At 29.5% G+C, this 72,089-nt stretch overlaps 1 protein-coding gene across 1 annotated transcript; it reads left to right on the top strand.

Annotated features, from left to right (window-relative positions):
- Positions 1–15,290: 15,290 nt before the first annotated feature.
- On the top strand, positions 15,291–22,061 carry LOC127282337 (putative mediator of RNA polymerase II transcription subunit 12). The gene is made up of 4 exons (XM_051306508.1): positions 15,291–15,360; positions 15,462–15,552; positions 19,458–20,192; positions 21,846–22,061. The coding sequence occupies exons 2-4, from the start codon at positions 15,469–15,471 to the stop codon at positions 22,059–22,061; spliced, it is 1,035 nt and encodes a 344-aa protein (XP_051162465.1). The 5' UTR covers positions 15,291–15,360; positions 15,462–15,468.
- The last annotated feature ends 50,028 nt before the right edge of the window (positions 22,062–72,089 follow it).

Raw genomic sequence — 72,089 nt, forward strand, 5'->3', positions numbered from 1 at the left:
CCACTACCTCTTCAACTTGGTCCATTTCTTCATTGACCTTTTCCTCTCTTTTACTTTCTTTTTTTTTCTTCATTCATATTTGCTTGCAACTCTATTTTCTTAATAATATTGTCCCCGTTGCCATTATTTTCAAAATTGACGTGGTATGCAGTGTCATTTTTTGCTTTTTCCTCTTCTATCAATATTTCCACTTCCTCTATTATCTCTTCAACTTCTTCTATTCTCTCAGTAACTTGTTCTTTATATTGGTCGTCTTCTTCCTGCAACAATATTTCATTAGAACCACTTACCTGGTTATCCTCATTTTGATTGTTGTTGTTGAATGTGATGTCTTTAACTGATTCCTCAATTTCATTTTGATTTATTTGTCCTTCGTTGGTAATGTCCACCATTCTCGTAGAATCGGTTTGGTTGTCGAGCTTTGCACGTTGTCGTCTGTAGAAGCAAAATAATTAATTAATAAATCGTTTAAAACAATAGTTGTATCAATAAAAAGTATCTTTATATTTAGTGAACCTTACCCGGCCAGAAGCAAGGGATTGAAAAGAAGTTAATAATTACATTCTTTTGATTAAGTTAGTTTCCAAAATGATCTAATTACTTATACTTATACTTAAATAAGTAGAGATATAAGATTGCAATTGCTTTGTTTCTTTATCACCCTAGAGAGCTCTATTACTTAGACCAACAAGAAAATGATGCGCAGAAAAAATGAACTTATATATCTTATCAAAACTAGCAACCAAAAATTTTTAAAAATTTTATCGATTTTCCTGAAACTCGAAACCCGGGTTTTTTTTGGGTCGCTAAATTCAAATATGGCATCAGATTAATAAAATTTAATTTTTTCAAAATGGTGGATCAAAAATATTTTTAAATAATTCTGTATATCTTCCTTAATTAAAAATAAGTGGTACTCCATGTGTAGTCTCGTTTTTTAGGCATAACAGTAACTGAAAAAAATACTAGAACGCTTCACGCCGCCTCTGATTTTTGTAGTACTAAATTTAGCCAAAAAATTAGAAAAAATATTTTAAAACATTTCAGTACATCTTCCTTGACTATTAATAAGTGGTGTTCAATAAAATACTAGAACGTGTGACGTATTTGGGACCAAACTAAAGGAGTTTCAATTTAAAAAACTTGGTTCTTGGCCTTTAAACTAATATGAAAACGAAAAATTCATTCTTTGCTTTGTCGAATCAACGTTGGTAACTTCAGCGTCATAATTTTTTTTTCAAATTTTTTGGCTGAAATTAGTACTACAAAAACCAAAGGTTGCGTGACGCGTTCTAGTATTTTTTCCAGTTTCTGTTATACCTAAATAACGAGACTACACATGAAGCGGGACGCATAAATAACCTCTAAAACAAATGTCTCAGAAGTTGCATTTGATTGAATTTTAATTTGCCAGAAAGTCAATTTGTTTGAATTTTAATTGGGCAGAAAAACCTCCATGTTCAGGTCGGTGAAGTTTACATCGATTACGATCATCGAAAATTTAAAATCCAAGTTACTCCATAAAAACAACAAAAACGTACAAAAAACTTCAAAAAAAGATTATACTCAACAAAAAAAATTCAGTTCAACCCCAATTTCATTTAAAAACCACCCCTAGTATAACCTATTATAATGACACTTTGAAAAAAATTCAATTTTTCTTAGGCTCACAATTTTATTTCAAATTCTTGCACTAAACACACTTACAAAAGTTGAAAAAAATTGGCACCCAAAAAAAAGTGGGGAAAAGGCACCAAAAAATACCCTAAAGACCACATCTTTAATAAAAAAATTCCCAAAAAATTCAATTTTTCTTAGGCTCCCAATTTTATTTCAAATTCTTGCACTAAACACACCTAAAATTGTTGAAAAAAATTGGCACCCCAAAAAAAAATTGGGGTAAGGCCCCAAAACTTACCCTAAAGACCCCATCTTTGATAAAAAAATTCCCAAAAAATCCTATTTTTCTTAGGCTTACAATTTCATTTCAAATTCTTGCATTAAACACACCTACAAGTGTTGAAAAAAATTGGCACCCCAAAAAAAGTCAGGGAAAGGCCCTAAAACTTACCCCAAAGACGCCATCTTTGATAAAAAATACCCGAAAAATTCAATTTTTCTTAGGCTCACAATTTTATTTCAAATTCTTGCACTAAACACACCTACAATTGTTGAAAAAAATTGGCACCCCAAAAAAAGTGGGGGAAGGGCCCCAAAACTTACCCTAAACACCCCATCTTTGATAAAAAAATTTAATTTTTCTTAGTCTCACAATTTTATTTCAAATTCTTGCACTAAACACACCTACAATTATTGAAAAAAATGGCACCCTAAAAAAAGTGGGGGAAAGGCCCTAAAACTTACCCCAAAGACGCCATCTTTGATAAAAAATACCCGAAAAATTCAATTTTCTTAGGCTCACAATTTTATTTCAAATTCTTGCACTAAATACACCTACAATTGTTGAAAAAAATTGGCACCCTATAAAAAGTGGGGGAAAGTCCCCAAAACCTACCATAAAGACCCCATCTTTGATAAAAAAAATTCCCAAAAAATCCTATTTTTCTTAGGCTTACAATTTTATTTCAAATTCTTGCACTAAACACACCTACAATTGTTGAAAAAAATTGGCACCCCAAAAAAAGTGGGGGAAAGGCCCCAAAACTTACCCTAAAAACCCTATCTTTAATTAAAAACTTCCCAAAAAATTCAATTTTTCTTAGGATCACAATTTTATTTCAAATTCTTGCACTAAACACACCTACAATTGTTGAAAAAAATTGGCACCCCAAAAAAAGTGGGGGAAAGGCTCCAAAACCTACCCTAAAGACCCCATCTTTGATAATTAAAAACTTCCCAAATATATATATTAATATATATAATATATATAATATATTAATATTTGATTAAACGTTCATTATTATTAACAAATAATAATTCGAAAACTAAAAAAATTAATAACAGAAAGAAATACTAAATAAATAAAGTGTTTCAAAAAGTGTTTTATTAATTATTAATGGAAAATAACTAATTATTGGTAAATAAATAACTAAGAAAATAGTTAAATTTGATTAATTATTAGTGGAAAATGACTAAACGAGTAGTAAATTTCAACTAATTATTAGTAAATAATTGACTATAAGAAGATATTCAGACTATAATAATGAGTAGTAGAAAATAACTAATTATTGGTAAATAAATAAATAAGAAAATAGTTAAATTTGACTATTCTGATTGATAAGTAGAGATGGTAACTTTATGCAAGTTGCATAATTTCTTAAAACCGTATAAAATGAGAAGCCTTTATGTTATTAAGTCTTTCTGCACCTTGTAAATTATATTTTTCAATCGCATAATTTCGCATAATTGACAATCATTTGCAACATAATGTCTATGTTGCATAATAATCGCATAATGAAGCCAACGAAAAAGTAAACAAACCATGTCAAATTTGTGGCAGCCTTTATTCGTAAAAACTATGAAAATTCCACGTTCTCTTTGTGGAAATGGAAAGTTGGTGTTCAAAATTGTACACTGAGAAAAAAATGCTATTGAATCTATAGCACGCATATTCGCCTACGTTCAAAAGCAAATAGGATTAACTTGATGCGATATGTAGTTCATTTTATAGCTATGCTATTGAAACAGAAACTATCTATTTCGATTCAATAGCAGTGCTATAAAATGAATTATATATCGTGTCAAGTTATTTACATCTACTTTTGAACGTATGTGAATATGCGTGCTATAGATTCAATAGCATTTTTTTCTTAGTGTAAGATGAAATATTATTTTGCCGAAAATAAAAAGTATTATTATTAAAAATGTGTAATTAGAAAATGACAGTTTTCCCTTTTCTCGGAGGGTTGAAACAGTTTGAGTATATCAGACGCACGGACGCTGAACACCGAAGCGGGAGGTAGAGTCGAGTGATTGGACAATTACGATCGGGAAGGGGCAACTTTTCCCTTTCCTACTCGTGACCGTCCAATCGCTCGATTTTACCTCCCGTTGAGGTGCTGGACTTTCTTCACCGTCCGTGCGTCTGATATAGTCAAACGTAAAATTGCCAGAAATTTTTTGGCGCTTGACTATATCAGACGCATGGACGATAAAGAAAGTCCAGCCACTAAACGGGAGGTAAAATCGAGCTATTGGACGGTCACGAGTAGGAAAGGGAAAATTTTCCCTTTCCCAATCTTGACCGTCCAATAACTCGACTCTACCTCCCGATTAGGGTCTCAGCGTCCGTGCCTCTGATATAGTCAAACCGTTAAATTTTTGTGATGCGTGAAAAATGCGATTTTATTGTTTATTTTATTTTATTATTTTAATAATTGTATCATAATGCTTGCAGTTAAATAAGGTATAATTACCAACTTTGATGCTTTAATTAACGAATTTCGTAAAAAAAATGTAAAAATTTTAATTTTTATGGAAATGGGACGTGCCAAAAAAATTGCAATTTTTGTCTATTTTTTGTTTACATTCCCATTGTTTACATTTCACAACTTGGACATGCCCTTAATCAAGTAATGATAGTGTAATATCATTATTTGCGATTTAAATTTTTGTTCCTATTAGTTTATAAATTTTGATTTAAGACTGCTTAGCAAAAATATAAATTATTAATAATTGTAAAACTAACTGTGCATTAACGATCTAATAAAAATAACTGAATTTCTATCTGTAGTTTGTTTAATAACAATACGACCTATGTTTTTGTGGCGTACGTTATTCATTATTTTTGTGCTATCTTTATAATTAAGAGAAAAAGTATAGACAAACATTCATAATTAATTAGAAAATATTGATTTTTTAAAGCATAATTACTGCATAATTTCTTTGTTTTAATCGCATAATTGTCGCAATATTGGCATATAATTGCCGCATAATTATATGCAATTTTAGCGCATAATCATGGTGTTTGAAAATGCATACAGTTACCATCCCTATTGATAAGAATTATTAAAATTCCTATTCCTTGCGGCAGTACTAACAAGCTAAAATAGAAAAACCTTGTATCGAACATATTGCAATACTGGCTGATTACTGGTTAGTATAATTGAGGGGCCGCATTCCATAAGTGGTTATAAAAATCAAAGACATTGCAGCGTTGTCCCCTCAATTCAAAATAATGTGAAAATAGCAATTTTCAATTAATTTCAAAGAATTTCTTTAGAAATTAAATATAAATTAAAAGGTTAAAAATTGATATTTCCGCATTACTTTGAATTTAGGGGCCAACAATGCAATGTCTTCAATTTTTATAACCACTTATGGAATGCGGCCCCTCAATTGTTCCCGTACTGGCTTGGGTAATAAAAGCTGTACAGAATCAGTATTAAATTCCAATACTTAGCCAGTACTGAAATCCAGTACTCTATCAGTACTATAAAACCAGTACAGAAAAGCGTTATCATCCCAGTCATATGCCAGTATTGATCCAGTATCGGCGGCCAGTATTGCGCAAGTAATTGACAGTACTGGCGCATTACTGCGCCTAGTGTAAATTTTTGCTTGGGGTGTATACACGTCATCCACACTCAAGGGGTTAAAAATACTCAAGATTTTGTTCAAGAATGGTGATGAAGAAATGGGAAGTATTCAAATTATTTGTGTTTAATACTAAAAAAATTAAACTTTTGTTAAAAAATCGTGATGAAAAAATATGAATACTTCAGATTTATTTATTATCCTTCTTTTTGAAAAAGAAAAATAAATTATGAAATAGAAATTATGTAAATTTTTTCAATCAATTTATGGAAAAAATTATTATTTCGTTAAGGTTATGTTATTCAGTGTGACGTATTTTCATAGTAAAGTATATGGGACACGTGACCACTGAATAACATGACCTATAGAAATTACACAAACATTTTTCAACAAAAAAAAAACTAATATTTTGTGACAAAAATTATATTTGCCAAATTAAAATTATTGAACTTTTTTCCTCTCATTTTATAAGTATCTTTTAAACTTATCAGTTTATCACCTATACAAATATTTTGCAAAAAGAACCTAAAAATTTTGTAACTAAAAAATATGATTGACAAATTAAAATTAGAAAAATGTTGTTCCTTCATTTTATAAAAGTCTTTTAAACTTCTCAGATTTATTTTTTATTAAAAATTATAATAATTTGTCAATCACAATTGACAAATCGAATTAGTAAAATATTTTTTCTTTTATTTCTAAAAATATCTGAGATTTTGATGAAGAAATAGAAGTTATGCAAAATTTTTTTTATTTATTACTAAAAAAACTGTAAGATTTTGTTAAAAAAATGGTGATTGAGAAACATAAAAGGACCAAATTTATTTCCTTTTTCTTCTTTTAAAAAAGAAAAAGAAGGAAAAAAGGATGTCATATGAAAATCGTAATAATGAAATAGAAATTATTTTTTTTATTTATTCATTAATTTTTTTCACTTTGCACAAATATAAAAATACTTTTTTTTGTTATTTAGAATTTAACCTCAAACGCACTTATGTGCAGAAAAAACTCAAATTCTCCTTTTGAATTTTATTTTCACCTTGAAAACTTTTGATTATTGAAGTTTTAAATACACTGAGAAAACTGGAGGATTTAATTCAGAGGTTCAAAAAGTGTATGTTTCCTTTTATAATTAAGAAAGTTTAATAGTCCTTCTAGAATGATTTTTGAATAGATAAAAGAAATCTGCTTTTATATTCTCTTTTATTATATTTAGAGGGTTAAAAAATGCGCAGAAATGATGTGCGAGAAGTTTGCATGAACATCACCAAATGAAATGCATTCACTTTAACGTACTGAATTTTGGGGTTAGGTTGCCATATTTATTCGTGCCGCGTGCGATAAGGAAGGAATTTCTTATGATTAATAATTTGTCCCTCTGCCATAAACTCATTTTCCCTCCAGAAGAAATGGCTTAAATATCTGTGAATAGTGTATTTCAATATTTAGATTGTTTTCCTATAGCTAACTCTCAAATATAAATTCTTTATCCCTCCATGTGTTCATTTCAATCCTCTAGTTTTCTCAGTGTATTTGTAAGAGCTATATTTTAAAAAAATTTTTTATTTATGTTGTTTTATTTCTTTTATTTAGTCTATTCATTTCACTTATTATTTTATGTAAATTGTAAATAATAAGTGAAAGTAATAAAATAAAAAATTTAATAGTACAAATAGTGTAAATAAAATAAGTAAAGTTAATAATTGAAATTAAAAAAACAAATAAAATAAGTGAAATGAATAAAATTAAAAAAAATAATAAATGAATAGAGTAAATAAAACAAATAATTATTTATATTTTTCATTTTATTTACTTCACTTATTTTATTCATTTCATTTGTTTATTCATTTCATTTGTTTATTCTTATACATTATACTTCTTTTTTTTTGTTTTATTTATTACATTTACTTTATTCACTTTACTAATTATATTTACACCATTTGCATGATTTACATTTTTTCTTTTATTCATTTCACTTATTTTGTTTGTTATTTTATTATTTTCTTTGTTACTTTATTTTTCTTACTTATTTCATTATTTCATTTATTTTTATTCATTTCATGTATTTTATTTATTTAATTTATTTTATCAATTTCAATTATTAATTTTACTCATTTTATTTACATTATTTCTTTGATTTTTATTGTTAATTTTAGTTTTTTACTTATGTTTCATTTCTTCTATTTATTGTATTCACTTCACTTATGTTATTTGTTTTTTTTAATTTCTTTTCTTTTATTTCTTTTATTTATTTAATTTATTTTTTTCTGATTCATTTCACTTATTTTATTTGGTTTATTTATTTCATTACTTTCCCTTGTTTTATTTACACTATTTGTTTGATTAATATTTTATTTTTTATTTATGTTGTTTAATTTTTTTATGTATTTTATTCACTTCACTTATTTTATTTGTTATTTTATTTATATTATTTATTCTATTAATTTCACTTATTCTTTTAGGCAAACTTATAATAATAAATTTATTTAAGTTTGAATAACTAAGAAAAGTAAAATAACAAAGAAAATAAATAAAATAACTAATAAAATAAGTGAAATGAATAAATAAAATAACATAAATAGTACAAATAATGTAAATAAAATTAGTAAAATTAATAATTGAAATTAATAAAACAAATAAAATAACAAATAAAATAAGTGAAATGGATAAAATAAGAAATAAATAAATAATAAATTAATAGAATAAATAAAAAAAATAATTATTTAAATTTTTTATTTTATTAATTTCATGGAATAAAATATGAATTGAATAATGAAATTAATAAAACAAATAAAATAAGTGAAATGAATAAAATCAAATGAAAGGAAATAAAAAAATAAAAATAAAATAACAAAGAAAATAAATAAACTAAGTGAAATGAATAGAATAAATAAAATGAATTAATATTTATATTTTTTATTTCATTTATTTTATTTGTTTTATTTATTACATTTATTTCATTCAGATTAATAATTTTATTTACACTACACTGAGAAAACTGGAGGATCAAATTCAAAGGTTCAAAAGTGTATGTTTTCTTTTATAATTAAGAAAGTTTAATAGTCCTTAATTAATATAGTTAATAATTGATTATTTTACGAATTTTAAAATAAATTTTTATATTTCTATAAACTGTTTTCCTAATTTGTAAAATTTAAACTAAAATTTTTGAATAATTTTTTTAGAAAGATTAGGGAAAATGTCATAATTCTATCTGGAAATTAGAGAAAAACGAAATCAAATATTTATGGCAACCCTGATTTTCAAAAAATTTGGAAAACTGTCAAATTATGCTATAAAAAATTATAATAGATCTTACCTTGCTCTAGCTTTCTTTGATTTTGAGAGTCTCCTTCCGCTGGTACGGTACTTCCCATTTTTCCGTTTGTAGCACTTATTTAAAAATTCTTCCTTCCCTTCTCGTTTGTCCTCGTTGTCCTTGCTGGTGTCCTCTTTCTCCTTGTGTTTGTTTTCCTCCATTGTCTTTTACACTTAAATCACTACACCACTTAATAAAAATCTCCTGTCCACTTACACTTTCAAAATTCACAAAAAAGTAGTTTTTATACAAATTCGCGTTTGTGTTATAAAATTTTTTAAAAAACAATGTTATTATTAACTTTAATAAAATTTCAATATTAGACAAAAAAATATTATCTAATATTGTCTCCTGTCCTCTTGCACTTTCACACTTTACAAAAATAACACTAATGTACTTTGCAATAGTGTTTTATCAGTTTTTAAATAACAAATTAACCTTCAGGTTTTAATAAGATGTCAGTATTAGACAAAATATTAAAAATCTGATCGTTATTGCTATTTAAGATTTGACAGGTTCGAACGGGCAACTTCACGATAAAAACAAATAAGCGATTATTGCTTTACGCGTTCAATGGCCAAGTCCTTCTACTATATCCTTCCTCTTGTGGCACGCGCTTCACAGCTCACACATTTGTGTGAGGTAGTATGAGTCTCAGATCACTCACGCATACATATAACGCTGACTGAGTCTCGTCGCTACACTATAGACTAATGGAATAATTGTTCTTCAAATCTGAATTAGTAAGAACATTTAGGGCTTTGTATTTCAAATAGTTTCAACAATAAAAAAGTTAAAATGGTATTTATTATTGTTGAATGTTGAAATTTTTTCAATTTTTGGAAGGATAGTATTTTGAATAAAAAAGCAGATCTCTTTTTTATGTCATTAGAACAACGTTTCGTTGACTGCTTCTGTCAACCTCATCAGGTTCAGTTATTTAAAAAATAAAATTAAATATAAAAAATATTTTCCCTGAAAAATATAAATTTTTCAGGGAAACATTAATTATATTCATCTTTAGTATTTATTATTATTATTTATAAATAATAATAAAAGAGGGTGGGAAATAATATAATACTAATATAATAATATATCAATAATACTAATAATAAAATGTGAATAATTATATATATATTGTATAATTTTTTACTTTCATATTTATTTATTAATAATATTTATTTATTATTTTATATATATGTATATATATATATATGAGTCAGAATTTCTCAAACGGATCACCTAAAATTCGAAAATTTTTTTTTTAATCAAAAATCATTTCCTTTGACTCCTTACATGGTAAAAATAATTCCCTGAAATTTTTAGGTCAAAAAAAATTTTTTCGTTACATTTATAAACAATTGAAATTTTTTGCAATCTTATTTAAAAAAAATTTTTTCTCGAGTTCCTGTGGACCAATTAAGATAGAAAAAAAGGTGTTTTCTCGTCTTAAAATGTAGTTTCCAAATATAATTTTTATTTTTAAAAATTTCATATTTAATAGCTTTTTATATTGTTTATTTATAAAATGTTATTAACAAATAGTGTTCTTGACGTCATACAGGAAATTTAAATTTTTTTTGAATTCCCCACACAGTTTTGTGTAAGAAACCGTTGAGAAAAAAATGAGACTCAATTAGGAAAAAAGTTATTTATTTATAATTGCCGCCGAGCGTGCACGACCCTACTGCACTGGCGCAACACTACGTATTTACACATCGCACAGCGGCAATTATTAATAAATAACTTTTTTCCTAATTGAGTATCATTTTTGTTTAACGGTTTCTTACACAAAATTGTGTGGAGAATTCAAAAAAAAATTTTAATTTTCTGTAAAAATGGGAATTTAAAATTTAAAAAAACGTAACAAATTTAATTTTTACAGTGTAAAAATCTTTTTTTATTAATTTTGTATTTTTGAAATCTTATATAATTATTGTAAATAATTATAATAAATATAATAATTATTATTATAGTTATTATAATTATAACAATAATTCCAAATTAAAAAAAAAATTAACGGGACGGGAATCGATACCACGACCTTTGGGACTATAGACAGGCGCCATATCCACAGCACCACTGAACCGGTGATTACTCCCTTCATTCACTAAGTATGTGAACGGTTAGAAGCAGAAGTGAGTCACTTATTTCAATTCGTTAAAATTTTTACTCATTCAAATTTAGAGAGTAAAAATAAATATTTTCAAAATTTTACATAGTTAAGGAAAAATTCTCAGCATAATTTGATAAAAAAACTAGTTTTTAAAATTTGTTCAAAACTAATTTCAAGAAATCCTATCGACCTCTCATTAAGCGAATGAAAATTAGAAAAAATTAAATTCTATTGTTTAAAAATAATTATTGTAAATAATTATAGTAAATATAATTATTATTATATTTATTATAATTATAACAATTATTCCAAATTAAAAAAAAAATTAACGGGACGGGAATCGATACCACGACCTTTGGGACTATAGACAGGCGCCATATCCACAGCACCACTGAACCGGTGATTACTCCCTTCATTCACTAAGTATGTGAACGGTTAGAAGCAGAAGTGAGTCACTTATTTCAATTCGTTAAAATTTTTACTCATTCAAATTTAGAGAGTAAAAATAAATATTTTCAAAATTTTACATAGTTAAGGAAAAATTCTCAGCATAATTTGATAAAAAAACTAGTTTTTAAAATTTGTTCAAAACTAATTTCAAGAAATCCTATCGACCTCTCATTAAGCGAATGAAAATTAGAAAAAATTAAATTCTATTGTTTAAAAATAATTATTGTAAATAATTATAGTAAATATAATTATTATTATATTTATTATAATTATAACAATTATTCCAAATTAAAAAAAAAATTAACGGGACGGGAATCGATACCACGACCTTTGGGACTATAGACAGGCGCCATATCCACAGCACCACTGAACCGGTGATTACTCCCTTCATTCACTAAGTATGTGAACGGTTAAAAGCAGAAGTGAGTCACTTATTTCAATTCGTTAAAATTTTTACTCATTCAAATTTAGAGAGTAAAAATAAATATTTTCAAAATTTTACATAGTTAAGGAAAAATTCTCAGCATAATTTGATAAAAAAACTAGTTTTTAGAATTTGTTCAAAACTAATTTCAAGAAATCCTATCGACCTCTCATTAAGCGAATGAAAATTAGAAAAAATTAAATTCTATTGTTTAAAAATAATTATTGTAAATAATTATAGTAAATATAATTATTATTATATTTATTATAATTATAACAATTATTCCAAATTAAAAAAAAAATTAACGGGACGGGAATCGATACCACGACCTTTGGGACTATAGACAGGCGCCATATCCACAGCACTACTGAACCAGTGATGACACCCTGCATTCACTAAATATGTGAACGGTTCGAAGCAGAAGCAGCTTGTATAATTATAAAAAATTATAAATATTAATGGCCAAATTATAGTTTTATCTGTACGATTTAAAATTTTTAAAAATGGGAATTTTAGGTAATTTCACATATAGAAAATGAAAATAAACAAGTTCTAAATTCAAAGTATTTTAAACTGAATGGTAGAGGAATTCTTTTAACCTTGACAATGTTTGGAGAATTATTGATTTCTCAAAGACATATTTAATTTAACAAATCTTCAAATCAGAGTTTGAAAATGTAACCTCAAAAATTCGAATTTTCTTAAATAAAAAATTCCAGAAATTTCAAAGTGTACAACAAATTAAATCGAATTTTTTTTAATTTTCTTGTACATAATTTATGTTTGTATTTTTGAAAAATCTGATCTTTGTTGAGAAGATTTATTTCTTTCAAGGTTAATACTTACTTTACTGCTCGATAAATCAGAATTAGTAAATATGTTTACTAATTTGTTTTAGTGACTCACTTTTTGCTATTGTTTTAGTAAAATTTTACTAATAATTAGTAACGTTTACTAATAATTAGTGAAATGTAAATAACTAAATATCAAAAAGTGAGTCACTTATTTCAATTCGTTAAAATTTTTACTCATTCAAATTTAGAGATTAAAAATAAATATTTTTAACATTTTACATAGTTAAGGAAAAATTCTCAACATAATTTGAAAAAAAACTAGTTTTTGGAATTTGTTCAAAACTAATTTCAAGAAATCCTATCGACCTCTCATTAAGCGAATGAAAATTAGAAAAAATTAAATTCTATTGTTTAAAAATAATTATTGTAAATTAATAAATTAATAAATACTATACTATAAATTAATAAATAATTATAATAAATATAATAATTATTATTATATTTATTATAATTATAACAATTATTCCAAATTAAAAAAAAATTAACGGGACGGGTATCGATACCACGACCCTTGGGACTATGGACATGCGCCATATCCACAGCACCACTGAACCAGTGATGACTCCCTGCATTCACTAAGTATGTGAACGGTTTGAAGCAGAAGCAGCTTGTATAATTATAAAAAATTATAAATATTGATGGCAAAATTATAGTTTTATCTGCACGATTTAAAATTTTCAAAAGAGGGAATTTTAGGATATTTCACTTATAGAAATTCAGATTAAACAAGTTCAAAATTCAAAGTATTTTAAACTGAATGGAAGAGGAATTCCTTTAACCTTGAGAATGTTTGGAGAATTATTGATTTCTCAAAGACGTATTTAATTCAAAAAATCTTCAAATAAGAGTTTGAAAATGTAACCTCAAAAACAAATTAAATACAATTTTTTTTATTATCCTGTGTATAATTTATGTTTGTATTTTTGAAAAATCTGAATTTTGTTAACAAGATTTATTTCTTGCAAGTTTAATACTATTTTTCTACTCCCTAAATCTGAATTAGTAAATTTGTTTACTAATTTCAATTTGTGACTCACTTTTTGCTATTGGATTAGTAAAACATTACTAATAACTAGTAACGTTTACTAATAATTAGTGAAATTTAACTAATTTAAAATCAAAAAGTGAGTCACTAATTTCAATTAGTTAAAATTTTTACTCATTTAATTTAAAGAGTAAAAATAAATATTTTTATAATTTTGCATAGTTAAAAAAAAATTAGTAAAATTTGAAAATAAAACTAATTTTTTGAATATGTTCAAACTAATTTCAAGAAATCCTATCGACCTCTTATTGTGCGAATGAAAATTAGAAAAAATTAATTTATTTTAATCAGGGATGGCTTCTTATATAGTCTACTTCACTATAAAAGTTTTTATTATTGTGAGGTGGACTATACATGAAGCCAACACTGATATTAATTAAAAATAATTATTGTAAATAATTATAATGAATATAATAATTATTATCATAGTTAAAATAATTATAACAATAATTCAAAATAAAAAAAAATTAACAAAACGGGAATCGATACCACGACCCCTGGGACTATAGACAGGCGCCATATCCACAGCACCACTGAACCAGTGAGTACTGTGTTCTTTTACCATGTATGTAACTGGTTCGAAACAGTTGCAGCTTTTGTAATTTCAAAAATGTATAATTATTGATGGCTAAAGTATTGTTATCATTTTACGATTAGATCATTTTTAAAATGGGTATTTTATGAATTTTTAGATAAAGCAATTCGGACTGAACAAGCTTTTAATTGTTTTAAACAAAAAAATGAGTTGAATTTTTTGACCTTGAGAACGTTTTGAGAATTATTAATTTCCTAAAGCCTTATATTTAAGTTAAAAAATCTTCAAAAAAAACTGTTGAAAATGTAATCTCAAATAGTTGCATTTTCTTAACATAAAAAGTTTTAAAAATTTTTAAATGAACAAAAAATTGAATGAATCTTTTTTTAATTTTGCAGTTTATAATTCATTTGGTATTTTTGAAAAATATGAAATTTTTTAATACAATTTATTTCTTTGAAGTTTATTATTTATTTTAATTAAAATAAAATATTTATTTATAATTTTACATATTGAAAAAAATATATGTTAACATTATTGGAAAAAACTAATTTTTTATTTGTTACTGATGCAAAAAAGTATTCCACAATTTTACTAATAATTAGTTATTTTTAACTAATTCATATTTAGAGAACAAAATAAAATGATTAAAAAGAATGTTTAACAATTTTTAGATTATATTTATTATTATTATTTATTACTATTAATTTATTTTTGGAAATAATTAAAAAATTATTTAAGACAAAAGTCTAATTTCCGGTGTGGACAGTCACATCATTTTTATACGGTCCTGATGTTTGTTTTCAAGAAGACCAACCTTTTTCATTTCATAACATTAAAGTAAGGTTGAAAAAACGGTTGGTTCGAGAAAAACACAACAGTCATATCTCCACACAAGCAAATCTCGGATTTTGAATTTAGCAAAGGGACATGCGCGCGGTCTCTCAGTGTCCACGATGATTGGTTGCCGGAGATAGTTCCCCTTCCCCTGACACTAGCGATTTCGATTCCTCGGCGTCGTTTTTGACGATTTCGAAATTGTAACCTAGTAGCTATTAGTGCATCGTAGTCGTTGGTGGTCTTTGGTTCTGCTGTTGTTGTTTCGTTGGCTATTGCTAGTGGTAAGTTAAATTTCTTTTAAATATAATTATTTTTATCAACTTGGAAATTATTAATTTTTTTTTTGTACATTTATACTTATAACAAAATTTTTCTTTTTCAGGCGTTTTATGGCCAACAAAGGTGCAGAAAAAAGGAAGGCTTCCGCCAAAGCTAAAAACACCGAACCAGCAAAATCAGCCAGATCAACATCGGTAAGTGCTTGTGTGTTTTATTTATTTTTATTTATTTCACTTATTTTATTTGTTTTATTTATTTCATTTATTAATTTTATTTACTTTATGCACACTATTTGTTTGATTTATTTTTCTTATTTTATTTATGTCCTATTTTTTCTTTTATGTATTTTATTCACTTCACTTATTTTATTTGTTATTTTATTTATATTATTTATTTTATTTCATTTGACTTATTTTTGTTATTTTATTTATTGTCTTTGTTATTTTATTTTTCTTATTTATTTCGTTCAATTTATTTTTATCCATTGCACTTATTGTATTTAGACTACTTTTGGTTGATATATATTTTTATTTTATTCCTTTATTTATGTTGTTTTATTTCTTCTATTTATTTTACTCACTTTACTTATTTTATTTGTTATTTTATTTAATTTATTTGTTATATTATTTATTTTATTTATTTCATTTCCTTTATTTTACTTATTTTGTTCACTCTACTAATTTAATTTACACTGTTTGTATGATTTATGTTTTCTATTTTATTCAATTCACTTATTTTATTTGTTATTTTATTTATTTTCTTTGTTATTTTATTTTCCTTATTTATTTCATTTTATTTATTTTTATTCATTTCACTTATTTTGTTTGTTTTTATTAATTTTACTTATTTTATTTACTCTATTTGTTTGATTTTTTTTTATTTTATTTTTTTATTTAAGTTGTTATATTTCTTTTATTTATTCTATTCGTTTCACTTAATATTTTATGTAAATTTTAGATATTAAATTTATTTAAATTTAAATAAATAAGAAAAATAAAATAACAACAAAAATAAATAATTGAACAAATAAAATAGCTGAAATGAATAAAATAAAAAAACAGAAGTTGTACAAATAGTGTAAATAAAATAAATAAATTTAATAATTAAAATTAATAAAACAATTAAAATAACAAATAATGTAAGTAAATGAATAAAATAAGAAATAAATAAACAATAAATTACAAATTTATTTATAAATTAAATTAAATTTAAATAAAGAAGAAAAATAAAATAACAAAAGAAAATAAATAAACTAACAAATAAAATAAGTAGAAGGAATGAAATAAAAAAAATAATAAATAAATAGAATAAATAAAAGAATGAATTATTTATATTTTTTATTTTATTCATTTCACTTATTTTATTTATTTAATATATTTTATTAATTTCAATTCTTAATTTTACTTATTTGCTATACACTGTTTGTTTGATTTGTATTTTTCTTAATGTAATTTGTTTAAGTTCTTTTATTTTTTTATTTCTTCTATTTATTTTGTTCACCTCACTTATTTTATTTTATTTATTTTATTTCATTTATCTATTTCCGTTATTTTTTTAATTTTACTTATTAATTATTTTATTTATGTTGTTTTATTTTTTTTTATTTATTTTATTCACTTTACTTATTTTATTTAATTTCAATCATTAATTTTTCAAACTTTATTTATACTATTTGTTTGATTTATATTTTTTATTTTATTTTCTTATGCATGTTGCTTTATTTCTTTTATATATTCTATTCAATTCACTTATTATTTTATGTACATTTTAAATAATAAAATTACTTATAAAATTATTCAAATTTAAATAATTAAGAAAAATCAAAATAACAAAGAAAATAAGTAAAATAAATAAAAAAAAATATAAATAGTATAAATATTGTATAAATTTAATAAGTAAATTTAATAATTGAAATTAATAAAACAAATAAAATAAGTGAAAGGAATGAAATGAAAAATAAATAAATAATAAATAAATAGAATAAACAAAAAAAAATAAATATTTATATTTTTTATTTTATTCATTTCACTTATTCTATTGATTTCATTTTTTTCATTCAATTTGTTTATTCTTATACATTATATTTATTTTTTTTTGTTTTATTTATTACATTTATTTTATTCACTTAACTAATTTTATTTACACTATTTGTTTGATTAATATTTTTCATTTCATTTTTTTATGTTGTTTAATTTTTTTATGTATTTTATTCACTTCACTTATTTTATTTGTTATTTTATTTATATTATTTATTTTATTTCATTTGACTTAGTTTTGTTATTTTATTTATTTTCTTTATTATTTTATTTTTCTTATTTATTTCATTTAATTTATTTTTATTTTATTTACAATATTTGTTTGATTAATATTTTTTTTCTTTCATTCATATTGTTTTATTTTGCTTTATTTATTCTATTCATTTCACTTACTATTTACGTACATTTCAATTAATAATAAATTTATTTCTAAATTAATTTAAATTTAAATAAATATAAGAAAACTAAAATAACAAATAAAATAGCTGAGATGAATAAAATAAAAATATGAATAGTTCAAGTAGTGTAAATAAAATAAATAAATTTAATAATTGAAATTAATAAAACTAATAAAATAACAAATAAAATAAGTGAAATGAATAAAATAAGAAGTAAATGAATAATAAATGAATAGAATATATCAAAGAAATAAAGATTTATATTTTTTATTTTATACATTTCACTAATTTTTTTTGCCATATTTATTACATTTAATTTATTCAGTTTAATAATTTTATTTACACTTTTTTATTTACACAAAATTATTTTATTTATGCTGTTTTTTTTTATTTTTTTTTTATTTTATTCACTTCACTTATTTTATTTATTTTATTTTTTTTTATTTTATTCACTACATTTATTTTATTTATTTTATTTCAATCATCAATTTTTCTTACTTTATTTAGACTATTTGTTTGATTTATATTTCATATTTTTTTCCTCATTTATGTTGTTTTATTTCTTTTATTTATTCTATTCATTTCACTTATTATTTATGCACATTTTAAATAATAAATTTATTTACAAATTTTTTAAAATTTAAATAAATAAGAAAAATAAAATAACAAAGAAAATAAATAATTTAATAAATAAAATAAAAAAATTTAATAATTGAAATAAATAATAAATAGAATAAATAAAAGAAAGAATTATTTACATTTTTTATTTTATTCATTTCGCTTATTTCATTTATTTAATATGTTTTATTAATTTCAATTATTAATTTTACTTATTTTTTTACACCGTTTGTTTGATTTGTTTTTTTTTATTTAATTAGTTTCATTTCTTTTATTTTTTTATTTCTTTTATTTTATTTCGTCTATTTATTTTATTCACTTCACTTATTTTATTTGTTATTTTATTAATTTTACTTATTAATTATTTTATTTATACTATTTAAAAAATTTTTTTTTTATTTCATTCACTTCACTTATTTTATTTATTTTATTTCAATCATTAATTTTCCTTATTTTATTTAGACTATTTGTTTGATTTATATTTTATATTTTTTTTCATTTATGTTTTATTTCTTTTATTTATTTTATTCATTTCACTTATTATCAATGTACATTTTAAGTAATAAATTTATTTATAAATTTTTAAAAATTTAAATAAATAAGAAAAATAAAATAACAAAGAAAATGAATAAATAAACTAATAAAATAAGAGAAATGAATAAATAAAATAATATAAATATTACAAATAGTGTAAATAAAATAAGTAAAATTAATAATTGAAATTAATAAAATAAATAAAATAACAAATAAAATAAGTGAAATGAATAAAATTAGAAATAAATGAATAATAAATTAATAGAATGAATAAAAGAAATAAAGATTTATATTTTTTATTTTATTCATTTCACTTATTTTATTTGTTCTTTTATTTGATTTATTTATTTTAATTATTAATTCTACTTATTTCATTTACACTTTTCGTACTATTTATATTTATTATTTTATTTCTTTCACTTATTTTATTTGTTATTCTATATATTTTCTTTTTTATTTTATGTTTCTTATTTATTTCGTTTCATTTATCAAATAAATATTTTCCAAATTCAGAACCGCCGCAATACTAATAAGCCAGAGATGCAACAACAGCAGTTACAACAGCAGTTACAACAGCCGCCACCGTTGCAACAACCACCGCCAATGCAACAGCAGACGCAACAACTACAGCTACAACAGCCGCCACCCTTGCAGCAACCACCGCTAATGCAACAGCAGACGCAACCACTGCAGCTACAACAACCGCCACCCTTGCCACAACCACCGCCTTCACAATTATTGCCAATGCAACAACAGCAACTGTCGATGCAACAACAGGAACTAAAAATGCAACAGCCGCCGATGCAACAACATCTGATGATGCAACAGGAGCCGGCAATGCAGCCTTTACAACTGCCGATGCAACAACAACTGCCATTGCAACAAGAACAGAAATTGCAACAACCGCAATCACAACGGTTGCCGATGCAACAGCAAATGAAATTGCAACAACTGCCAATGCAACCATTGCAATCACTACTGCCCATGCAGCAGCAGCCGCCGATGCAACCATTGCAATCGCAACTGCCAATGCAACAGCAGCCGCCGATGCAACCATTGCAATCGCAACTACAAATACAACAGCAGCTCCCGATGCAACAACAGCTGTCAACGCAACAGCAATTGCCGATACAACAACTACAAAACAATTTCCAACAACCCAGTTTTCAGCAACCTAGTTTCGCACAACTGCCTGCTCAATCTTCTTACTATCCGGCACCCCAGGGTACCTCGCATCAAGAAATCAAGGTAAGTTTAAAAAAAAAATATTAATCTACATTGAAAGAAAATAGATAAGAAATTTTAGTATAAATGTTACAATTTAGGGGAAAAGTACAAAGATGAGAAAAATTGACATAAAATGTATTAGACTTCAGAAAAGATATTTCAGAATTTGATGAATCAATTTCAAACTTAAATTACATGTATTTTACACCTTAGTACATTTACGAATTTTAATATAAGTTTTAGTATTTCTATAAACTGTTTTCTGAAATTTAATATATTTTATATGAATTTCTCTCATTTTGTCAAGTTTTCCTTAAAATGTAAAATTTATACTAAAATTTCGGAATTTCTTATTGAAATTTGATATAAATTTTCTTCAGTGTAAAATTGTACTTTAAATATTTTTCTGAAAAATATATTAATTCTACAGGAAACCATACAACAGCGACCGTCTTCCTCGGCCAGCGCTCCCAAAGTAAGTAAAAAAAATGAAATTATTAAAGCGTACTTGCGTTTGCGAAGACGAAAAATAGGCACCTCTTTACAATATTTTTTTCACAGCCATTTTAATTAAAATTTTAAAAACTTTTTTTATTCCTTGAAATACATTATTAAAATTACAAAAAGCAAGAATTATTTTGTTTTTTCATTGTTAACTACGATTCGTAGAGGGTGCCAAAGTAGAGGTTCTGAAAATTGTAAGGTTTTGCGGCACCCCCTGTGAAGCCACTCCTGACAATCTAAAATAAAAAAATCAATAAAAAAAGTTAAAAATTTTTTAATTAAAATGGCTGTGAAAAAAAATTATAAAAAGGCACCTATTTTTCGTCTTCGCAAACGCAAGTACGCCTTAATGTTTTAGAAAATTTGCAATGCAAATAGAGAATTAAAATAAATAAAAAAATAAATAAAATAAAAAATATAAGCAAAGTAAATCAAACAAATAAAATAGATAAAATAAGTCAAATGAATAAAAATAAATAGAATTAATAAACGAAATAAAAGAACATAAATAAAAAAATAAATAAAATAAGTGTAATGTATAAAGTAAAAAATATAAATAAAACAAATAGTATACGCAGAATCAGTAAAATCGATGAAATAAATAAAACAAATAAAATAAGTTAATTGAATAAGAATGAAGAAAATAAGTGAAGTGATTAAAATAAATATAAAAAGTAAAACAACATAAATAAAAAATTAAATACAATCATTAATTCAAAAATAAATAAATATCATAAATAAAAAATATATATCCAACAAATAGTGTAAATAAAATAAGTAAAATTATTAAAATAAATGAAATAAAGAGAACAAAATAAATAAAATAAGTGAAATGAATAAAAATAAATAAAATGAATGAATTAAAAAAAAGAAATGAAATAAATAAAAAAAATAAAATAAGTGAAATGAATAAAAATAAATAAAATGAAAGAATTAAATAAAAGAAATGAAATAAATAAAAAAAATAAAATAAGTGAAATGAATAAAATAAAAAATATAAATCAAACAAATATGAATAAAATAAATAAAATAAATAGAATAAATAAAATAACATTAATAAGACAAATAAATAATATTTAATTGTCTTATACATATAAATAATAATAATAATATTCCATTCTTATATTTCTTTTCGTTATAAATGTTTATTAATAATTTAATTTTTTTTAGGATTGGGCTGTTGAGCTTCGAAAATTAAAGCAAGAAGTCGATAGGGAGAGGTGGAAGCATGAACAGAGGTTGAACAGCATAGAAGTCTACATCAGGAAGCAGAAATTGAACGAGAGAAACAAGGAGAGGGAGAGACAAGGCTTAGATTGGGAAAAAGAAGACTGGGCAGAAGACAGAAGAGATAGGGGCGATAGGCGGCATTATCGGCGATTTTAATTTAGTTCATATTCGGTGGTAGTACAATCGTAACACAAACAAAGAAATCTAAATAAAAAGATGTGTCGAGATATGAAGAAAGGGACCTAAGAAGCCGAGTATTATCGACCAGCTGGTGAGATCCATCCCCACCATTTCACAGTCTCATGGTACACTGCGATGTAGTGGGAATGCCTTTCAACAGTCAACTTGTAATACTCGGCTTCTTAGGTCCCTTTCTTCATATCGCGACACATAAAAAATTTAAAATTCTCTTGTGATACGATTGTACTGTCCTTAACTTTCTATTTCATTTATGTTTTATCTGTTGCGGCAAAGGCGGCGTTTTTAATTTTGTTAATCTTTGGAGGCAGTACAACCAGTAAACAGAGGCAGTAACACAAACAGAGAAATCAAAATAACAATAATGAACAATTTCAAATTCTCTTGTGTTACGATTGTACTGTCCTCAATTTTCTATCCCAATTTGCATTCGTGTTATTCAATGGTCACATGTTTCTTAAGGTCATGTTATTCAGTGGTCACGTGATTGATGGAGAAAATTCTGCATATCTGTTGTGCAAGATTTCTCCTAACAGGAGTGGAATTTTTTAATAATATTTTAGGAGATGAAAGAGGACATGTTTTTTGAGGGCTCTCTGGTATTTATTTAATTTAAAAAAAAAAATAAATTTTTTTTATAATTATTGATTTTTTTTTATTGTGCAAGATTTCTCATAACAGGAGTGGAATTTTTTAATAATATTTTAAGAGGTGAAAGAGGACATGTTTTTTTAGGGCACTCTGGTATTTATTTCACATTTTGTTTAAAAAAATTTTTTATTGATTTTATAGATTGAATACGCGTTGTGAAAATTTTGTTGGTAATGTATCGATCCACAAAATTACTTTTGGATTGTGCAAGATATCTCCAAAGCAATGAAACATTCAAGAAAGATATTTTGAGAGAGTAAAAAAGGGATCTTTTTAAAAAGATCTGTGGTTAATTTGTATTGTTTTGTTGTCAAAAATTTCTTTTTCTTACTAATGTAATTATTATAATTAACGCAGGTTAGAACAGCGCCTCTCTCGCAAGTGAGTATTTTACAAATTAAAAACACAAACATCTGGCATTCACGTTATCAGTCGATAATGTAGAATGCCTATTATATATCTGCAAATAAAAATATTATTTCTCCCTAAATTTTTTTTTATTTTATGTCATTTCATAATTATTGGTTATTATTTAAATCGACATTCTCATAATGAAATTAAAAATATTGAAACATTTGTTCTGAATAATAAAAAAAGTCACAATTATTGATTGCAATACTTATGTATAAAAAATATTCCAAATTAAATGTAGAAGCTATATTTTACAATGTGAAAAAGGATTTGAGAATAAATTTCATTTGTTTCATTTATCTATTTATTTTGTATATTTTAATGATTTTATTTATTACATTCATTTCATTTATTCTATTTACTTATTTTGTTTATTTTACTTACTTTTTCTATTCCATTTCGCTTATTTATCTATTTATTTTGCTCATTTTATTGGTTTTATTTATATTTTTCATTCTACTTACTTTTTTTATTTTGTAATGATCTGAATTTTGAGCCAAAGGATTTGCTCGCCGGATGAGTCCGGGTCTTAAATTTTTGGAACTCTTGAGTTCTTTGCTCTCTTATAAAAAGTATAAAATAGTATTATCGTGATATGCAGGTAGGTAAAGTCAGTAACGAAGCGATAATTTAAACCTTCGAAAGCAGTTTTATTTAAATGTAAGAAAGAAACAATAAACAATAAAAGTAATAACAATAAAAATATTGACTAAAAAATATGGCTGCTTGATTAACTCTCATAACAATATATAAAAAATACAAAAATAGAAAATCCTAAACTAACTAAATTAACAGTAGTAAAAAATAAATGTAAAACTAACTAACTAGCTTAAATCTAAATGAAAGAAGTGGAAAAGAATAAAGAATGTAGAGAGAAGTGAGATGAAGAAGAATTTAGAAAAGGTGAGGGGATAGAGGAAAGAGAGAGAAAAGAAGCGAGACGGTACGCCGCTATGGTGCTGCATCGAGCTGCATTGGATCCGCCGCAATACTGTAAAAAGACAATATTTAGTTCTCGCCATTTATAATTTTCCCGGGGTGAAATGCTCAATAATAATTTCCGCGAGGGAGGTTCTAGAATACGCCCCTAGCTACGAGACGAGCGAAAACTAGGTTTCGTGCACGACTAGAGATTTCTTAATCAGGATTTCTAGATGCCGTTTCCGTACGACATTCATGCTCTACGCGAAGCTAGTGCGGAAAGAGAGAGAGAGGAAAGTTACAGGTTATTCTTCGCTCCAGATGTACCTCGAGTCGAAGAATAATACCTGGTGCATCAACTCGGTGAAGAGCGAGATGTACCTCGTCTTCACAGGGTCGGTTCTCCAGGAAATGGCGGGTCAGGATCGCGTCAGCCTTCCACGGATGTACCCCTGGTCAGACCTTGCGCGGCAGGTAAGAAAAGATGGAGGGCGAAGGGAGTTACTCTTGTACCAAGGTACTTGAGTACTACTCCTTCTGTAGGAATACATCCACCAGGTCGGCCCCAGATGTACCTGAGATACCGTCCTCGAGGATGAGGTAGGCAGGGCTAGCAGCACAGATGTACCTGTGGTCTGCCTGCCCTGGGGAGGATGATCTCATTCCTCAGGAGAGACGTACCTCACCCTCGGCGATAGATAAGAAAGGAAGAGAATAGGAGGAAAGGAGAGAGCTGCTGTCGTCCAGCCTCGAGATGTGCCTCGAGTCCGGTCGACGGCGAACTGAGGAAATTGTACGTGCAAGCAAGTATATACCGCTTGACGTTTCTACTGGGAGCTATGGCGCGAGTGAGAGAGACCACGTGCTGCGCGGCAAAGTATGCGCGCTCGGTACTCTCCTCCTGGCTGTCGAGCTGAGAGCTCAATCGTATAGAATATATATATTCATGCATTGAAATGATTTGAATATAATATGCTGACAAAATACTTTTCGTTTCGAATTAATATTTAAAATAAAAATGCTTTCGTTACATCCCCCCTACTAAAAAAGCGAATTCTAATGAGCGTCTTGGGGAATGTAATATGCAAAAAAATAAAGAGAAAAAAAAAAATAATTTTCAGTACCACTTACAAAATTTTTCTGGCTTTTCTAATGAATCCGTTGGTTCTCTCCAAGCGTAAAATCCACTTGCCATCGTTGACGGGCAACCGATAACGAGCGGGGCCAATCGGAACTTTAATCCATGGTCCTCCAGGAAGTTTCGAGATTTTAAATGGCAATTTTGAAAGTTCCTTTACCAGAGGAATTGGGTTTTCCTTCGAATTTTCAGCAGTGTTGTTATTTAGGTCAACTTCGTTGATGGTATCTTGGAGACTATTAAACAATTCTTCAAACGACTTCGGGCAATCTGACGATAATGGTTTTGGAGAAGGTAAGTTCTTTTTTACGATTATTGGGGTGGTAAGTAAAATGTCAGAAGTGATTTTGGGTTTATTAATTTTTTTCTTTTTAATAATTTGCGGTTTTTCTTTTTTAGGTGCAGTGTGAATCGGGTTAACTTTCTTCGGGCTTTTCATCTGCTTCATAATTTTATTTCTTGCGGTTAATTTGATCGAGGATAATTGTGTTGGGGTACGTTTGGTAATTTTACCACTCTTTTTAGGGGTAGGTTTAGCGGGCACAACTAATTTTGGGATACTTAAAATAGGTAATTTCGAATTTTGAATTTTTTTCTTAATTTTTTCATTTTTTTCTAAATTAATCTTTTCTTCTTCTTTTTTACAGATATTGAGCATGGTGTTTTCAAAATTTCCTTTATGGATGGACGGCGGTATTTCCACAATTTTCCTTTCCAGTTGAAAAAGTGGTGGTTTTTGAGTTGGAGCTAACACTTTACATTTTTCCGTAATTCGACCTGAATAGGGTTGTAGTGGAGCGATAATTTTTTCAGGTGGTTTAATTATATCAACTACCGATTTTTTTTCATCAAACATTTTTTGATAGGCGATGTCGAATTCGTATATCGAAATATTCAAATTGTTCATATCTAACGCGTCTTCTTTTATTTTCTCGCGCTCGAGCTGTGCTAAGCGTTTCAATGTTTCCATCGCGGGTGACTTTGAGGAACTATACACCTAATTCTAAGAAATAAGATTTATTTTTCTTTAGAGGTCTTTGACTTTAGAATTTTGGGGGGAAATTATATTATTGGTTGGAAATGTCGTCAATGAAGTTCTTCAGGTCCTTTAAATGAACATGACGAAAAATTTTCCCCTGTTCATTTACAACATCATAGATTACTGGAGAAATTTTTTTCTTTATTGTAAATGGGCCACTAAACTTTTCTAATAATTTCGCATTTTCTTTTTTCATTTTGTTTGATAAATGAAAATTTCTTTTAAAAACCTTATCTCCTACATTGGGTTTCCATTCTCTTTTACGTAAATTATAGTGTTTTTGTTGAATTTTGAAACTTTTGGCAAGGTTAATTCTAACTAATTCGAGGGCATTTTGAAGTTTTTCTATCCTTGTCTTTGAAGCGGTGGTTGTGTTTGAATTCAAGCGCGTGTCTTGAAAGCCTGGTGGGAGAAACTCTCGGCCGGCGGTAAGATAGGCAGGTGTGAAACCGGTCGAAGTGTGCTTGGCCGTGTTGTAAGCAAATTGAAGTTCCAACAGATGGCGGTCCCAGTCCGGTTTCTTAGCGTCGAGGTATTGTCTAAACATCGTCTTTACTACTTTATTTACTCTTTCTACTGGATTGCATTGTGGTGAGTAGGGTGGCGTAAGGCGATGAATTATACCAAAATCTTCCAAGAAAGATTTGAATTCTTTGCTAATAAATTGTCTACCATTATCTGAGACAATTTTTTTAGGACAACCATAGCGATAGAAAATTTCTTTTAGTGTTGAAATAACTAATACTGAAGTTGCTTTTCTTAAAGGTTTTAATTCAATCCACTTTGTAAATCGATCTTGTATTACGCAAAGAATTGAATTTCCTGAGGTTGTTCTAGGCAGTGGTCCGACGAAGTCGATAGAAATCATTTCCCACGGATTTTCTACGAGGGTTGCATGCATTAAATTTGCTGCAGCCTGTTGTGTGCTTTTATTACGTTGACAATTCTGGCAGTTTCTTACATATTCGGCTCCATCACGAAGCATTCCAGGCCAGAAAAAAAAATTCTCCAAGTCTAGCTAAAGTTTTAGCAACACCCAAATGTCCAGCTGTTGTTTCGTCGTGTACTTTGTGTAAGATTTTCTCTCTATCTTCTTTCGGGATACACAACTTCCATTGATCTTCGTAGGGTGTGTCTTTGAAGTCCAGCGAGTGAAGTATATGGTGAAATAATTTTCCATCTTCAATTTTGTAGTCTGGATTTCTTTCTGGATTCTCGGAGGTTGTTTTAAATTGGCGTTGATACCATTGACAAGATGGTTGTTTGTCAATTGTAGAAACTGCTAGGGGCAATCTTGACAAGTAATCTGGGAGACAATTTTCGGAACCTTTCTTATATTGAACTTCGAAGTCCCATTGTGCCAATTCCATAATCCATCTTGCGAGTCTTCCTGACGGAGTGATGATGCTGTTCAGCCATTTGAGAGCTTGGTGATCAGTGACAACTATAAAATGGTAGCCTTCTAGATAGTGTCTCATTTTCCAAATGCCCCATTTTACAGCTAGGCATTCTAATTCCGTTGCTGAGTAGTTTTTTTCAGATGAATTTAAAGTTCGGCTGGCATAGGCGATAACAACTTCAGAAGTTCCAATTTTCTGAGTCAAAACCGCTCCGAGACCTTCCAGGCTGGCATCAGTTTGTAAATAAAATGTCTGCGACCAGTCGGGACAGGCTAATACAGGTGCTTCAGTTAACGTTTTTTTTATTTTGTCGAAAGCTGCTTGTTTATCTTCATTCCAATTCCAAGTTGTCTTCTTTTTCAACAAATCAATTAGGGGGGACATTAATACAGAAATGTCTTTAACAAATCGACGGTACCACGATACCATACCCAAAAATTTTCTCAGCTCTTTCAGGTTGGTTGGAGGTGGTAGTTTCAAAATGGCGTCGACTTTATCGGGGTCGGGATGCAGTCCATCTTTATCTATTAGATGTCCGAGGTAAGTGAGTTGGGTTCTGGCGAAAAAACATTTTTCCCAGTTAGGTACTAATTTGGCTTCACTTAATCTTACAAATACTTCTTCTAGGAGTTTGAGATGTGATTCGAATGTTTCCGAGGTAATGACGATATCATCGAGATATGAAAAGACGTTTGGAGCTAGTTCAGCGGGAATTACTAGATCGATGAGTCGTTGAAATGTTGCTGGTGCGGAATGTAGTCCAAAGGGCATGACTACAAATTCAAATAATCCCAATCCTGGTACTGTGAAGGCTGTAAGGGGTGCACTATCTTCGGTTAACTCAACTTGCCAATATCCGTTCTTTAAATCAAGCGTAGATAAGTATTTGGCACCTTTTAATTGGTCCAATATACTATTTATGCGGGGGAGGGGGTAAGCATCTTTTTTTGTTACTTTGTTTAGTTTGCGAAAGTCAATGCAAAATCGTAGTTTTCCATTTTTCCTTTTAATTAGCACTACTGGTGAGCTCCAAGGGCTTCGAGATTTTCTAATTACTTTTTGTTTTAACATTTCCAGGGCTTCTTGACGCATAAGTTCCTGTGTTGCTGGATTTCTTGGCTGGTAACGTTGCTTAATTGGTGTGGATTCTTCCAGGCGAATTTCATGTTTCAGGAGTGGAGTTTGTCCTTTTATGTTTGCGAATAAAAGTTTCTGTTTTTCAATAAAGGTGTTTAATTCCTTTTCTTGATCCTTGTCCAATATTGTTAACCCTGATGTTCCAATTTCGCAAATATCAACTTTAAACGAGTTAGTTAACAATCGTATATCTTGATTGTTAATTAGCAGAGAAAAGTTGAATTTCTTTAACAAATCCATACCTATGAGCATTGGTTGAGATAAACCAGGTAATACCAAGAACTTATGTTTTACCTTAGTTTTCCCTGCTGCGATCTTCATGTCAAAACTTGTTTTAACTGTGTATTGTGTGCCATTTGCTAAGGCCACAATAATTTCTTCTAAGTTTGCGACTCCCCCTTGAGCAATTAAAGTATTTGCTGTGTGGATGTCTATAAATGAGCCTGCTGCTCCTGTATCCACTAGGGCTGGGATGGTTAGATCTTCACATTTACAGTTGATGAAGATTCTGGAGTCGGGAGATGATAAGGTCGAACTTACTCCGATTGTTCGACCTTTTTTGCGTTTCCCGGCTTTTCACACTGGCAATCTCTGGTTAGTATGTTGTCCTTTCCACAGAATGAACAAAACTTCTTTGGCCTGCTCCGGCAACTCATGCGTCGATGTCCTGATTTCCCACAGCGCCAGCAATCCTTTTTTGGATCATATGGTTTGGAAATCTCTGCTACTGGTTGATAAGCTGTTTCCTTGGCGTTGACTGTTTGTAGGATCTCCGCGATTTCTTCAACTCTCTGTATTAAGGTATTTACAGAGTCTAGTTCGTGTCTCCTTATATGCAATCTATACTTTGGTTGCATGTTCCAATAGATGGTATCTATCTCACGAACAATGTCATAACCTCCATGTCTCCTCATCATGGTCCTCAAGGCAGTTGAAAATTCTCTTATAGATTCTGCTTTAGTTTGCAGTTTCCTTACTATTTGCGATTCCAGGTGTCTGAATTCGCTCGGAGAGAGATAAAATTTTCTTAGAGCTGATTTTAATTCTTCGTAGGTTCTAATATATCTTATCTCGTTGCGATACCAAAGTTGGGCATCGTCTTTTAGCAATTCCGGAAATCCTCTCAATAGTTGTTGGTCCGTAAATCCGTATGCGGCCTGCAATTCTTCTACACGTTCTAAAAATGTGTAGACGTCTTTGCCATCAAACTGACAACCCCATTTTCTCATCCTTTCCAGCACAAAGGTATCAGAATAGCCCTCATGTGGTGATGATGTTCTAGATGTTCCAGGTAGTCTAAATTGATGATTTAGTTCGATGTCTACCTGTTCTATTTGTTCTTGTGGTGGTGCTGTAGGTTGATGTTGCGAGCCAGGTGTGAAGTTGTTGATCAAATTCGGATCTTCTAGTGCGGAAGTGTCTCGAGAGATATCTTCATCTTCTTTGTATCCTTCTGGATCCCTAGTTTTATGCAGCAATTCCGGTTGTGTTTTTACAAATGCTACAAAGCGTTGTCGAAGCTCTGCTAGTGTTCCACTGGTATCGATCCGGTAGCTTTCCATCTGCGCGATTAAGTCGCTCTTCGATAAACCGTATATCCATTTTACTCCCATTTTGAATGGTTAAAAGAAATTGGAAGCGTAAGATTTTGTTAAGGTGTTTACTCAATGACTTTAAGTGAATAAATGTGATGAGGGATGATCTGTTGCTCTTTTTATACTAGTAGATCGGTCCCTTTCTCCTCCCAGAAGATGGAGATGGAGGGGGGTATTCGGGCATCTAGCCTTACCCGAGAAAGAGAGAAGAAAAAAAAAAAATTTATTTTCTTGCCCTTAGGCAGCAGTATCGGGCCCAAATAGGGCCGACACCACAGATATAACAAAATTGTTTCTGGGGGTTTTTACAATCCGCGCGGCGATGTCCTCGTTGACCGCAGCGCCAACAGTTCTTAGTACGGTCGTAGGGTTGAGTTAGACTACACACTATGCTAGTCAGGGTGCCGAGGTCAATCGGGCGACGATTAAAGAAGCAGGTCTCAAGGAAGTCCTTTTGCTCATCTTTTGTTAATTTTAAGATACTTTCTTTTTGGGCAACTAGGTCTTCACCGACGATCATGTCGGGGAATACGTGTTTCAAAAGGTGAGTAGAGATCTTTAATCTCTTTTGGGCTGCCTCAACTCGACAGAGGACCTCGTACGCGTGGTAGCCGGGGAACCATTTTTGGATTCTACGGATTGTCTGATAGACCCAGTTCTCGGTGTCCGGAGAGTACATGCTGTCTTCTTCTTCTTTCTTGCTTTACAAAAAAAAAATTTTATAGTGTTTTCGATGAGTGGTACTGATCGATTACGCCTTTTTCTTTAAACGCGGTCTTTATATTCCTTAACCACCCATCCCCACTCTAGTATCGACAACAGCGCCCTCGCGATGACGAGAACTAATTGTACTTTTCCTCCACCCTGATATCACAAAATACCAATTTTTTCTCTATATATATATTTTTTTTAAAACTTAAGTATAACCGAGAGAGCAAAAAAAAATTTTAAGTCCCTGTTCGGGCGCCATGTAATGATCTGAATTTTGAGCCAAAGGATTTGCTCGCCGGATGAGTCCGGGTCTTAAATTTTTGGAACTCTTGAGTTCTTTGCTCTCTTATAAAAAGTATAAAATAGTATTATCGTGATATGCAGGTAGGTAAAGTCAGTAACGAAGCGATAATTTAAACCTTCGAAAGCAGTTTTATTTAAATGTAAGAAAGAAACAATAAACAATAAAAGTAATAACAATAAAAATATTGACTAAAAAATATGGCTGCTTGATTAACTCTCATAACAATATATAAAAAATACAAAAATAGAAAATCCTAAACTAACTAAATTAACAGTAGTAAAAAATAAATGTAAAACTAACTAACTAGCTTAAATCTAAATGAAAGAAGTGGAAAAGAATAAAGAATGTAGAGAGAAGTGAGATGAAGAAGAATTTAGAAAAGGTGAGGGGATAGAGGAAAGAGAGAGAAAAGAAGCGAGACGGTACGCCGCTATGGTGCTGCATCGAGCTGCATTGGATCCGCCGCAATACTGTAAAAAGACAATATTTAGTTCTCGCCATTTATAATTTTCCCGGGGTGAAATGCTCAATAATAATTTCCGCGAGGGAGGTTCTAGAATACGCCCCTAGCTACGAGACGAGCGAAAACTAGGTTTCGTGCACGACTAGAGATTTCTTAATCAGGATTTCTAGATGCCGTTTCCGTACGACATTCATGCTCTACGCGAAGCTAGTGCGGAAAGAGAGAGAGAGGAAAGTTACAGGTTATTCTTCGCTCCAGATGTACCTCGAGTCGAAGAATAATACCTGGTGCATCAACTCGGTGAAGAGCGAGATGTACCTCGTCTTCACAGGGTCGGTTCTCCAGGAAATGGCGGGTCAGGATCGCGTCAGCCTTCCACGGATATACCCCTGGTCAGACCTTGCGCGGCAGGTAAGAAAAGATGGAGGGCGAAGGGAGTTACTCTTGTACCAAGGTACTTGAGTACTACTCCTTCTGTAGGAATACATCCACCAGGTCGGCCCCAGATGTACCTGAGATACCGTCCTCGAGGATGAGGTAGGCAGGGCTAGCAGCACAGATGTACCTGTGGTCTGCCTGCCCTGGGGAGGATGATCTCATTCCTCAGGAGAGACGTACCTCACCCTCGGCGATAGATAAGAAAGGAAGAGAATAGGAGGAAAGGAGAGAGCTGCTGTCGTCCAGCCTCGAGATGTGCCTCGAGTCCGGTCGACGGCGAACTGAGGAAATTGTACGTGCAAGCAAGTATATACCGCTTGACGTTTCTACTGGGAGCTATGGCGCGAGTGAGAGAGACCACGTGCTGCGCGGCAAAGTATGCGCGCTCGGTACTCTCCTCCTGGCTGTCGAGCTGAGAGCTCAATCGTATAGAATATATATATTCATGCATTGAAATGATTTGAATATAATATGCTGACAAAATACTTTTCGTTTCGAATTAATATTTAAAATAAAAATGCTTTCGTTACAATTTTATTTCGTTTATTTATGTGTCTATTTAATTTATTTAATTTATCTATTTATTTAATTTATTATTTTTTTTTACTTGTTCTATTTGTTTAATTTATTTCCTTTACAGGGTGTAGGCAAGATTTTATTTTCAAAATTTCCTGACTAATTTTTTATTTTCCCTGACTTGCAAATTTTTTAATTATTTAATATTCTTCTTTGTTGACTGAAATTTTTATAATGCTTTTCAAGTAACAATTTTATTTATGAATAAAAAAATTAGATAATTAAAATAAAATTAAATTAAAATTACAAAAACGTCTAAATAAAAAATACTGAATTGGCATTTATGTAACAAAGTTTTTCAATTTGTGCTTTCTTTCGATCAAAATTTTTAAAATAAGCTTAATCAAATTTTAATTATAAATATAACTTTATTCTCTTTAAAATTATACAGAAATAAGCAGGGACTGTCTCGGACACGAAATGTTGTTGAATTTTAAGAAAGTGTCCGTGTAGTGTCGCGACTCGACACGTTTGAAAACAATTAAAAGTATCGTGGCGAGACCCGACACTTTTAAAACTTTTCAAACGTATCGTGGCACGACCCGACACAGTTAAGAAATTCATAATTGTATCGTGGCGAAGCACGATACGTTTAGAAATTTGTAATCGTATCGTGGCAGGACTGGACACGTTTACGAATTTCCAAAAGTATCGTGGCGCGACTAGACACATTAACAATTTGAGAATCGTATCGTATCATGACTTGCCACGACACGATAATTCTACATAAATATGTCGTGTCGCATGAAAAAAAATTGTTCAATTAATTTAAACTTATCTATTATGTATTATCTATTATAATATAGTATATATGGAATAATAATAATAATACTAATAATAATATGCATACAAAATAATATACAATAATATACAATAATATATTATATTATATTATATTATATTATATTATATTATATTATATTATATTATATTATATTATATTATATTATATTATATTATATTATATTATATTATATTATATTATATTATATTATATTATATTATATTATATTATATTATATTATATTATATTATATTATATTATATTATATTATATTATATTATATTATATTATATTATATTATATTATATTATATTATATTATATTATATTATTTCCACGAATTTCTGTTTTCATCCTATACTGTTTATTTTCATGTATTTCTTTTTGTATTATCAACAACTTATTGTCTAGTATGTAAACAAACCACACTTAAAATTAAAAATAATTTTGTTCAATAAAATTAATAGATTAATTTAATTTATTAACATTTTAATATTATTATGATTTAAAGAATTGAAAAAAATGTAAGACTTGATTACGAATTCAATATCAGTTTTTTAAAATTCAAAATGGCGGATCCAATATACCGAATCAAAATAACTAAAAATGGGCAAATTCGTCTAAACCATGTTACCCAGGGGTTTTCGGGGTTGCTGATTACGAATCTGACATCAGTTTTTCAAAGTTCAAAATGGCGGATCCAATATGGCGGAAGACAAAATAAAACAAGGAGGGGGTCCTTTATGTTTATTTCATAAACATTATGCTTCCTCATTGTGTGAAGCAAAAAATTTGCTTCCTCGTGAAGGAAGCAATGAATTTGTCCAATTCAATTGATTGATTTAAAAAATTTCGAGTTAAAAATGTTTTAAATTAATTAAATTTTTTGAAAAATAAAGAAAATTTTAATTAATTTTGAGTGTAACATAAACTTTATATATACGAATCGATTCGTTTTAATGCAAGGAATATAATTATTTTATTCATCAACTTGAATTTAAAAAAAACACAAAATTTTTTAGCTAAAATATGAATTTTCGATTTTTCAATTTTTATTAATTCTCAAATTTTAAATCAAATCTATACTTTATATATACCAACCAATTCGTTTCAATGCAGGGAATAAAATTATTTCATATATAAACATGAATTTAAATAAACACATCATTTTTTAGCTAAAATGAGAATTTTTGATTTTTTAACTTTCTTTAATTCTTTAAATTTCAATCAAATCTATACTTTATATATATCAATCGATTCATCTTGACATAAAGAAGACGATTATATTATATATTACCTTAAATTTTTCGATTTAAAAATTTTTTCAATTAAAAAAAAATTTTTGGAAAAAAGACGATAAAATTTTTTTTTTGGGGTATTTTTAAAAATCCTCTCGTCATTTTTGAGAGATTTATGTGTTAAATAAGCCTACCAAATTTTATCCAAATCCATTAAAACCTGTTAAAGATATCGTGTTCACAAAAACGATCCACACACACATACACACACACACACACACACACATACACACACACATACATACATCCGGACAATTGATCAGGATCTCATATAACATGTTTCTATATAGAGGAAAATTTGTTTTCACCATTTTTAAAATTTTTATAAACGAAAGGACTACATAGCTTCCTCCACGAGGAAGCAAAATTAATCGGATTGTATTAAAAACCTATTACTCGGGGGTTTTCAGGGTCATTGATTACGAATTGTGACAAAAGTTTTTCAAAATTCAAAATGTCCCAAAAAACGCTCGAGTAACAAGTTTCAAAAGATCCGATCCTTTTTAAAAAATTGTTCAGCATATTAGATCCGCCATTTTGAATATTAAAAATAGGAAAAGAACTAGGCGCAATTGCGCCTACATCTAGGGTTTCGTGGCGCTTTAAATTTTAATGTCAACTACTGGGACATGTCAACTATAGGGACATGTCAACTATAGGGACATGTCAACTATATGGACATGTCAACTATATGGACATGTCAACTATTGGGACATGTCAATTACTGAGACAGGTCAACTACTGGGACATGTCAATTATAGGGGCATGTTAACTAATGGGACATTTAATGTCCATTCATGTAATGTCCATTCGGGAAAATGTCCATTCAGTAAATGGAGATTTGGGATCTGTAGGCCCCAACATTTGAATTTGGGAGCTATGGTGCCCCAAAATTTGAATTTGGGATCTGTGGTGCCCCAAAATTCGAATTTGGAAGCTATGTTTGCCCAAAATTTGAATTTGGGATCTGTGGTGCCCCAAAATTCGAATTTGGGATCTGTGGTGCCCCAAAAGTTTAATTTGGGATCTGTGGGGCCCCAAAATTTGAATTTGGGATCTGTGGTGCCCCAAAAGTTTAATTTGGGATCTGTGGGGCCCCAAAATTTTAATTTGAGATCTGTGGTGCCCCAAAATTTTAATTTGGGATCTGTGCCCTAAAATTTGATTTTGGGAGCTGTGGTGCCCCAAAATATACTACGGACAGACGGACGCCAAAGTGAAACTATAAGGCTTTCGGCCATGGGCCACGAAACCCTAAAAAACTGATGTTACATTTGTAATCAGCGACCCTGAAAACCCCTCAGTAACCGGTTTCAATCCAATCCGATTAATTTTTTATTTTGTCGTCCGCCATATTGGATCCGCCATTTTGAATTTTAAAAAACTTTTGTCACAATTCGTAATCAATGACCCTGAAAACCTCCGAGTAATAGGTTTTTAATACAATCCGATTAATTTTTTATTTTGTCTTCCGCCATATTGGATCCGCCATTTTGAACTTTGAAAAACTGATGTCAGATTCGTAATCAGCAACCCCGAAAACCCCTGGGTAACATGGTTTAGACGAATTTGCCCATTTTTAGTTATTTTGATTCGGTATATTGGATCCGCCATTTTGAATTTTAAAAAACTGATATTGAATTCGTAATCAAGTCTTACATTTTTTTCAATTCTTTAAATCATAATAATATTAAAATGTTAATAAATTAAATTAATCTATTAATTTTATTGAACAAAATTATTTTTAATTTTAAGTGTGGTTTGTTTACATACTAGACAATAAGTTGTTGATAATACAAAAAGAAATACATGAAAATAAACAGTATAGGATGAAAACAGAAATTCGTGGAAATAATATAATATAATATAATATAATATAATATAATATAATATAATATAATATAATATAATATAATATAATATAATATAATATAATATAATATAATATAATATAATATAAATTTAATAATTTACATTTGATATATATTCAATCTATATCTATTTTATTTTAATTTTATTTCTTGAAATGTTATTGAAGGATTAATAAACTGTCAAGATGTTGATCAACAAGTTTCATTGTATGCGACACGAAATTCATAATTATTTTTGTATTGTGTCGTGTAGTTCAGCCCCACGATACGATTCTCAAATTTTTATTGTGTCTAGTCGCGCCACGATACTTTTGGAAATTCGTAAACGTGTCCAGTCCTGCCACGATACGATTACAAATTTCTAAACGTATCGCGCTTCGCCACGATACAATTATGAATTTCTTAACTGTGTCGGGTAGTTCTTAAAAAAAATAAAAGCTGGCTGAAGCTAGCAGTTACGCTCAATACAATCCCATTAGTTGTTGTCTACTATTATTTCGCAACAATGCCCCTCCATCAAACAATTTTCATTTATTTGTTTTATTAATTTCAATTATTAATTTTACTTATTTTATTTACACTATTTGGACCATTTATATTATTTTATTTATTCATTTCACTTATTTTATTAGTTATTATTAAGATCAGCAACAATCAATAGATTAATTTTACCAAGTTTTTACTGATTAATTTCCTCAAATATATTACTGAATTTGATGGAGAGGCATTGCCAAGAAATAGTGGTTGTTGGCGTCTACGGAAGAGTGATAAGTGAGACTGCTCGATTGAGCCGTTTTTTGAAAAAAATGAATTTTTGATCAGTGAAAAACCATAAACAGAAAAAAGAATAATTAGGACAACCAATATTTGAGAGGCTGATAGTAAAAATGATTTAAAATAACATTGGGAGCAAAAGTGGGATAAGTGACTTGGGAGCAAAAACGGGTTAAAATGATTCGTGTAATTTATTGATAAATTCATTATATTATCGACTAAAAAATATTAACAATAGGAAAAAATGCATATTTTATTATAATTAATATTTTTTAATCGATAATATAATGAATTTATCAATAAATTACACGAATCATTTTAACCCGTTTTTGCTCCCAAGTCACTTATCCCACTTTTGCTTCCAATGTTATTTTAAACCATTTTTACTATCAGCCCCTCATTTAATGTTTGTCCTAATTATTCTTTTTTCTGTTTATGGTTTTTCACTGACCGGGCGAAATATTGAAAATTTATTATTTTGCAGGTCATGTTATTCATTGGTGATGTGTTTGAATGAATGAATTTCCATTTAAAAACTTCTATTTAACTTTTACTATTTTTCAACTTTTTATATACTTTATTTAAAGTTAACAATTTTAAATAGAGAATATAAAAAGTTTTTAAATAGAGAAATAGATTGGTTGAATTTTGAAATCTTGAAATTTATTAACGAAATTCCTGAACTGTCCCAAGCAAAGAAAATTTCCAAATTAATATCAAATAATTTCAAAAAGTTTTTTCGGGCTTAGGGCAGTTCAGGAAGAAATGTTGTTTAAGAAACATGTGACCATTGAATAACACGAATGCAAATTGGGATAGAAAATTGAGGACAGTACAATCGTAACACAAGAGAATTTGAAATTGTTCATTATTGTTATTTTGATTTCTCTGTTTGTGTTACTGCCTCTGTTTACTGGTTGTACTGCCTCCAAAGATTAACAAAATTAAAAACGCCGCCTTTGCCGCAACAGATAAAACATAAATGAAATAGAAAGTTAAGGACAGTACAATCGTATCACAAGAGAATTTTAAATTTTTTATGTGTCGCGATATGAAGAAAGGGACCTAAGAAGCCGAGTATTACAAGTTGACTGTTGAAAGGCATCCCCACTACATCGCAGTGTACCATGAGACTGTGAAATGGTGGGGATGGATCTCACCAGCTGGTCGATAATACTCGGCTTCTTAGGTCCCTTTCTTCATATCTCGACACATCTTTTTATTTAGATTTCTTTGTTTGTGTTACGATTGTACTACCACCGAATATGAACTAAATTAAAATCGCCGATAATGCCGCCTATCGCCCCTATCTCTTCTGTCTTCTGCCCAGTCTTCTTTTTCCCAATCTAAGCCTTGTCTCTCCCTCTCCTTGTTTCTCTCGTTCAATTTCTGCTTCCTGATGTAGACTTCTATGCTGTTCAACCTCTGTTCATGCTTCCACCTCTCCCTATCGACTTCTTGCTTTAATTTTCGAAGCTCAACAGCCCAATCCTAAAAAAAATTAAATTATTAATAAACATTTATAACGAAAAGAAATATAAGAATGGAATATTATTATTATTATTTATATGTATAAGACAATTAAATATTATTTATTTGTCTTATTAATGTTATTTTATTTATTCTATTTATTTTATTTATTTTATTCATATTTGTTTGATTTATATTTTTTATTTTATTCATTTCACTTATTTTATTTTTTTTTATTTATTTCATTTCTTTTATTTAATTCTTTCATTTTATTTATTTTTATTCATTTCACTTATTTTATTTTTTTTATTTATTTCATTTCTTTTTTTTAATTCATTCATTTTATTTATTTTTATTCATTTCACTTATTTTATTTATTTTGTTCTCTTTATTTCATTTATTTTAATAATTTTACTTATTTTATTTACACTATTTGTTGGATATATATTTTTTATTTATGATATTTATTTATTTTTGAATTAATGATTGTATTTAATTTTTTATTTATGTTGTTTTACTTTTTATATTTATTTTAATCACTTCACTTATTTTCTTCATTCTTATTCAATTAACTTATTTTATTTGTTTTATTTATTTCATCGATTTTACTGATTCTGCGTATACTATTTGTTTTATTTATATTTTTTACTTTATACATTACACTTATTTTATTTATTTTTTTATTTATGTTCTTTTATTTCGTTTATTAATTCTATTTATTTTTATTCATTTGACTTATTTTATCTATTTTATTTGTTTGATTTACTTTGCTTATATTTTTTATTTTATTTATTTTTTTATTTATTTTAATTCTCTATTTGCATTGCAAATTTTCTAAAACATTAAGGCGTACTTGCGTTTGCGAAGACGAAAAATAGGTGCCTTTTTATAATTTTTTTTCACAGCCATTTTAATTAAAAAATTTTTAACTTTTTTTATTGATTTTTTTATTTTAGATTGTCAGGAGTGGCTTCACAGGGGGTGCCGCAAAACCTTACAATTTTCAGAACCTCTACTTTGGCACCCTCTACGAATCGTAGTTAACAATGAAAAAACAAAATAATTCTTGCTTTTTGTAATTTTAATAATGTATTTCAAGGAATAAAAAAAGTTTTTAAAATTTTAATTAAAATGGCTGTGAAAAAAATATTGTAAAGAGGTGCCTATTTTTCGTCTTCGCAAACGCAAGTACGCTTTAATAATTTCATTTTTTTTACTTACTTTGGGAGCGCTGGCCGAGGAAGACGGTCGCTGTTGTATGGTTTCCTGTAGAATTAATATATTTTTCAGAAAAATATTTAAAGTACAATTTTACACTGAAGAAAATTTATATCAAATTTCAATAAGAAATTCCGAAATTTTAGTATAAATTTTACATTTTAAGGAAAACTTGACAAAATGAGAGAAATTCATATAAAATATATTAAATTTCAGAAAACAGTTTATAGAAATACTAAAACTTATATTAAAATTCGTAAATGTACTAAGGTGTAAAATACATGTAATTTAAGTTTGAAATTGATTCATCAAATTCTGAAATATCTTTTCTGAAGTCTAATACATTTTATGTCAATTTTTCTCATCTTTGTACTTTTCCCCTAAATTGTAACATTTATACTAAAATTTCTTATCTATTTTCTTTCAATGTAGATTAATATTTTTTTTTTAAACTTACCTTGATTTCTTGATGCGAGGTACCCTGGGGTGCCGGATAGTAAGAAGATTGAGCAGGCAGTTGTGCGAAACTAGGTTGCTGAAAACTGGGTTGTTGGAAATTGTTTTGTAGTTGTTGTATCGGCAATTGCTGTTGCGTTGACAGCTGTTGTTGCATCGGGAGCTGCTGTTGTATTTGTAGTTGCGATTGCAATGGTTGCATCGGCGGCTGCTGTTGCATTGGCAGTTGCGATTGCAATGGTTGCATCGGCGGCTGCTGCTGCATGGGCAGTAGTGATTGCAATGGTTGCATTGGCAGTTGTTGCAATTTCATTTGCTGTTGCATCGGCAACCGTTGTGATTGCGGTTGTTGCAATTTCTGTTCTTGTTGCAATGGCAGTTGTTGTTGCATCGGCAGTTGTAAAGGCTGCATTGCCGGCTCCTGTTGCATCATCAGATGTTGTTGCATCGGCGGCTGTTGCATTTTTAGTTCCTGTTGTTGCATCGACAGTTGCTGTTGTTGCATTGGCAATAATTGTGAAGGCGGTGGTTGTGGCAAGGGTGGCGGTTGTTGTAGCTGCAGTGGTTGCGTCTGCTGTTGCATTAGCGGTGGTTGCTGCAAGGGTGGCGGCTGTTGTAGCTGTAGTTGTTGCGTCTGCTGTTGCATTGGCGGTGGTTGTTGCAACGGTGGCGGCTGTTGTAACTGCTGTTGTAACTGCTGTTGTTGCATCTCTGGCTTATTAGTATTGCGGCGGTTCTGAATTTGGAAAATATTTATTTGATAAATGAAACGAAATAAATAAGAAACATAAAATAAAAAAGAAAATATATAGAATAACAAATAAAATAAGTGAAAGAAATAAAATAATAAATATAAATAGTACGAAAAGTGTAAATGAAATAAGTAGAATTAATAATTAAAATAAATAAATCAAATAAAAGAACAAATAAAATAAGTGAAATGAATAAAATAAAAAATATAAATCTTTATTTCTTTTATTCATTCTATTAATTTATTATTCATTTATTTCTAATTTTATTCATTTCACTTATTTTATTTGTTATTTTATTTATTTTATTAATTTCAATTATTAATTTTACTTATTTTATTTACACTATTTGTAATATTTATATTATTTTATTTATTCATTTCTCTTATTTTATTAGTTTATTTATTCATTTTCTTTGTTATTTTATTTTTCTTATTTATTTAAATTTTTAAAAATTTATAAATAAATTTATTACTTAAAATGTACATTGATAATAAGTGAAATGAATAAAATAAATAAAAGAAATAAAACATAAATGAAAAAAAATATAAAATATAAATCAAACAAATAGTCTAAATAAAATAAGGAAAATTAATGATTGAAATAAAATAAATAAAATAAGTGAAGTGAATGAAATAAAAAAAAAATTTTTTAAATAGTATAAATAAAATAATTAATAAGTAAAATTAATAAAATAACAAATAAAATAAGTGAAGTGAATAAAATAAATAGACGAAATAAAATAAAAGAAATAAAAAAATAAAAGAAATGAAACTAATTAAATAAAAAAAAACAAATCAAACAAACGGTGTAAAAAAATAAGTAAAATTAATAATTGAAATTAATAAAACATATTAAATAAATGAAATAAGCGAAATGAATAAAATAAAAAATGTAAATAATTCTTTCTTTTATTTATTCTATTTATTATTTATTTCAATTATTAAATTTTTTTATTTTATTTATTAAATTATTTATTTTCTTTGTTATTTTATTTTTCTTATTTATTTAAATTTTAAAAAATTTGTAAATAAATTTATTATTTAAAATGTGCATAAATAATAAGTGAAATGAATAGAATAAATAAAAGAAATAAAACAACATAAATGAGGAAAAAAATATGAAATATAAATCAAACAAATAGTCTAAATAAAGTAAGAAAAATTGATGATTGAAATAAAATAAATAAAATAAATGTAGTGAATAAAATAAAAAAAAATAAAATAAATAAAATAAGTGAAGTGAATAAAATAAAAAAAAAAATAAAAAAGAGGATAGGACATTTATCCAATTTTGTTTTGAACAAATAGTAACGAAATTTGGTTTTGAACAAATAGTAATAAAATTTGAATTGAACAAAGTATAATAATTTATATCAAATAATATACTTTGTTTTGAACATAATTAAAAATTTTTTTATTTAATTTCCTTTTCACAAGGCCATATGGAACTTTGTATTTTCAAGCATCAGGTGCCTTTTTGTCACCATCTATGGGAATAATTTGTCTGAAATAAAAAATTAGTCCTTTTCAACGGTTTATGGAGGTCCAATCGCCATCCTGACCCACAAGTAAATGCACCAGGTGCATTTTCGACCCCGTCGATTGGTTCTTTTTTCTAGAATAAAAAAATGAACTGGTTCAACAACTTTGTCGGTCAAGTCGTCATCCTGACCGCAAAGTTATTGCACCAGGTGCATTTTCGACCCTGTCAATGGGTTTTTTTTTCTAGAATAAAAAAATGAACTGGTTCAACAACTTTGGCGGTCAAGTCGTCAACCTGACCGCAAAGTTATTGCACCAGGTGTATTTTCGACCCCGTCGATGGGTTCTTTTTTCTAGAATAAAAAAATGAACTGGTTCAACAACTTTGGCGGTCAAGTCGTCAACCTGACCGCAAAGTTATTGCACCAGGTGCATTTTCGACCCCGTCGATGGGTTCTTTTTTCTAGAATAAAAAAATGAACTGGTTCAACAACTTTGGCGGTCAAGTCGTCAACCTGACCGCAAAGTTATTGCACCAGGTGCATTTTCGACCCCGTCGATGGGTTCTTTTTTCCTAGAATAAAAAAATGAACTGTTTCAACAACTTTGTCGGTCAAGTCGTCATCCTGACCGCAAAGTTATTGCACCAGGTGCATTTTCGACCCTGTCAATGGGTTTTTTTTTCTAGAATAAAAAAATGAACTGGTTCAACAACTTTGGCGGTCAAGTCGTCAACCTGACCGCAAAGTTATTGCACCAGGTGCATTTTCGACCCCGTCGACGGGTTTTTTTTTCCTAGAATAAAAAAATGAACTGTTTCAACAACTTTGGCGGTCAAGTCGTCTTCCTGACCGCAAAGTTATTGCACCAGGTGCAATTTCGAAAGCGATCTGAGGAATTTTTTAAAATAAGAATTTTTTATCTTCTTATATAATGTTGATGGTCTGGTGGGCTTCCAAAATCCATAGTTGTTAGCTCCAAGGGTCCTTTTGTATAGGTAATTTTCTTTCTAGAATTATAAATTTACTAATTAATTGTGAATCTTTTGTTTATAGTTGAATTTGCATCTAACAGGGTGAATCGGTTATCAAAAGTGTTCGTGTTATTGCGTGTTTTTAAAACATTTTGCATTATTTTGTTTCAAGTTTGTATTATTAAATTATTGTGTTTCTATTTTGACCGCGTTAGTAAAAACGTATTATAAAAGAAGAGGAACAACTGCAGCTGCTCTATAGTTCCAGCTTTTGGACAGTTGCTGACGACGATTTAGGGTGAGTTTTGTAAACATTATATATTACTTTTAATTTTGTAACTATACCTTTAAATACTCTAATAATGCCCATTAATAATTATGATCTTGATTTCTTCACTGCAAGTGTAAATGATGCAATTTCGGTTACATTTTTTCGAGATGATCAATACTCTATTTCTTATTTTTCTAATATCCAGTGAACGCTTTTGGCAATGTCCCTTTTCTTGACGACGTCTATTGATGAGACTCACAATTTTTCTTTAACTATTCGCACTGTTTTCTTTTAGCAAACTGTATCTGCACAATCATTTGTGCATTGAAGTTTGCATTCAAGATGGTGAATGTGACTAAAGAAAATTGTTGGTCATTTTTTAATTTTTCTACATTGATTTTGGCAAAATTGAGCAACGGCAGAGATAGCTTTGTGTTGGGATCCTGAAATATTATCTTCGGTTACATTCTTTTACGATGACTATGGAGAGACTAACAATTTTTGTTTCACTATTCGCACTGTTTTCATGCAGCAAACTGTATCTGGACAACCGCGTGTCCATTTCAGTGTGCATGCAAGATGGCGAATATGACTGAAACAAATTGTTGTCATTTTTCAATTTTTTGGCTTGCTGAAAGTTTGGAGTTGGACTTGCAGCTTCAAATATATTTCTGTTGAATCTCTGGTACGGTCGAACCAGTCTCATTTTTTTGAATCCACGAAGCGGCAGAGACATCACTGTCTACTTCACATTGTTGTTGGGGAATTGGAGCAGAGGAAGATATTGCCTGGTACTGGAAATCTAAAATATTAAAAATAGAATAAATTTTAAGTACTAGGAATAATTAGTTTTGAGATGCAAAAAAATTTACATTTTCTTTAAATTTTTACCTGAAAATTTTCAACACGGGGATAAAACCAAGAATATTGATAATCTCCAAGTCGGAAGAAATATTTTTGAGAATTCAGCTGGTGTGTTTGAAATTACAAGGCAATTTCTAACATCAATCTACTGAGCTTTTGAGGCATTGTCCATGATTCGGTCCCTTTCCTGCACGACATTTACTGAAGAGACTAACAATTTTTGATTCACTATTCGCACTGTTTCTTGTAGCAAACTGTATCTGGATAACCCTTTGTCCATTGCAGTTTGCAATCAAGAATGCGAATACGACTGAATCAAATTGTTGGTCATTTTTTAATTTTTCTACTTGTTCAAATTTTGGAGTCGACCTAACAGCTGCTAGTTATACTTCAGTGGGTGCTTTGCAGCAGTCTCATTTTCTTCGATTGTTTGGCGCGGTAGACAAAATCTTGTCCATTTCACATTGATTTTGGCAAAATGAAGCAAAAGAAGAAATGGCTTTGTATTGGGATCCTGAAATACTATCTTCTGTTACATTCTTAACCGATGACTATTGGAGAGACTAACAATTTTTGTTTCACTATTCGCACTGTTTTCATGCAGCAAACTGTATCTGGACAACCGCGTGTCCATTGCAGTGTGCATGCAAGATGGCGAATATGACTGAAACAAATTGTTGTCATTTTTCAATTTTTTGGCTTGCTGAAAGTTTGGAGTTGGACTTGCAGCTTCAAATATATTTCTGTTGAATCTCTGGTACGGTCGAACCAGTCTCATTTTTTTGAATCCACGAAGCGGCAGAGACATCACTGTCTACTTCACATTGTTGTTGGGGAATTGGAGCAGAGGAAGATATTGCCTGGTACTGGAAATCTAAAATATTAAAAATAGAATAAATTTTAAGTACTAGGAATAATTAGTTTTGAGATGCAAAAAAATTTACATTTTCTTTAAATTTTTACCTGAAAATTTTCAACACGGGGATAAAACCAAGAATATTGATAATCTCCAAGTCGGAAGAAATATTTTTGAGAATTCAGCTGGTGTGTTTGAAATTACAAGGCAATTTCTAACATCAATCTACTGAGCTTTTGAGGCATTGTCCATGATTCGGTCCCTTTCCTGCACGACATTTACTGAAGAGACTAACAATTTTTGATTCACTATTCGCACTGTTTCTTGTAGCAAACTGTATCTGGATAACCCTTTGTCCATTGCAGTTTGCAATCAAGAATGCGAATACGACTGAATCAAATTGTTGGTCATTTTTTAATTTTTCTACTTGTTCAAATTTTGGAGTCGACCTAACAGCTGCTAGTTATACTACAGTGGGTGCTTTGCAGCAGTCTCATTTTCTTCGATTGTTTGGCGTGGTAGACAAAAATTGGTCGATTTCATATTGATTTTGGCAAAATGAAGCAAAGGAAGAAATGGCTTTGTATTGGGATCCTGAAATATTACAAATAAAATTAACATTCATTCCAAAGCAATTTTACTTTTATAAGATGTTGAAATATAAATTTAAAAAAAAAATTTTTACCTTAAATGTCTATACAACGGGAAAGTGGGAAGAAGATTGATAACCGCAAAATTGGAAACTAAATTTGGTTGAATTCTTTTGTCGTGGTTCAAATTCCAGTATAGTATATGGGCAATATCTATACAATCCGCTGAGCGCTTATGGTACTGTCCTAAAATCAGTTCCTTTCATGCGCAAGGTCTATTAAGAAGAGTAACAATTTTGGTTTCACTATTCGCACTGTTTTCTTGTAGCAAACTGAATTTGGATAATCATTTGTCCATTGCAGTCTGCATTCAAGGAGGCGAATACAATTGAAACAAATTGTTAATCATTTTTGAATTTTGGTGCCGAAGTTTCAGCTACAAATATTTTTCTGCGGGAGCTTTGATCTAAAATATTACAAATTAAAATTAGTTTTATCTGATAGGCATAATTAGTTTTATGAGATGAAAGAAGATTTAATTTCTTTTTATATTTTTACCTGAAATTTCTAAACGGCAAGATAGAACGAAGAAGATTGACTATCGCTAATTGGAAAGAAATGTTTTTGAAAATCCCCCTGACGTGGTTGAAATTCTAAGGTAGAATATAAACCAACTGTAAACAATCCGCTGTGCCTTCATGGTAATGTCCATGACTCGGTTTCTGACCTTTGCGGCATCTATTAAAGAGACCAACTGGCAGCTGCAAATATATTTCTGTGGAATCTTTGGAATGGTCAAAATAGTCTAGAATTTTCGAATCTGCGAAGCGGAAGGTTCAATCCTGTCATTTTCACATTCATCTATGTTGCAAAGGAAGTAATTGTGTTGCATTTAAAACCTAAAAAATTAAAAATTGTATTAAATTTCTATCATAGGCACTATCAATTTTATGAGATGTTACAAAAATTTAGTGTTTATTAATATTTTTACCTGAAATTTCTAAACAGTGGTATATTACGCAGGAAATTTATATTGGCCAAGTCAAAATAAATTTTTTTTTTTAGAATTCAGCAGACGTTGTATAAGCCTTGATAAGGTTTAACTCAAAGTAATCCAATAAACGCTTATCGCACTGTCCTAAATTCGGTTACAATCCTTTACGATGACTATTGGAGAGACTAACAATTTTTGTTTTATATTCGCACTGTTTTCATGCAGCAAACTGTATCTGGACAACCGCGTGTCCATTGCAGTGTGCATGCAAGATGGCGAATATGACTGAAACAAATTGTTGTCATTTTTCAATTTTTTTGTTTGCTAAATGTTTGGAGTTGGGCTTGCAGCTTCAAATGCATTTCTGTGGAATCTCTGGTACGGTCGAACCAGTCTCATTTTTTCCAATCTACGAAGCGGCAGAGACATCACTGTCTACTTCACATTGCTTTTGGAAAAATGACGCAAAGAAAGAAGTTGCCATGTATTTAGAACCCAAAATATGACGATTAAAATAAATTATTTTTACTAGGCATTATTAATTTTATTATATTCAAATAAAAAAATTACTTTTTAAAATATTTTTACCTGAAATTTCTAAACTGCTTGATAGATCAAAGAAGAATGATAACCGCCAAGAAGAATAACATTCGTTTTCACAATTCGACTGCCATCGTTCAAATTCAAGGGTTGAATAAGAGCAAACGCAAAGCAATCCGATGACCGGTTGTGCCATTGTTAAGAATTCGGTCCATTTCTTTCACGACATCTATTGGAGAGATTAACAATTTTTGTTTCACTATTCGCTTTGTTTTCTTGTAGCAAACTGCATCTGAACAATCAATTGTCCGTTGCAGTCTGCATTAAAGATGGCGAATATGACTAAAACAAATTGTTAGTTATTTGTCAATTTTTCTAAGTGCTCAAGGTCCTAGTCGGAGTAGCTGCATAAAATTTTTTGCTGTGGGAGCTTTGGAATGGTCAACACCGTCTTTTTTTCAAATCTGCGAAGCGAAACGTTTAATCCTGTCAATTTCACATTGCTCTCGAGAAATGTAGCCATAAAAGAAATTGTGAGTCTTGCATTTAGAACCAAAATACCTAAAATGTTACAAATGAAAGTGAACTTGTTGCCTAGTTACAATTTTTTTATGAGATGCTAAAAAATGTAATGTTTGTCAATATTTTTACCTTAAATTTCTATACGGTGGAATCTCAGAATTACAGAACAACCTCATGAGCGCCTATGGCACTGTCCTATTTTCGATTTGTGTCTTTTACTCGACGTCTATTAGAGAGACTAACCATTTTTATTTCTCTATTCGAATTGTTTTCTTGTAACCAACTGTATCTAAACAATCATTTGTTCAATCCTATCTGCATTCTAGATGGCAAATATAATTGAATCAGATTGCGGAACATTCTCAATTTTTTTAAATGATTGATAATCTGTGCAATAACTGAAATTGTCATTGATACATTTCAGAATATAGAATATACAGTATAGTGTGAACATGGAGTATTATAATAAATATATTAATTTTACAGACTAACTGTTATTATTTCCCTAATTTAAGTTTTTCTTGTTTATATTGCTTTCTCATGGAAAGCATTGTTTTACCAAAATTTTTCAGACTCGATTTTTTGACGTATCTTTATGTTTTTCGACCTCAGGAGTCCGAAAATGACATTTTTAAAAAATGTCATTCCGTGTGTGTGTGTGTGTGTGTGTGTATATACACTACATTTTCATGAATATCTCGAATACTATAAGAGCTAAAGGGCTAAATTTTTTTTTAAATTGTAGATCTCATTGGGGGACAAATTTTGAGAGTACTTTGACCCTAATTAATTATGATTAACTAATTTTTTTTTACATTTTAAAATTTTTGAAAAATCGTTTTTTGTCGATAACTTTAAAAAAATGTATGAACTCCTATAGATGTTTTTCTTTAATTTTGTAGACATTTTTAAGACGCATCTTTTGAGCTATTAGCGAACATTCTACAGTAATTCTATCCAAAGTTATTGACATTTAAAAAATTCGAAAAAATCGTCTTTTGCTCATAACTCTTAAAAATCTTCAGATACTTGAAATATTTTTGTTTCTTTATGTAGAGTTTTTTAAGACGAATTTTTTGACCCCTAAGCGAATATTCTAGAGTTATTCTGTCTAAAGTTATTGACATTTTTAGAATTTTGAAAAACTTTATTTTTTGCATTATTTGTTTAAAAATCTTAATGTAACTTTAAGATTAATATAATCAACTGAAAGAATATTTTAAAATGCATCGATTGACCTACTGGCGAACCTTTAACTCAAAAATATAACGGAGATATTAATGTTTTAAAAATCAAGAATTTTGAATAACTTGACTTTTGGTATTAATTAAATTTTATATTTAATGTATAAGTTATGCTAAAATTTAAAAGAAATTTTTTTTTAATTACGATAAAATAGTCTCAAAATTCTCCATGAGGAAGCAAAGTGTTCATGGGATGAACACAAAGAGTGTTTAACTTGGCAGCGGTTTTTTACTTTGCTGAAATTTTGTAGTCCTCAGATCAGTGTAAATAATTTCTGTTGTAGCTTTTGGAATGGTCGAAAATGTGACACTTTTGTAGAATTTATATAGTGGTAGATACCCTAATAGCACCGACCGTTCCGTCATTGTTGCGGGAACGATCCGGTGGAACCTTCAGTCCGTTCCTATGGTTCGCTCCGTCACAGTGGATAGGCCGTTCCGGATTTCCCTTAGACAGGAACGTACCCAGAATACGTTCCCGGAACGAATTTTGGGCCTATTAAGAAAAAACACGTTCCTACGATGTATCCCGGGAACGTTCCTGTCTAAGGGAAATCCGGAATGGTCTGTCCATTATGAGGGAACGAACTAGGGGAACGAACGCAAGGTTCCACCCGTTTCCGTAACGATGGCGGAACGGTTGGTGCAATTAAGGATACAGGCTTGCCCATTTCACTCTTTTTGGGAACATGAAGCAAAGGAAGAAATTATTCTGAATTGAGAACCTGTAATTTTACATAAAAAATTTATTCCAAGAATTAAACATCATTTTTATTATGTAAATTAAGAAAATAATAAATTTAATTTTTCTTAATTTTTTTCCCTGAAATGTTTATACTCTGGGCAAAGAATTAAAATATCTGCGTAGTTGGAAGAACTGTTTTTGTTATTCGGTTGTGATGGCCTAATTCCTATAGCTTTGATTCAGATCAAGCTGTTTGGTAGAAAATGACTTCCTTCGAAAGAAGGAAGTTTTGAGCAAGTCTTGAGATCTCAAGACTTGCGGACAAACGGTGCGTAATCTTGTGAGCGCTTATGCTATGACCTTAAATTCGATACTTTTCCTTCTCGGCGTCTGTTGGAGAGACTGACATTTTTTGTGTCTTTATTCGTCTCGTTTTCTCGCAATTAACTGTATCTGGATAATCACTTGTTCATTGAAGAGTGTGTACAAGAAGGCGAATATAATTGAAACAAATTGTTGGTCGCTTTTTAATTCTCCTATTGAATAAATAAATATTCTATAAATAAATGTGACGCGATCCGAAGAAAGGTACCTAAGAAGCAATTAACTTTTTGGTTATACCTATTTGTAATTTTGGAATAAAAATACACAAAGAGGATCAACTCTCAATATAAATCGTTGATGTTTAAGTCTTCATCAAATTCAAAATATTTAATAAACACTGATTTTAACTTTATATAATTACAAAATTTCATTTTATCAAAAGAAAGAAAAACATAACCTTAAAGTGATTTTCTTCTTAGGTTTCTTTTTTTGGATCGCGTCACAAATCGTTAAAAATTTATCGTTACTAATATTTCTATTTAAAATTTTTTAATTTTGAGTGACAAAAATTTTAATTAATTACTTTTAATATGGTAAACTGGTTCTTTCGAGATATTTGTATCATTATTACAGTACCTATTTTTAACTTTTTAGAGCTGTAAATAACAATTGTCATTTGTGGATATAGTAGCAAACACAATGAAAAAGAAGTGATTTTAAGGAAAAATTTATAAGTATTATAAAATATTAACAACTAACATGTCGTCCTGATTTAAAAAGATACTATCTGCCCTATGTACATTTAGTGACTTTTCAAGTCAGGAGGGTAATACTGAAGACGCTATAATAGAGGTTTTATTACATCAATATTCGTATCGAAAATAGGCGCAATCACCAATAAGAGGCAGAATAAAGAAAAAAAAATTTTCAGTTGATTACACCGGCACACAAAAATAAAAAGGGTTCCATTACCAAGACTGACATATGGTATATTCTAAGTTGAGTTAGCCTTTCAGGCTGAATCAACCAAGAGTTTCCCTATTCTTCCCCAACTAGTAGTACCTAATTTTGCTACTTTAAATCAAGCATCAATGGTATCGTTGAAACTCGCAACTGGTTGGGCTGTAGCTATGCCAGCAATACTGTATGGCTAACATAACCTAAATTCTTCCTGTACCACCGAAATATTTCTTTCAGTGTAGTCTGACCTCGAGTTTAGTAATCAATTGTGTATTTCCATGTATTTTTTAACGCTGAATCCGAATTCTAAGTCAGAATTGTCTGATTGGTTTAAATTTTTAAGATAATCCTAATACGGATTTTGAGTTAGAGTTTGAGTTAGATACACCATAAGGAATAGAATATACCATATACTCGCCGTATGTCAGTCTTGGCAATCGAACTTTTTTTAGTTTTGTGTGCCAGTGTGATTAGAAGATAATCGAACAAAGAGAGATAATCAGCTCTTCCCATTTTGTCGGTCTTGAGAATTTTCTTTAAAGATCCTTCTTGTGTTCTCTAATCACAATATTTATCACTAACGTGACCGTCCGTCCCGGATTTTGCGGGACAGTCCCGGATTTGAGTCTCATGCTGATTCCACACTCACCGAAAAGGAGTGGGGACTATGGGAAGCGGCACGACACGTCGTCCCGACATCGAAAATTTAGGCGAGTGTGGAATCAGCATCAAGTCCCGCGGAGGCTCGCGTCCCGGAAAAGGTCCGGAAAAGGGACATTTCTCAAAAAGTGTCCTGCATATCCCGCAAAATGTTAAACACATACAAAAAGGAACTGAGCAATTAGCAAAAATACTAATAAAAAGTAAGCAAGGAACCGATATATATATATGAGAAGTGTATACCACTTTAATTTTAAAATCCTATTCCACTTTTATATCCTGTCTTCAACCTTTTTTTTTGCTTATCAGGATAAGGATTAGGGCGTCCCGCATTACGGTCGTGTTGGGGTATGGTCACGTTATTTATCACATCTTTTAATTTATAGTCTTTCATAATTATGGTCATTTAAATGGACAGTTTAATATTGTGAAAATTTATTCAATGTGTCAAACAATGAAAAACATGCCCCCACAGTAGCGAAACTTTCCTGGAAGTTTCCTGAAACTTTATTTACAATGTTCACAATATTCAATTGCAAAGTTTAGTTAAAATTGCGTACAGATTTAAATGTCCCGATTAAATAAATGTTTAGCGCGAACCTTTCCTGAACCTTTCCTGAATATTAAAATAAATTTCCGCCTAATTATAGTTATAATTACAACTATGCGAAAATTTAATTTAAAGGTTGAGAAAAGGTTTGCACTAAACATTTATTTAATCCGGATATTTAAATCCTTACGCAATTTTCACTAAACTTTGCAATTAAATATTATGAACATTGCAAGTAAAGCTTCAGGAAAGTTTTAGGAAAGTTTCGGTGCTGTGGAGGTACATAAGGCCTAAGCACAACCAATGTTCCCGAAACTATAAAAATAAAAAAATTTTCGCGAACATCGTTCGCGAAACTTTTTCTATTGTTATAGTTTCGGGAACATTGGTTGTGCGTTGGCCTATAAGTATGAAGTATACAAAAACAGAGTAATCTGCAAAGGTGTTTCTGCAATAACTTGAAATCTGTTCATCTAAAGTTGCATTCTCAAGGTGCTTTCTCACCTCCGTTGAAAGAAAAAAAATTTGCCGAAATAGGTCGAAATCGCGTTCACACCTCGCTGTCAAGGTTGATTTACAACATATTGCACATGCGCAATTACTTTACCTCATGCACGCAAGTTCTTGCAGAAGCACATTGATAGTGAGGTGTGAACGCGATTTCGACTTTTTTCGGTAAATTTTTTTTTTCCAAGGGAGGTGAGAAAGCACCCTCAGCTCGGCTGCCTGAACAGTCAGCAGTTAGAGTAAGGGAGCGGTCACAGCTCCGCATGCAAGCACGGTGCATGCAGGTTTCTACAAGAGTGAGAGAGGCAAAGCAATGGGCTATCTCTCTCACTCTTGTAAGTTACCATGGAAACCTGCCTGCGTAGCTGTGACCGCTCCCTAAGGAGAGTCTCTTTTATTCACTGATCTCTATATAACAAGATCGAGTGCTGCCATACATTTTGGTGACGTCGAGAGAGATGGGAGATCGTTGTATTCCTGTCTCTCTCAACACATCAGTTATATATCTATATACAGGTATATCTATTCTTGTCTAACCTATGTGTTGAGAGGGGCAGGAAAACAACGATCTCCCATCTCTCTCGGCTTCACCAAAATGTATGGCAGCACTCGATCCTGTTATATGGAGATCGGTGCTTTTATTCCAATTGTCTATCTCTGTTACTCTTATTGCTGGCTGCGTAGGCAGCCGAGCTGAGAACACTCCATAAGACAGTGGTTAAGGTGAAATCACATGGATGCGTAATGCTTCATAATTTTTGTTGTTGCCAAAACACTGGTTCCAAAGTTTACCACGGCAGGTGAGGGCGCAACGAGTTAGAAGTGCTTGGTTTGCTTACGTTGTGCTCACCTAACATTAAGATGTATATAGTTACCATGGTGACGAATCTTTAGAGGTTAGAATTGCTGAAACCAAGCACTTCTAACTCGTTACGCCCTCGGCAGTCCTGGCAAGTTTTAGAACTAACGTTTTAGCCCTAAATGTGAGCGGTTAACACAATGCCCCCACCACCATAGATTCTAGACCTGTTTATACGACCATGTTTTACCCTTAGGTACGGGGTACGGTCACACCTTGTAAGTCAGTCGGGCTGACTGAATGGTTGTCATGCTAACATATAAGAGTAAAGAAGGTCGACAAATTTATTTTCTCTGTCTTACTCTCATACGTTACCATAGTGAAATTCAGTCAGCCCGGCTGACTTACGAGGTGTGATCGTACCCTCAAATTAAGAAGAAAAGGATAAAACTATATTTTTATCCTTTTCTTTCTCATTATGCAGCAACGCATTATGCACTCATGTAATTTCACGACTGATCTCTATATAACAGGATCGAATGCTGCCATACATTTTGGTGAAGCTGAGAGAGAAGTAAAGTTACAAGCATGTTTACAAGTTGTAGTAATGTAAATTTACTATTTTGAGGTTAGACAAACTACATGAGTCGTAAAACGTAATTTTTACGTCTATCGCATGTGTTGTCATGGCAACATGTGCGTTAGAAAAGGATAGAAAATTGTAGACTAAGATTGTACCACACAGCAAGAGAGCGGTCACAGCACCGTATGCAAACATGGTGCATACAGGTTTCCATGACAACTTACAAGAGTGATTGTTTTGTCTCTGTCATTCTTGTAGAAACTTGCATTCACCGTGCTTGCATGCGGAACTGTGATCGCTCCCTAATACCCTTGTGGTAATTGATGCCTTCTTTTTTCTGTCCTTTTCTAACGCACGTGTTATCATAGCAACATGTGCGTTAGAAAAAGACAGAAAAGTGTAGGCATATTCGGCCACGACTGTATATATTAGGCTCCAGCACATCAACAATCGTAAGTCGTGAAACGTAAAATTTACGTGAGAGTGAAAAGAACAAGATATTTCTATCCTTTTCTCTCTCATGTAAAAATTACGTTTTACGTCTTATTATTTTTATTGTGCTTTAGGCTACTATACGCTATGAATTATTTTTAAACTGTATGTTTTAAAAATGCATGTTAAAAAAAAGCCAATTTAATATTATTTGAATGAATTATCGATAATTTACCTCAATCTTCTTTCTTTTCTTCTCCGATTTCAATTTTACCGATAATTTTATAACACTACGGCCAATGCATGCAGATTTTCATGAGAGTGAGAGAAATAAAATGTGATGGCTATCGTTCTCACTATTTTCAGCAGTTTATCGTAGAAACCTTCATGCACTAACCGTGCATGCAGAGTTGTGATCGCACCTTCACCTCGGCTGAATTAAAAAGTCTCTCTCCTTAGTTTGTATAGGTTTCAAATTGGAGAACTTTGCTATTAAAATGTAAATATATATTGTAATATTTAAATATAAATTAAAATTTAGAATGGAAATATGATAATATTTATATATGAACGAAAGATGTGTCTACGTTTCATAGAAAATGTGCACAACCGTAAAAAATAGAATGTATCTCTTTCTGTTAACTGATCGCCTATTATTGTAATTGAATCATTCAAGGGATACATTGTCAGAATTATTATGTAAAGTGCAAATTAAAAAAGAACCTTCAGACACATTACTTCGAATTGATATTTGGATGTTTCAATAAATGTTTATGGAAAATCATACAATTTAGAATAAAATGCTGGAACAAGTACTCAAAGGTAATAAAAGTTTGTTATTGTAAATAATGAAAATATTTTAATAATTTTAACAATTTTTTATTATAAGACAGTGTTTACTATTTGATAATTTATAATGTAAATTGACGCGTCGTCAAGAAAGGGACTCGAAAAGCAAAAAATTTTAGGTTATATGTTTATAATTTTTAAAATTTAGAAAGAGATCAATTCTTAATATTAACGATTAATGTTTAAGTCTTTATTGTATTTATATAATTAATTAAATTTAACTGCCTTCATTCTCATGGTGTGCCATATACTTCAGGAATATTCCTTGCGCTTTGAGATAGACTTGTTGCCGTACTGATAAATTTATTTAAGTTAATTTTTTTATGGTTACTTTTGATGAAGAAAGTAATAAAATTTCTGTGAATAAGTTAAATTTATTATATATAATCGAAGTGATCACTTGATGAAAATGTTTGCGGTTACGGTAAAATTTATCAATAAGCTGTCCAAGTCAATGAAATTTATTTAAATTTATTATTACTTGAATTCAAATAATATATCAATATGGTAAATGTTTATATTTGATTTTTGTATATATTCTTTTGTATATAATCTGTACCTGTTATATAGTTCAATACACGGAATATTAAAATGGATAAATAAAATTTAATGTAAATCATTTAATGATTATATTATTAATGTATTCTGAGTACATTTGTACAACAGCTATATTCAATTATTATCAGAAATTAAAATTAAAATAATTAATGAATATAATCTACTACAATAAAAAATTTTCAACATTACAATTTAAAATGCCATTTTCACCTGATTGAATGTTCCTCAATTTTTTACGCATAGAATTCAAGCGGGGGGCATTTCGAAATGGTCCTTAGCAACTTTTTTAATCCTATTCATTACTCGCACATCTTCCATCTCTTAACGATTAGGTGCATAAATGTGAGGATACTTATCGATGCCCATTAAATATTTTTTGGATCTACTATAGGCGCTGTTGTTATTGGTGCTAAGCAATCTTTTCATTGTGGCAATTTTAAGAAAGTTGATTTTTCGGGTATGCATGTTTGTAATTTAAAAACTTATCACATTTAAAAATTGTCCTTTCTTTGATTTAAATAATTCTACTCTGGATATTAATTATTAGAAATTTTGAATTTATGATGAGAACATGTGAAATTAACGAAAGATAACCAAAAATTTTACTGCGTAACTGACACATGAATGAATGTGGCTGTAAAAACAAACGTGAATTTGTTGCGAAACAAAATATGAAATTCATGTTGTAGAATGTATATGGGGCAATCATTTGGGAATATAAAATGTTGTTGAGGAAAGTTTTTATTGGAAAAAAATTATTGGGAAACTTATTTTGGGAAAAGGGTCCCCTTAACAGTAAAATGCATATTTAAAGATAAAAATAGTAATACATAAAAAATATAAATTTACAAACAATGAAAAACAAAATTCAATATTAAAAAAAAATTTAAGAAACCAAAAAATTAAGCAATATGCGAAAAGAAAAAATGTACAAGAGCAAAATTGTTGCTCATAACATTTTGAGTAAAGATGCATCTATGGGTTAGTGTCATAAGTGTAAAAGCTTTTGAGATAAATGAGCTTTAATGTAGAAATTTTATAATAAATAAATAAAAATATTTCTTAAATTAATATATGGACAAATTAGGCATTGTTGATAATGATTTGAAAATGTTACTAGTGTTCAAAATTCTTTTGCAATGGCCGAGCATTGTTGCTAATGCTCACTTAAGTTTAGGCAAAGTTGTTTACCACATTATTAACTACTAGAAATCAATAAAAGAGAAAAAAATTTATGTTACATATTATAAAATTTTATCATAATCACGATTTAACAGCTATAAGTATGCAGCTAACACAATCAGAGTATATACGCTGATAAATTAGTCTATATACGCTATTTCATCAGTGCATATACGCTGATTGCGTCAGCTGCATACTTATAGCTGCATAGTCAGCGGCTTTCCGCTGATTCAAATTTAGAGATATAACATTGTAGAAACCGATAATCTCTGCAAAGTTTTTTGCTTCGCTGTATACACATCCAATTATTTAATATATTTTTTATATTTCTCACCTAATAAAAAATCCTATTATCCGCAATATTTTTTGAATATTTAATTCCCTTATCGAATATTTGAAATAATCTTTAAATTTTTCAGTATCCAATATATATTGGTATTAGACTAATCAATACATTCATAGGCACGATTGCAAACTAAACAATATGAACATTGTTTATATTATCATTTTATATACCTACAACAACTTTAGATAATGTAAAACTGACAAAAAAATAATCTAAAAATGATTTGCCTTTTGGGTTCATTTCTTAGCGAATTGTTACATATAGTCTAATCAATAAGTCAAGATTCACAATAATAAAATAACGGTGATTTTCTTTCAGGATTTTATTCTAAGACAAAAAAGAAGATGTCTTGAGTCATAGTCTATACAATCTATCGACCCCTTTCTGAGAAATTTAACTTTTCTTCTTCATTTTTCCTATAACTTTATAAATATTCAATTAACTAAAATAATTTTCATTTTCCTTTATAGACTTTTTAAAGAAAATTTTTTTGATTCATTAGCGAAAATTCTACAGTTATTCTATCCAGAGTTATTGATATTTAAAAAATTTTAAATTTTGAAAAACTAACTTTTTGCATGATTAATGTTTTAAAAATTAAAAACCTAAAAAAAACTTAATTTTTAGTGTAAAATTTTTATATAATTCTTAATATATTGAATATTTTATAAACTCTTTAAATATAAGTCGATTTATACTTCAACTTGACATTGGTTTTTCTTTGAAATCGTGTATATTTTCACTTTAAAACACTTTCATATAAACAACTCAGGTATACATGATTTTTAGGCTTCCTTAAACAGTAGTATATTCATATTGAAATGTATTCAGATGTTTCAAGTATATTTATTATTTGCTTTGAAAACTAATTTCAAATGCACAAATTGGAGAATAAGTCTTGTCATTATCACGGAAATATTATTTCTATAATTTCAAGTTCTAAAAAATAAAGCCCTTGTTGATATAGAAACATTAGAAAACTCTTGTAGGCGCATTGGTAATTTTTTATCCAAATGAGCAGACGAAGTACACAATAGTTTTCAAGTTGGTCTATATCCTCAGGGTCGTGACTTTGTAGAAGAATTTGATTCATTTACATCACTATTCATAATAATTTAACAAATGGTTATATTTTAGGATTGAAAAGTAATTGTTGAAAAATTTATAAAATTTTTGTAATTTCTGAAAATTTTATTTTTTAAATTTTATTTGATGTTAATCTGCATCGTAGACTTTTAATCACTTTTGTATTTTATTTTATTTTATTCGGTAAAAACAAGCTTAAATTTGTAGTATCACTTTACAACTTGTATCATTGTATAATTGTTTCCATTGTTAATTCTTCAAGCCATAGGGGATAAAAAATTTATTTAAAAAATTAGATAAACTTCATTTTCTTTTCTTGAAGAGACACTTCTGAATTATTTCGCACTATTTTCATAATGATACTTGATAAACCTCTAGGAAGATTCATTCTTCCCAATCATGGTCTTTTATTTTTTTTATTTAATTTTATTTATTGTTATAAGGAATTTATAATATGAGTGATAAAACAATGTATTATTTTAACAAAAATTCAAAAAACTAGCGTAAATAATACAATATGTACCGTTAATAAATGATTGAAAATGAATCCAATTAGCTAGCCGTCTCTTCTTTAAATTGCAGCACATTCCATTAGAAATAATTCAAGTGATCTAAAAAAGTATTAAATTAAAGATATTATGAAAAATTAAGTATAAATTAAAAACATAGAATATAAAATGTATAACATAAGATCAATTGACGATATAACTTGACAACGAAGAGATTTGGTTTTCAACCGTGGAGATTTTAAGTTGAGTGCACTGAGAAAAAAATGCTATTGAATCTATAGCACGTGTATTCGCGTACGTTCAAAAGTATATGTAATTTACTTGACGCGATATGTAGTTGATTTGATAGCACCGCTATTGATACAGAAACTGTCTTTGCTTATTTCAATAGCGGTGCTATCAAATCAACTACATATCGCGTCAAGCTAATTACATATACTTTTGAACGTATGCGAATACACGTGCTATAGATTCAATAGCATTTTTCTCTCAGTGTGTGATTAGTACTTGTAACATGAATGAATTTTTCACAAAATACAATTTTATTTTATATTGTGCAATAAATCTACAACTATGGAAAATGAGGCCTTTACTGTTTTACTTCAAATATGGACAATTTCTTTGTTGCAATTTAAACCGAGTGTAATGAAAAGAGTTGAAGTGAAATTTTATTTGTAGAATTAAAATTTTATTTTAATATGTTGTGAATCAAATATATTTTTAGGGTTACCTGGCCCAAAGCCGAAAGCCTTATAGTTTTACTTTGGCGTCCGTCTGTCTGTCTGTCCGTCGTATAACCCTCCTATAACCCCTCTATAACCACCCCCATATATACACGCCCTAGGACAACAACATGTAACCCCCCTTATAACGCCTCTAAAACCTACAATTTTAAACAGCACGAAACCACTTTTCCTAATTTTTTATAATTCCAATTATACTCGCTAAAATGAAAAAAAATTCCCTCCTGAAATTTTGAGGGACGGCAAAGAAGAATTCAATAAAGTGAGTTGTTCTACAAACTAAAAATAATTTAACAGAAAAACAATGAAAATAAGACAATAACTTCTGCTGTCCAAAGTAAAAACCTGGCAAGTGTGACTTACCAGGTTTTTACTTTGGGCAGCAGACTTGTGAATTAATGATTTTTTTTGTTTACTCAGCAGCAATAATTTGGCGAAAGAAGCACACACTGAGGGGCCACTTCCTGGACGTACAATACATTCACGCCAAGTCTGTGAGCTTGCTGACATGTTGCTTTTCAAATTCCTATAAAAATCCTCCTTTTGTAACTTTTATTTTTTAGGCTTTAACGAAAAATTATAGTTTTAACTGAAAAGCGCGCTACTAAAAGTAACCTCATTCCTGATAATTTCAGACAGAAATATTGTCTCGTTTCAGCGAAAACTTGGAAAAACAGAAACATGATTTTCAATAATTGGTCATGGAGTTTCTCATATGGCCTGAAAAGATTTTTTGGAGAAGCTATAATTTAAAATAATAACGACTTGCGTTCTCGGGACTGGAAATCTTGAAACATTTTACAATCAATTGTGTCTACTTTTAAACCTGAAAGGCTGGAAAGCCCTAACAACAACGGATATTCTCGGATATCCTACAGACGTCCAATTCATATCCGGAAATGAGGATATCCTATGAATATCTGTGGATATCCTCAGGACATCCTAATGATATCCTGATCTCTGGATATCCTGATCTGAATATCCGGATACTCTTAGGGAGTACCCAAAAAAAACAACATATTACTGTAAGTTTCCCTTGAGCTTCTTTATAAAATTTGAAAGCTTATACACTGTAAACTTAAGGTAAGTTTTAGGTGAGTTTCTGTGGAATATGCGCAAGCTTATATCGTAAAATTGTAGTAAACTTACATTGTAAGTTTGTGGTACACTACACCGACAGTTTGTGGTAAGCTTATGTGGTGAGGTTAACGCGTAAGGTTCCTGGTGAGCTTCTCTTGAGTTTACAAAATGTTAATAAATATTTAAAACATTTATTTATGTACAGTAGTTTTCTCCAGCATCTATAACTGTGCAATAAATTTTATTCAATTGTTAACTGTAGGTTCTATCACCTATATGACAATACATATATAAATTTACATAAGAAAATTTTGTTGAATACATTTTTTAATGTTTATTGTTTATGAATTTTAATGTATGCTTGGCGTAAGCTTTTATTAAGTTTACACTAAAATTACTTCTAACTTTACAGTAAAATTAAAATTTAAGATCACCATACAAACCTTACGCGGTAATCTGACCACAAATTCATTGTATTAGTTTACTAAAATCTTATATGATGTAAGCTTACCGCATGGCGGACATTTGAAACTCACTTGAAACTTACCTGAACTTCACACTGTAAGGTTCTGAATCTTATAAAGAAGCTCCATCCTAAGTTTAAGACTTTGTTTGTTAGTGTGTGTGGAATCTCAGTAATATTCTTTTTTGTAAGGGTAAGAAAATTTATTTTTGCATCAGTCCTAATTTAATATTTACTAAATAGAACATTCTTTACTGATGATATAGAAAAATTTGAGGGCTGCTTTATAAAACTCTATTGATTAATACGCGTTAAATATATTTTCAATGTACAATATCAGTAAAAGTGTATTAACTTGTCTATGTATAATCCAACTCTTAGCTCTATGTTTCTCCAACGTTAGGATTGTTTTTATTTTTATATTTTGACATCAAACTTTGAATATTTATTCCATGATTTGGCATCTGATTTAATTTGACTCTCTGCTGAAGAAATCATTTAGATTTTAGATGTTATCGTTTTAATTTATACAAAACCTTTAATCTCTCGGACATTAAACATTACTTAATAATTAAATTTTGTGTATATTCTTTTATAATTTTTCTATGTCTTTAGTTGAATAAATTATACATATAGTACTTAGAGAAACAAAATTTTTGCATTTATAATATTACCCTCCATTTTTGAATTTTTTTTCAGCTTTCTTAATTTTTTCATTCATCCTCTTATCTCCCTTCTTCGATTTACTTCCAACAATCTCTCCATTTAACAAGTTCCTTAATCTCACTTCTTCTTCAAAAAAAACTTGCTTCAATTTATCTAATAATAAGTAGAAAAATTAATAAATAGTATATTGCGTGCTTATAAGAAATATGCTTCTCTCCATAGGTACGCACTATACATTTCATAAAAACCCGATCAAAACAATATTAATCATTCTGATTATTACACTGAAATTTGTAAAGACCGAAAACTAACACGTAAACGTCTACATTCACTTTTCTCCTATTACGCCATTAACAGTCCTCCTTAGGGAAGAAAAGTGAAATAAAAGGAAAGTAAACAAATCAGATCTTGTCTGACATAATTGGTTACTTTCGTAGCTCGACAGATGTAAAAAGTGTAGTTTTCAATGGGGGCGTTGAGCAAAAAAATTCAAAGCAGTTGCAATAAAATGGGCATTTACACAATACATACGATACATTCTTATAAGATACCCAATAAGAACGGTAAGATTTAAATAAATAAAATAAATCAGTTTCTTGTTTTATAACAGAAGATATAATTTCAATCTACCCCAATTGAAAATCAAAAAGTTATTTACTTTGTCCCAAAAGGAGTTGTACTTTTTCTATTTTTTCAGTTTAGCGCAATAATGAATTTTCTCACATCAGGATTTGGGATTATTATCATCTTCATCTTCAATGTAACAAATTGGGATTGTTGGCTCATATAGACCAGTTTAGATAATTATTGAATATTTTATTATAATAAGTCGGTTCTCGTATTTTAATATCGTATAGAAAGAAATAACAAATATGATTAATCATTGTAACAATATTTAATGATTACATAGAGGAAAAGTTTCTAAAGGCCATTTTGTTTTATGCCGATGAGAGGATTTATTGTTCCGTCTTTAAAAATTAATTATGGACTCAGAGTCTCTTCTACTTTACACTCAATTTTCTACATGGACTTATCGAGGATGATCTCCAAGATGCCGTCAATTATAACGTCCCTTATGTAATGATTCTTTCAAACATGCCATACAAAATTTGAATAAACAGATTCTTGGGAACTATAAAATTTCTACATCACAGGATATGATTATATTGGCAACGAATATGGTAATTAGAATAAAGGTTTGGTTGAATTTATTTGGATTCTAGCACTTTTCAGTATCAAGGGCAATAAAATTGCAGTGAACTAATTGGTTAAAATTGCGTCAGACCACTAACTTGCGATGCCGGGACCATACATGGTTTTTTAAATACTTCTTATATTACACGTGTGTAAAAAACCAAGAAGTGTGTAAGAAACCAAAGCGACACAAAAAGTTATATGCTTTTCTCCGTCCAGCGCTCTGCCGGGCATTCGAGCACTATAAGTTTTTAACGACATCGAATATCGAAGAATCCTTCTAACCACATATTCTACATAAGTAATAGATGCAATTTATAAAAAAAATTTTTTTTTCGATATTTTGAACCCATCACACGGGTCAACCCCCTGAAATTTCTTTTAAAAATTAAAAATAATTTAAACAATCAAATTCGTTTTTAAAAAAATAAAAACAATATTTTTAATATACACAAAGAATAAATTAACTACAGCTCACAAACTTTAATAATGATAGAACATCCAACGTCCTTCTGGCAGGACAAAAAAGACTCAGGTGAGTCCCTCTAAAATTGCTTTTTTAAAAAGAACATAAATTACGAGAAAAAAAATTAATATATATCGTTGGAAAAGTAATGAAACAATCTTTCAGCGCTAACAAAAATTAAGTCACAAAATTCAAAAGCCAGGTTTGGACAGATTAAAGAAATTGAACCTTTTATGGGGGTTTTTTCAAGGAACTGTAAAAAATACTTAAAATAAAATTTTTAATATAAAAATTTAGGTTTTGTTTTAATGAATGCTTCTGAAGAGAAAAAGAGTAGTCCGACCAAAAAATATTGATTTTTCTTGATTGTATATTAAATTTACGAAAAGTTGTTTTCTTGAAACATGAAATATATGGAAAGTTTGAATGCTTTGAAATATGGTTTGATATTATTTTTTTTAAAGTAAAATGTACGGATTTCTTTGTCTTCTTTAATCCTAGGGGTTGACAGCAAAGAATTTTCTTTTTCTCTTTTTATAATACACTATTTTCCAAGGCCTTCCAAACAAGCCTTCCGGCAGGATGGACGTTTGGAAGTTCTATCATTAAGCAGTAAAGATAGGTTTAATACAATGAGAAATGAATTTAAGTAATAAGCAAATTTAAGCATTTCAATAAGTTGTAAATTGAAAATTAAAAGACATTTCTAAAAAGCATTGTGCATTAACATTATTTTCATTTTTGTAATATTAATAAAAACTTTGCTGAGAACAAAAATATAATATAACAATAAAAACCTAAAAACGTCCAAATATTGCGCTTCTTTCCGCCCATACGATCTACGATTCTGCTGTTAAAACTTTCGCTGATGTTGTTTGTTCTCTGTGACAATTTTGCTACAGAAACAACATCAGCTTTTCTCAGCCATTGGCGTTGAATGTATGCCATGAATCTTTCAAGTCTCGCATGATGTTCCGAGTCAAATTGATAAATTTTTTTTTTCATTAGGAAAATTGCATTTCCTATTAGCTCAGCTGGTAACAAAGGAATCGCTAATAGTAATTCCAAGAAAGGAGTTAGTTCTGGAAATCTCCAGAGGCCCATCTTTTTCCATTTTCTCTGAACAGCCTATATAAGGAAATTATAAATAAACATTTACAGTCGAACTTCCATACGGCGGAAACAGATTTGCCGTTTCCGCGGTATAGGGGTCCATTAAAGTGATATTAGTGATGGGCCGTTCAGGGATGTGTCAACAATTTTCAATCATAGTATCTTCAAATGTGAAGTGAAAATTAAAATAATTTAGACTTTTCGGCCCTGAATTTTACGGCACTCACATAATCAGAATTCTCACCGATATAGTTCCTTCTATACCTGCGCAACCCTTACCTGAAGAGTTTCCGCCGTATAGAAGTCCGCCGCGCCGTATGGAAGTTTGACTGTGTGTCATTTATAAGATAGCATTGATTTTCATGTAATTTACATCAAATTTTCATAATATTATCATGGAATTTCTATTTCTCAATTTTCCAAAATTAATTTACGATTTTATAAGAAACTTGAAAATTTTTCATCAAAATTTGACCAGAAAATTGTGCAAAATTTACCGAGAATTCAAAATTTGAAAATTTTCACCACCTTAAACTCACAGACTTTAGCCTATATTGAATCAAGTATTATTCCATGTAGAATTAATTTGACAGAATTTCCATGTTAATTTATAGGGGCACTTTTTATAGAATTTTTATACATGAGAAGTAGAAATGTCTATTAAGAACAATTTTTTGAAAAAAATTTTACTTGTTTATAGTGAAACCAGCATCCGTGATATTTTGCAAGTCTTAGGGATTCTTTGACTGATCTTATCGCAGCATTTTCAAAATCTCCCGTTACATGCTTTAAATTTTGGTCTAAGTTAGGACAAACTGTTTTCAATGTTGCAAATATTGCATTGTACATTTCAGTCGTTCTTCGACTGGTCAGTGCAAAAACTGCTCCTACACCCTAATGCATAATTAAAATGTTATTTATTTCACTGCAAGTTTTCACGTTAAGTTTCTTGCTAGCCTACTCTGCAAACTTGTTCAATTAAATTTGATAAAATATTAAATTTGCTTGGCAAACTTGAAGCAAACTTATAGGAACCTATCTTGAGAGAAGTAAAGCACAAAATCTGATTTGTTCACAGTTCAGCATCGCTTCACCAAATTAAACACATCATTCTGGAAAATAGGTACTCGTACTCCGTGTACAGATGTCATACTTTAAGTAACAATATGTGACGCCGCATGAGAAAAGGGACCTATCGCCGCAACCGTTAATTTTACAGGGCGAGCGTATTTGAAGCGAGACTAGTAACCGAAAACACATGTAGCTGAGCGAATATGCCAATCTGTTGCGCATTATATTAATAAAACTATTTCAGTTTTTTAATTTCTGATTTTTGCAATTGAAAGAGCAAATCAAAATATATTGAATGACACCAAAAAATAAAAATCGATTTTTTTGACGATAGGTCCCTTTACTCGTGCGGCGTCACATATGTATGTAGTATCAAAACTAAAAAACTAATTCTATCATTCACAGAGTTCAGATTCTGTGTGTTTTACTTCTCTTAGTGTATGTAGGCTGTGTAGGAACTTTCCATAGAAAGAATGTAGGTTTTCTTATCAAAATATACAATAAATTTAATTAAAAATTATTAAAACATTAAATAAAATTATATTTTTTTGTTAGTAACTATAGAATGAAACATATAATTAAAAATTTCAACCAAATGATTGCAAAAGTTTAAATTTTAAATATATATAAAAATTGCAATTCCCGGACATTTCCAAGACTTTCAAGACAAAATAGAAATCTCAAACATTGCCTGGTCATTATCAACAATGCCCAAAAATGAGTAGGCAATGTCGATTCTTTATGCATCTTGTTAAAAAAATTTGGGTATTGTCGACAATACCCAGGTATTCTCAGACCTTGCCTGGTTCTTGAAGATTGCCCTTAATATATACACAAAAATTTTATTCTTACTTTTCCATAGACATACATGTGTATAATGTAACACTGACAGGCAGTAGGCTGACTTGGAGTAACCTTTAATAAATTATTAAATTAAATGTTTTTATAAAGGCTGGAAATGAATATGCTTATCAAATATATTTAAATATTAAATTTTTACTAAATACGTACACGTAAAAAGATTTCATACAAAGTACCACTTGTAATTTCCGTGAATATTCTATAAAATTTCTATTACACTTCCAAAAAATTTCCATTAAAGTTTCATTAAGTTTTTATTGAATTTTTAATGTTCAAATTTGTAAAATGATTTCACATGATCTACTCTTGGAATATGGAAACTTGTTCATAAATTATAATTTATATAATAAATTAATAAAACCACTGCCAAGTTAGTGATGATTTTTAGGATTATTTATATTGCTTTCTCAATTATATTGATATTTATTGATATTGATATTATTAACAAATGGAAAATTCCAAAATGTCAAATTTTTCAAATGTTAATAACTTTGGCTAGAATAACTGTAGAAAATTTTTTTAATAGGTCATATGGCGCGTCTTGAAAAACTCTACAAAAGGAAAGAAAAATACTTGAACATGTCTAACCATGTTTAAAAGTTATGGACAAAAAACGATTTTTCTGAATTTTTCAAAATATCAATAACTTTACATAGATTTACTGTAGAATGTTCGCTAATAGCTTAAAAGATGCGTCTTGAAAAACTCTACAACATCAAAGAAAAACATCTATAGGTGTCAATACATTTTTTTTAAGTTGTGGGGCAAAAAACGTTTTTTTCAAAATTTTAAAACTCAAAAATAAAATAGTTATATTCAATTAATCGAGCTTAAAATACTCCCATTTCATGTCCTCCCATGAGATCTTTTATTTAAAAAAATCCAAGTGTGTAGTTATTTTTCTTTATGAGATGGAAAAAATATCATCAAAATAAGCCCGAAAATTGACGCAGAAAATTTTTGCTAATACAATACTTGCTCTGTGAGGAAGCAAAAAATGAAAGAAAGAATCGAAAAATGTCATTCAAATTTCTATAAAACACGTGCTATAAAAAACGAGAAGCTAATTTATATAATTATCGTTCTCCAAAATGTGAAGACAATTAACGTTCTTCGTGTGCAGAGTGTGAAATAATTGCACAAAATTAAAAAGTGCAAATTCCATGTAAAATTGATTCAATTGTGAAGCAAACTAAGTGAAAAATGTTATTTATTATTTACAGAATTTTCATGAAAATTTTCAAGGGGTATTTTACATGACATCTTTCTGTATGGGTATATGAATTACATCAAATGTTCCATCCATAAATATATGGTTAACTTCATTTAATTGTTGTAAAAGCCGTTCAGTAGAAAAAAGTAACGCAACACCTCCATCGTTACTTTTTACTTGACCAAGATAAATGTCTGAAACTGCAATGTAGTCAATCAAATCATTTCCTAATTTTTCAAGAGATCTGGATGTTTTCGGTCTGTATTTTCTTCTATCTCTTTTTATTGCTTGCCGAATGTTATCAATATAAAGATTAACGGGTTTCTTTTTTTTTTCAAATCTATTCAATAAAAATATATATATATGACAAGTGCGAATTGTAACACGCACCTAATTGTAAGCTTCCGTACACGAGACAAACTACTAACAAATCGATAATTGCTTAGGGGTGTTCAGAAAAAAACAAAATCTCGGATGGGGTAAAGTAAACCTTTTTTCGGGTCGGATGAAGCTCGGGCATTCTCGATGTAGCGGGAACTTAAAATTTTCGAGTAACCGGAATGTATTGTATAATTTAACCCTCCGTAGGTCGCATCTTTTTTGTAACGCGGTTGGTCGCAGGTGAGTAAACTCCTCACACTCATAAATTTGTCAAACTTTGTGCTTAATGGGGGAGAAGAGGGGGGGAGGAGTTTAAAATCTCAAAAAAGTGGGCTAAGTGGTTTATGAACGACCCCGTTACTTAGTAGAAGGTATAAGGTATAAGTAACTGAAATATTATTTAATAATTAATGATAAGTAAAGTTTTGAAATAATTCTTTATTCAAAAACAAGAATGTATTTGGGGGTTACCGAAACACTTCTGGTACTTCAGCATTTGGGATATCAGAAAACTTTAAGAATTCAAAGGTATGTTTGAGTATTCGAATAATTTCGAGCTTGTGAAAAAGCTCGACCCAACTGAAACCTGAATTAATCAAACCATATTACAAATTAACATATTATTTTAGTTTATATACTTGTAAACAACTTCTCTATAGATACTAGCTGGGTCTCGTGAACTTTTTCTTGATAATTTTATCATTTCAGATTTTGCCTGCTTGTTATTTTTATGTAATCGACTCCTTAAACCACATAGACGATAATTGTGGTCCTCTTTGACTGTAATGACATCACCATCTTTTACTATAACTCCTGGACAACCTTTTTTCCTTTTGGAACACCTAATAGAAATTTAATTGATTAATAAAATAATTTAAATAACAAAAACTAATTAGAATTGCCAGAAGTAAGAGAATTTATAAAAATCTTGAAATTGTATTAAAAGCACAAGGAAAAAACATTTGCCTTAAAAACACAAAATTGGGTTATAAAAACTGAATAGATAATTGAATAATAAAACATCGTTTAATAACTTAATAAACCACGAATGTCAGAAAATTTATTATTTTATCAAGTTTTTGAAAGAATACCTGAAAGTTATTCCTCAATTGTCTGGATGAAAACAATAACCTTTATATTCGATAGACATGATTTGAATTTTGCACAGCCAGAATAACAGAGGATCAATTTTCAAGTTTGTATAATATCTTAGTTATAAATTATAACGAAGCAAATAAAATACATATTCAACTAAAAATATTCTTAAAAAAATCAATATTTAAAAAAAGTCGAAAGCGTACTCATTGAAAAAAATTGCCAAGGAAATGTCAAAACAAAACATACTTTTTTCTTACATCTTAAGTTGTCAACATAGAAACAAATCAACAACTTTCTTATTTTTCAAATAAATTCATATAATATTATATTACAAATATTAAAACATAATTAATACAATCATGATTAATTTTCAATAACAAACGAAAAACATTATTGAACTTAACAATTTTATATAAAAAATTTCCTAATGTAATACATTTGTCAACAGGACAGCAGTATAGATCCTACGAAAATTTTACATTCCTAAAAAATTTTAAATACTTTATATATAGAAATAGTTCAAACGCACGACTCTTGTAACAATTTCATTACTCGAGCATTTCAAAACCTCAAATATATTTTGATTATGAAAAAAAACATTTCAAAAAAAATGATCTATCTAACAATTACAAACATTTGCTTGCTATTGTTGACAAGATTTTTTAGGATTCCATTCAGATAGTACCGTTCTTTATTGACGAGACAGGAACAAGGTGCCGATGATCAGTGCGAAAGGTGGAATACAACATAGACAATCAATTAGTTCAAATAATATCGTCCGAGAATCGTCAATTGCACCAACAACTCGTCTCCGTTACACTGTTTCCGAATTGAGGCATACTTGCAAAGGGTACACTTCGAGAAGTATATTATCAAAATGTATGCAAAGTATGCTTAATTCGGAAAGGCCGATAGATTTTTCGAGAACACTTCACGAACTCTGAAAACTTCCTGTACTTTGTATTATTGTCGATTGCTTAATGAGGCACACTTGCAAAGTGTACACTTGAACCACCCTTGTTCAACGCATGTAAAACATGTGTGCAAGACAAGGATGGTTCAAGTATATACTTTTCATAACGCAGTCATAAAAATGGCGTTATTCGTTCCTCCGTAAATTATCGTAAAGTGGCGCTTTTCTGTACGACAGTCTCAGAGTTACAAATGCGAACTCTAGTGTCACAGTTTGACGTTTCCGTTCAAAAAAATGCTCTATTTGTTCGTGTATCGTATTTTCGTAACGCTCGAGAAGTGTAATTTTGACCAATAGAAGCTAGTCAATGTTTTTGGTCAGAGTCGTATTGTCGCTTGCTCTTAACATGCTCTTACCATAACATACGTTATAGCGTAAGAAGCTTAACGGTTGTAGAGTTCCTAACCTAAAAACTTGCAACATCCGGTCTGACTTGTTGTTCAGTCTTCAGTTTAATTAATTTTTACTGTGTAAAATCAAAATTAAGAAAATGTCAAGTGACGATGATAAGCAATGTACGCCGCCAGAAATGAGGAAGAAGGCCGGTGAAATTTCAACTGACTTATTGCCGAAGCAATCGAAAGATGTTTACGAGGAAACGTATCGAAAGTTTGTTGTGTGGAAAAAGGAATCTAATGCTATTACCTCGGAAAATTGCTTAAAAGTTTATTTTAAGGAACTAATTGAAAAATATAAGCCCTCAACAATATGGTCAATTTATTCAAAATTGAAAAGTACCATACAAATCCACGAGAAAATATCAATCGACGGTTACAAAGAATTAAGTGCTTTATTGACTCAAAACTCCCGTGGATATAAAGGGAAAAAATCAAAAGTTTTCTCCACAGATGAGATCAATTTATTTTTGCAAAATGCTCCTGATGAAGTATACT

The sequence above is a fragment of the Leptopilina boulardi genome, unplaced genomic scaffold, assembly GCF_019393585.1.
Source record: "Leptopilina boulardi isolate dan_hultmark-lab unplaced genomic scaffold, ZJU_Lbou_2.1 LbouV2_298, whole genome shotgun sequence".
Classification (NCBI taxonomy): Eukaryota; Metazoa; Arthropoda; class Insecta; order Hymenoptera; family Figitidae; genus Leptopilina; species Leptopilina boulardi.

Bases quoted from the DNA above. Each gene is read 5' to 3' on its own strand.
- LOC127282337 (XM_051306508.1), top strand. From the start codon at position 15,469: ATGGCCAACAAAGGTGCAGAAAAAAGGAAGGCTTCCGCCAAAGCTAAA. The intron at 15,553-19,457 runs GTAAGTGCTTGT...TTCCAAATTCAG, and splicing joins AATCAGCCAGATCAACATCG to AACCGCCGCAATACTAATAA. The intron at 20,193-21,845 runs GTAAGTTTAAAA...AATTTTTTTTAG, and splicing joins CCTCGCATCAAGAAATCAAG to GATTGGGCTGTTGAGCTTCG.